The 72089-nt window shown below is 42.0% G+C and overlaps 1 long non-coding RNA gene across 3 annotated transcripts; it reads right to left on the bottom strand.

Annotated features, from left to right (window-relative positions):
* Positions 1-3915: 3915 nt before the first annotated feature.
* On the bottom strand, positions 3916-11619 carry LOC139838522 (uncharacterized). 3 transcript variants are annotated; one of them, XR_011755619.1, is made up of 7 exons: positions 11429-11619; positions 10954-11358; positions 10655-10878; positions 10042-10126; positions 6871-8706; positions 5483-5567; positions 3916-4146 (listed from the first exon to the last, which is right to left on the bottom strand). It is a non-coding gene; the product is annotated as an uncharacterized lncRNA (long non-coding RNA). The 3 variants fall into 3 exon arrangements; XR_011755620.1 differs by lacking the exon at positions 10954-11358 and having other exon boundaries at positions 11429-11618; XR_011755618.1 differs by lacking the exons at positions 10655-10878; positions 10954-11358 and having other exon boundaries at positions 11429-11618.
* Between the last annotated feature and the right edge of the window lie 60470 nt (positions 11620-72089).

Below are 72089 nucleotides of genomic sequence, written 5' to 3' on the forward strand. Positions count from 1 at the left end.
AATTGTAAAGTAGGAGGCTGTGATGATCTTATGTAACAGAGTCAATGTTGTAATTCTATAGACATGCCTTGGACCCGCAGATGTTTCTGTTGTACCACTCTGAGCGATATAATACTAGCGGAACTGTGTTTCATTGGTGTTATATCAGACTTGCATACTACACCATGCAGTGGTATGCCGGGCCACCACAGTTGGTATCTGATACGTCTCCAACGTATCTATAATTTCCGATGTTCCATGCTTGTTTTATGACAATACCAACATGTTTTGTTCACACTTTATATCATTTTCATGCATTTTCCGGAACTAACCTATTAACAAGATGCCACAGTGCCAGTTCCTGTTTTCTGCTGTTTTTGGTTCCAGAAAGGCTGTTCGGGCAATATTCTCGGAATTGGACGAAATCAACGCCAAACCTCCTATTTTTCCCGGAAGCATCCAGAACACCGAAGAAGAGTCGGAGAGGGGCCAGGGGGCCACCACACCACATGGCGGCGCGGGCCAGGCCTAGGCCGCGCCGGCCTAGGGTGTGGCGCCTCCAGGTGCCCCCCTGCGCCGCCTCTTCGCCTATAAAAGCCCTTTCGACCTAAAAACGCAGTACCAATTGACGAAACTCCAGAAAGACTCCAGGGGCGCCGCCACCATCGCGAAACTCCAATTCGGGGGACAGAACTCTCTGTTCCGGCACCCTGCCGGACGGGGAATTGCCCCCGGAGCCATCTCCACCGCCGTCTTCACCGCCATCTTCACCGCCATCGCTGCTTCCATGATGAGGAGGGAGTAATCCACCTCCGAGGCTGAGGGCTCCGCTGTAGCTATGTGGTTCATCTCTCTCCCATGTACCTCAATACAATAATCTCATGAGCTGCTTTACATGATTGAGATTCATATGAGTTTGTATCACAATTTATCTATGTGCTACTCTAGCAAAGTTATTAAAGTAGTTCTATTCCTCCTGCACGTGTGTAAAGGTGACAGTGTGTGCACCGTGTTAGTACTTGGTTTATGCTATGATCATGATCTCTTGTAGATTGCGAAGTTAACTATTGCTATGATAATATTGATGTGATCTATTCCTCCTACATATGCATGAAGGTGACAGTGTGCATGCTATGTTAGTACTTGGTTTAGTCTGTTGATCTATCTTACACTATAAGGTTACTTAAATATGAGCATTATTGTGGAGCTTGTTAACTCCGGCATTGAGGGTTCGTGTAATCCTACGCAATGTGTTCATCATCCAACAAAAGTGTAGAGTATGCATTTATCTATTCTGTTATGTGATCAATGTTGAGAGTGTCCACTAGTGAAAGTGTAATCCCTAGGCCTTGTTCCTAAATACTGCTGCGTTACTACTGCTTGTTTACTGTTTCACTGTGTTACTACTGCTGCAATACTACCACCATCAACTACACGCTAGCAAGCTATTTTCTGGCACCGTTGCTACTGCTCATACTTATTTATACCACCTGTATTTCACTATCTCTTCGCCGAACTAGTGCACCTATTTGGTGTGTTGGGGACACAAGAGACTTCTTGCTTTGTGGTTGCAGGGTTGCATGAGAGGGATATCTTTGACCTCTTCCTCCCTGAGTTCGATAAACCTTGGGTGATCCACTTAAGGGAAAACTTGCTGCTATTCTACAAACCTCTGCTCTTGGAGGCCCAACACTGTCTACAGGAAAAGGAGGGGGCGTAGACATCAAGCACTTTTCTGGCGCCGTTGCCGGGAGGAAAGGTAAAAGGTACTCACACTCCGGACCTCGGCTACCAAGCTATTTTCCGCCATTGTAAGTACTCGAAGCTATTTCCTTTAGATCCTGCAATTGCAACTTTTTGTTTCTTGTTTACACTAGTTAGGCATAATGGAAAACAACAACAAAATTGGTGAGCTTTTTAGTCTTTTTCCTGATTTAGAATTGTTTGATGCAAAAATTAAAAAACCTATGGAACCTTATTTGCATGCTAGTAGTGATGTTATTGGTATGAATGCAATTACTGCTAATGCTATGGAGAAGTCTAAGCTTGGGGAAGCTAGTTTTTGTGATCTTTTTAGCTTCCCATCTTTAGGGGAGAAAATTTATTCTGATAATGCTTTATCTCCCATATGCGATAACTCTAATGATGCTTCTGATATTTTAAATCCACCTGCTGAAAGTATTCAAAAGATAAAATACCTATGAAAATTATTGAACGTGTTATGGACAACCACTATAAAGGGGATGGAACTGTCCATCCTAGAGATCATTCTTGTTTTTGCACGAATTATGCGGGTTATTCAAGTGTGCAGGTATCTCTATGGATGAAGTGAAGAAGAAGCTATTCTCCGTTTCGCTGTCTGGTAAAGCGGCACATTGGTATAAATTGTTGGAGAATAGACATTCTCTTGGTTGGGAGGAAATTGCATCTCTCTTTTATTCTAAATTTTATCCTCCTCATGAAGTGCATATTGATAGGAATTATATTTATAACTTTTATCCTCGTGATGGAGAGAGTATTTCTCAAGCGTGGGGAGATTGAAGTCACTAATGCTCAAATGTCCCATTCATGAGCTCCCAGTAATGTTATTGTTAATAATTTTTATGCGAGGCTTTCGGGACAACACAAGGACTATACGGACGCGTGTTCGGAAGGATCTTTCACAAGCAAAGAGGTTGAAGCTAGGTGGGATCTTCTTGATCGGATTGAGGACAACACTGAAGGATGGGAGAACGACAAAGGTAAAGAGTCAGGTATAAATTATGATTATGAATGCATTGAAGCTTTTATGGATACCGATAAATTTCGAAATATGAGTGCTACTTATGGTCTTGACTCTCAAGTTGCTGCAAATCTTTATAAAGCCTTTGCTTCTCATTTTGAATTGCCTAAAAATAATTTTGATAAGTATCATGAACCTTTTAAAGAGGCTTGCATGAAGAATGAAATTGTTGTTAATTATTGCAATAAGCATGCTCAAACTCCTAAAAATGCTATTTCTTATAAGCATGTTAATTTTCGTGGAATGCATAGGCCTTGCGGAATTAATCAAGTCAAAGATGAATATTGCATCCATCATATTAATGAAAAAACTAGAAAGTGGTTTAGGGCTCTAGATGATCTTGGTAAAAAAGTTTGTGCCCTCTATCCTTTTATTTGTGAAGTTTGCCATGAAGTGGGTCATTTTAATTTTCAATGCTCCTCCAATGATAATTTGAACCCAATGAGTGCTGCAAATTTGTATTGTGATGATGAAATTACTCCTAATCAGCATGATGAACTTACTTTATTTTCGGGGTGTGAAGAACTGTCGAGAAAAATCTCTTTGTTACATATGAGTGATCTTGATATTGATGATGTCCTGCATGGGTGTTTTTCTTATTGCATTGATAATAGCCATACAAATACTTACATACAAAATATTTTAGAAGATGACACCTTGCCAAAATATGATAGGACCGCTGTGTGTTTTCAACTAATTAATGAAAAGGAGGGATCCTCCCAAGTTTCTTCTATTGTTTCTGAAAGTAAATCAGGTTATGCGGACGAGCCACCCTTCAAGCCTCTTCCTCCTAAAGAAGGGAACGAGGAGAAGGAAGAGAAGAAGAAGAAGAAGAAGGGAACGAAGAAGAAGAAGAAGAAGGAGAATAAAAAGAAAGAGGTAACGGCGTATCCCCGCGTGAATGAGATAACGCTAGGTAACCGTAAGTATGTTGCTCCTAATGATTATTGTGATAATGAATCTGAATACGATGATCTTCCTATGCCCTTTTGTGACGCCCCAGAACCGGTACCATGAGGATTCCAACGAATCCGCCGAAATCCGCACGATATCGATTTTAGGAGACGCACCACCAAGCGCCTCGTACACGCCGGAGCATGCACGCGATGCGGGTGGAATCAATCACGAGAGGTAACATTACAACAGGATTACAATAGAGCCCACAAGAAAACATATATATTACAACAACGACTCCATCGAGTCAAGATACAAATATACAATACAAAGATCCAAAATCATACAGAAGATCAAATACGTCCGAGTACGGACAAGATACAAATTGGACTAAGAGTCCTGAAGATAAACGATGGCGTCCATAACCCTGCCCAGGCCAAGCCGGAAGGGTAACCTTGCTAGCGTCGTCTTCATCGAACATATCTTCATACCTGCCCGGTTATATCCCGTAGAAGCAGCAATAAGTACGGTTCGTACTTAACAAGACTTCAAGACGTATAAGCATTCGTCAACCAGTCGTCCTTTGTACTTGAGGCACGCAGGGGACTTAGAGGACGCAAGAGGAACGTCATAGGCAATATGGTGGGGTTAAGCGGCAGCGCGCAAGCACTAAAAACCTATAGAGACACTCTACAACAGTCGTCTATCAGAGAAGGTGAGAGAGCGCATAAACTAACAGTTCTATACTCTGCAAACATAACACAGCCGATGCGTTCCCCCCCTCGCAAGGAGGTACTTACAAGGGCACTCACACGGTTGACAAGTTTTACCCAGGTTTTATTGAAGTTTTGCTAACTTACTACGCAAGTTATTATCAATGAACAACAGGTGTAAGTTGTCTATGGTCGAGTCATACAGCTCCAAGTCGTCCATAACCGCGGACGCGGCTTATCGATAAGATTTAACCCTGCAGGGGTGCCCAAATGTGCCCACACACACGATCAACCCACTTGCGACAGGTGGATTTCACGACTCGCACTCTCCTTCACGACAACAATGTCCAGGAAGCCACCTGACTAAGTTGAACCCGTATCGAAGTCCGGCCGAATCTCCGAAGCGGACCTAGCTATTGCGTGCACGGCTTCCGAGGGTCAAAACACACACAGGGGCGAATGACCCGCTTCAGCATGCGATAAACGCTCAGGCCGCAAACCTATACGTGCATACCAGAAACAAGGGATACAAGGCACCCAGGGGCTTCCCAAAGTAAATAAGTAACAGGCTGGCATGCACGCAAACAACAAATGGTAAAACAGTACGAAACTAGTTGTGGCCACTGGACAAAGTTGTAGATTCCGGCAGTGGTCGAGGGGAGACCCAGAAACATACCCACGTGTGGTTAGAGCGCTCAGTCTCGGAACAGATAACAAGAACTCGGGGTCCTAGGTTTCATGGAAACACAAGTGAGCCGTCATAAAACGAGCAACTGACCCACCGATGCCTCCGCGAACAACTATTAACAAGTAACCATGATTCCCTCAACAGATATAACCATGTAGCATGTGTCATGATTCCCAACAGATAACCGATAAGATAGCAGTAACGGTAACGAGATATAACAGCACTAGCATGCACTACGACTCGCAAGGCAGACTCGATAACCAAACAATAGCTGTAGGTGGTTGGTGGAGGCAATATAGGCTGCTTGAGGTAACAAGTGGAAGGGACACGTGACAAGAACGCAACTTAAAGCTAGCATAAGGAAGAAGGCAAAATAAAATAGGTGAGCGACTTCTGCAGGGGCAGAAGTATAGGGGAAATGCTTGCCTGTTAAAGCTTGCCGAGGGACATCCGGAGAACTTGTTGTATCTCACCACACCACTTCGTGATCCTATCCGGGAAGAAGCAAATGCTGGACAAACAACGTATGCAAGTTTTACTACTACGGATAAAGAAGATCCAGCATGATCAAGATGATATGCAATGACATGGCAATTATGATGCGATGCAACTTATCCATATTAATCGAAGTCGGAACCCCGGACAAACAAATTAGGTTAGAGTTGCATTTTCTACCGTCAAAGTTAAGTGTTCATTAGCATGGCAAAACATGGCAACGGTGCGCTACTTCAATATTAAACAGAGCGGGGAAATCCTAGTTGGACATCCGAAATACTCCGCATATATGTGAGGTGAATATGCATAACTATCATGTCTCGACATGATGCGGAATGCAAACAGATGAATGGATGACATATTCATATTCAGTGCATTTTTCTGATTAAAATTGATATATAACATGTTTGGTTTTCAGCTATAGAATAAAAGATATAAAATAACATGTTTTGCAGTTGAAAATAGAAGAAGCAGGCTAGATAGAAAGGAACTGGGAGGTGGTGCTTTGTCTCACGAAAAACTGAAGGGAAAAACAGAGTCATACCCTGGAAACAGCTAAGCATGCACACATGCAAATGGATGAATTGATGTCGTGTCTAGCTAGCTAAACAAGCAGGCTAGCAGGTGAATGGATGGATGTGCATACGGTGAAGCTAAGCAACCAGGCAGCTAGCTGAAAATTGGAGTCTGCACTTGTGGATGGATAAAAGCATGTACTGCCCAGAAGCAAAACAGTACTGGCCACGTATAGCAGCAGGGCACGAGCATCTACAGAATTACAGACATGTAAAACAACAGAGCTTGTATCCGAAACCAAAACGGAGAGCAAAACTCGGCTGATACCTTGTTGATATGTATACTGTGACGTGTAGAGCTGGATTAGTTAATCAAAGACATAGGAACGGGCAGGGACTATATGGTAGCTGTAGGGATCGATATTTGTCCTGCTGCACCGATCGGAATAGAGCATGCCACTACGCTGCTGATCTACTCATGTCGAACTAGATACAGCAACAGCCGCGACTTTGGCATGCCGGGACGATGGTCGTAATCGACGAAACTGAAGAGAAGAGACTGAATTGTCGAACTGAACCAAGCGGAAACAGAGACACGCGCGGCTGAGACAACCGACTACGACGACCACGAAACGGAGGCGCCATAGGTGTTCGGGGAGTTGCTGCAGTGTGTGCGCGGTGCAGGAGGGAGCACGGCGTGCTGGTGCAACCAACTAGGAACCAGAGCTCGACTGCGTGCGGAAAACGGTGAGGCTACATGTCTACAGCGACGGTGAAGAAAAAGTATCGTGGGACAGAGCTCACCATGGCGTCGACGGAGGCGCTAGCGTGGCGGAGGACGACCATGACGCCGGGAGACGAAGGAGGGCACGGGCGGATGAGGAGGAGCACGGTCTTGGACGGAGGCGATGGGCATGGTGGCGACCTCGGACAGAAGAGAAGCCGTCAGAAATTGGCGTCGCCGAACAGCGAGCAATCAGGACGGGGAAGAGGGGGAAAAGGGGCGCCGTCTCACCAGGAAACTGATGAACACCTCGGATGGGGCGGACGAGGTCGGAGGCGGCCGGAAACAGGGATTTCTTCGCCGTGGTCGGAGAGGAAACGACGAAGCTGGCGATGATATGGAGCACCCCGGCTCGATTTCTTGGCTTGAGGAGGACCGCGGCATCAAGGCGCAGCTATTGGTAGTCTCAGATCATCGGGGGATGGCCGGAGCTGGCGGATCGACGGCGAGGTCGAGGTTTCTGCGATGGCGCTCGATGTGGTTTCTCCTCTCTCGGGTTCGACTTGGGAGAGGGGAAAGAAGAGGGGAGCAGGTGGAGTGGTTGGCTCGGTAGTGGAGTATGACATCGAGGAGAAACACGCTCGTCTCATGCTCTGTATTCGCAAGAAGAGAATGAGAGAAAGATGAGGACGTGGGCTGCTTCCAGGGCTCAAAGCCAAGATTCAAAGAAATAGAGGATGGCACGGTAGGTGGAGATGGAACAGGAAAAAGGAAGAGAGATATATAGATAGAATAATAAAACGAGATAGGCAACGGAAGGATAAGTTACAAACATTTTCAAAACCATATATTTGTTTATTTATTTAAAACTTGTCCAAAATATTTCAAATATTTTTGTTTCAGGTTTTGTTAAAAAAGAATATATTAGAGTGAGGGTTACATATGGTTTATGAGAGGGAAAAAAATAATTAGGATTTATAAAATAGTTTATTTTGTCAAAAACATGGATATGATGCAAGTATGATGATATGATTATGCATAAAAGAAAAACAACAAACAAAACTAATAGGGGATATTTTCTGGGTCGCTACAATCGACACCACTAACAAGGAATCTCGCCCCGAGATTCCACGTCAACCTAAGGGGGAGTTGGTTAAACTATCGGATCTTCTGGCGACGTGTCGAACTCCTCGACACCACTAACAAGAAATCTTGTTCCGATGTTGATGATGCGCTTTCGTCGGAACCTCCAAAGATCGGACCTGATAGGTGAGGGGCAAAGATCGTCCATCCCACGTAGGAACCTGAGACTCAGAAACACTCGGATAAGGGAGAAGACTCAAAACTCGCATAGGTAAGAAGAGAAAGAATAGAGATAAGGAGAAAAATGCAGAGCTAATCAGAACTATCCAACGATTTTTAGAAAATAGTTTTGACGCTCTAAACTCAACGACCGTTGGCAAGGTTATCCTAAAGGCTGGACTAGTGGGGTATCGTCAACCTGATGCTCTGATACCAACTTGTGACGCCCCAGAACCGGTACCATGAGGATCCCAACGAATCCGCCGAAATCCGCACGATATCGATTTTAGGAGACGCACCACCAAGCGCCTCGTACACGCCGGAGCATGCACGCGATGCGGGTGGAATCAATCACGAGAGGTAACATTACAACAGGATTACAATAGAGCCCACAAGAAAACATATATATTACAACAACGACTCCATCGAGTCAAGATACAAATATACAATACAAAGATCCAAAATCATACAGAAGATCAAATACGTCCGAGTACGGACAAGATACAAATTGGACTAAGAGTCCTGAAGATAAACGATGGCGTCCATAACCCTGCCCAGGCCAAGCCGGAAGGGTAACCTTGCTAGCGTCGTCTTCATCGAACATATCTTCATACCTGCCCGGTTATATCCCGTAGAAGCAGCAATAAGTACGGTTCGTACTTAACAAGACTTCAAGACGTATAAGCATTCGTCAACCAGTCGTCCTTTGTACTTGAGGCACGCAGGGGACTTAGAGGACGCAAGAGGAACGTCATAGGCAATATGGTGGGGTTAAGCGGCAGCGCGCAAGCACTAAAAACCTATAGAGACACTCTACAACAGTCGTCTATCAGAGAAGGTGAGAGAGCGCATAAACTAACAGTTCTATACTCTGCAAACATAACACAGCCGATGCGTTCCCCCCTCGCAAGGAGGTACTTACAAGGGCACTCACACGGTTGACAAGTTTTACCCAGGTTTTATTGAAGTTTTGCTAACTTACTACGCAAGTTATTATCAATGAACAACAGGTGTAAGTTGTCTATGGTCGAGTCATACAGCTCCAAGTCGTCCATAACCGCGGACGCGGCTTATCGATAAGATTTAACCCTGCAGGGGTGCCCAAATGTGCCCACACACACGATCAACCCACTTGCGACAGGTGGATTTCACGACTCGCACTCTCCTTCACGACAACAATGTCCAGGAAGCCACCTGACTAAGTTGAACCCGTATCGAAGTCCGGCCGAATCTCCGAAGCGGACCTAGCTATTGCGTGCACGGCTTCCGAGGGTCAAAACACACACAGGGGCGAATGACCCGCTTCAGCATGCGATAAACGCTCAGGCCGCAAACCTATACGTGCATACCAGAAACAAGGGATACAAGGCACCCAGGGGCTTCCCAAAGTAAATAAGTAACAGGCTGGCATGCACGCAAACAACAAATGGTAAAACAGTACGAAACTAGTTGTGGCCACTGGACAAAGTTGTAGATTCCGGCAGTGGTCGAGGGGAGACCCAGAAACATACCCACGTGTGGTTAGAGCGCTCAGTCTCGGAACAGATAACAAGAACTCGGGGTCCTAGGTTTCATGGAAACACAAGTGAGCCGTCATAAAACGAGCAACTGACCCACCGATGCCTCCGCGAACAACTATTAACAAGTAACCATGATTCCCTCAACAGATATAACCATGTAGCATGTGTCATGATTCCCAACAGATAACCGATAAGATAGCAGTAACGGTAACGAGATATAACAGCACTAGCATGCACTACGACTCGCAAGGCAGACTCGATAACCAAACAATAGCTGTAGGTGGTTGGTGGAGGCAATATAGGCTGCTTGAGGTAACAAGTGGAAGGGACACGTGACAAGAACGCAACTTAAAGCTAGCATAAGGAAGAAGGCAAAATAAAATAGGTGAGCGACTTCTGCAGGGGCAGAAGTATAGGGGAAATGCTTGCCTGTTAAAGCTTGCCGAGGGACATCCGGAGAACTTGTTGTATCTCACCACACCACTTCGTGATCCTATCCGGGAAGAAGCAAATGCTGGACAAACAACGTATGCAAGTTTTACTACTACGGATAAAGAAGATCCAGCATGATCAAGATGATATGCAATGACATGGCAATTATGATGCGATGCAACTTATCCATATTAATCGAAGTCGGAACCCCGGACAAACAAATTAGGTTAGAGTTGCATTTTCTACCGTCAAAGTTAAGTGTTCATTAGCATGGCAAAACATGGCAACGGTGCGCTACTTCAATATTAAACAGAGCGGGGAAATCCTAGTTGGACATCCGAAATACTCCGCATATATGTGAGGTGAATATGCATAACTATCATGTCTCGACATGATGCGGAATGCAAACAGATGAATGGATGACATATTCATATTCAGTGCATTTTTCTGATTAAAATTGATATATAACATGTTTGGTTTTCAGCTATAGAATAAAAGATATAAAATAACATGTTTTGCAGTTGAAAATAGAAGAAGCAGGCTAGATAGAAAGGAACTGGGAGGTGGTGCTTTGTCTCACGAAAAACTGAAGGGAAAAACAGAGTCATACCCTGGAAACAGCTAAGCATGCACACATGCAGCTGGATGAATTGATGTCGTGTCTAGCTAGCTAAACAAGCAGGCTAGCAGGTGAATGGATGGATGTGCATACGGTGAAGCTAAGCAACCAGGCAGCTAGCTGAAAATTGGAGTCTGCACTTGTGGATGGATAAAAGCATGTACTGCCCAGAAGCAAAACAGCGCTGGCCACGTATAGCAGCAGGGCCTGAGCATCTACAGAATTACAGACATGTAAAACAACAGAGCTTGTATCTGAAACCAAAACGGAGAGCAAAACTCGGCTGATACCTTGTTGATATGTATACTGTGACGTGTAGAGCTGGATTAGTTAATAAAAGACATAGGAAAGGGAAGGGACTATATGGTAGCTGTAGGGATCGATATTTGTCCTGCTGCACCGATCGGAATAGAGCATGCCACTACGCTGCTGATCTACTCATGTAGAACTAGATACAGCAACAGCCGCGACTTTGGCATGCTGGGACGATGGTCGTAACTGACGAAACTGAAGAGAAGAGACTGAATTGTCGAACTGAACCAAGCGGAAACAGAGACACGCGCGGCTGAGACAACTGACTACGACGACCACGAAACGGAGGCGCCATAGGTGTTCAGGAGTTGCTGCAGGTGTGTGCGCGGTGCAGGAGGGAGCACGGCGTGCTGGTGCAACCAACTAGGAACCAGAGCTCGACTCTGTGCGGAAAACGGTGAGGCTACATGTCTACAGCGACGGTGAAGAAAAAGTATCAGGGACAGAGCTCACCATGGCGTCGACGGAGGCGCTAGCGTGGCGGAGGACGACCATGACGCCGGGAGACGAAGGAGGGCACGGGCGGATGAGGAGGAGCACGGTCTTGGACGGAGGCGATGGGCATGGTGGCGACCTCGGACAGAAGAGAAGCCGTCAGAAATTGGCGTCGCCGAACAGCGAGCAATCGGGACGGGGAAGAGGGGGAAAAGGGGCGCCTGTCTCACCAGGAAACCGATGAACACCTCGGATGGGGCGGACGAGGTCGGAGGCGGCCGGAAACAGGGATTTCTTCGCCGTGGTCGGAGAGGAAACGACGAAGCTGGCGATGATATGGAGCACCCCGGCTCGATTTCTTGGCTTGAGGAGGACCGCGGCATCAAGGCGCAGCTATTGGTAGTCTCAGATCATCGGGGGATGGCCGGAGCTGGCGGATCGACGGCGAGGTCGAGGTTTCTGCGATGGCGCTCGATGTGGTTTCTCCTCTCTCGGGTTCGACTTGGGAGAGGGGAAAGAAGAGGGGAGCAGGTGGAGTGGTTGGCTCGGTAGTGGAGTATGACATCGAGGAGAAACACGCTCGTCTCATGCTCTGTATTCGCAAGAAGAGAATGAGAGAAAGATGAGGACGTGGGCTGCTTCCAGGGCTCAAAGCCAAGATTCAAAGAAATAGAGGATGGCACGGTAGGTGGAGATGGAACAGGAAAAAGGAAGAGAGATATATAGATAGAATAATAAAACGAGATAGGCAACGGAAGGATAAGTTACAAACATTTTCAAAACCATATATTTGTTTATTTATTTAAAACTTGTCCAAAATATTTCAAATATTTTTGTTTCAGGTTTTGTTAAAAAAGAATATATTAGAGTGAGGGTTACATATGGTTTATGAGAGGGAAAAAAATAATTAGGATTTATAAAATAGTTTATTTTGTCAAAAACATGGATATGATGCAAGTATGATGATATGATTATGCATAAAAGAAAAACAACAAACAAAACTAATAGGGGATATTTTCTGGGTCGCTACACCTTTACATACATTAGCAATCATGATTTGAATGAACACACTACTTTTGATATTGCAAATCTCTGGGAAACTAATTCTGAAAATGATGATAATAATTGCCATAGTGTCAGTGCTATCCATGCTTCCTCCCATAATAATATAGAAAGCTGTAAGCTTGGGGAAGAGGTGTTTGAAAATCCTTTTGCTACTGATCATTATGTGTTTGATACATCTCCTTCTAATAACAATGATGGTATGGTTATAGATAAACCGACTGTGAAAGATAACTATTCTATTTCTTATGATGACACTGTGCCTCCGATCTTTGATGATTATTATAAAGAATGCTATGATATAGGTTATAATTATCCTTATGAAACTTGTCATAGTCATGATTGGATTACCAAAAACAATTCTTTTAATATGCAACTTGTTTACCATGTTCAAATTCTTGATAATAATCTTGCTCCAATTACTAATAATGAGAATAACTCTTCTTATGCCAAAATTAATGATACTTCTATGCATATGAACCATGATAAGAATGTTTTAAGTGATGGGTATATTGTGGATTTCATCAATGATGCTACTGAAAGTTATTATGAGAGAGGGAAATATGGTTATATGCATCTTAATAATATTAAGTTTCCCCTCTTTATGTTGAGAATCTTGAAGTTACTCGTGTTTTATCCTCTTATGCTTGTCACTTTGTTCTTCATGAATTCATTTGTGTACAAGATTCCTCTTCATAGGAAGCATGTTAGACTTAAATTTGTTTTGAATTTGCCTCTTGAAGCTCTCTTTTGCTTCAAATACTATTTCCCGCGAATGGATTATTAAAACTACTGAGCCCATCTTAATGGCTATAAAGAAAGAACTTCTTGGGAGATAACCCATGTGTTATTTTGCTACAGTACTTTGTTTTATATTTGTGTCTTGGAAGTTGTTTACTACTGTAGCAACCTCTCCTTATCTTAGTTTTGTGTTTTGTTGTGCCAAGTAAAGCCGTTGATAGAAAAGTAAGTACTAGATTTGGATTACTGCGCAGTTCCAGATTTCTTTGCTGTCACGAATCCTGGTCCACCTCCCTGTAGGTAGCTCAGAAAATTAAGCCAATTTACGTGCATGATCCTCAGATATGTACGCAACTTTCATTCAATTTGAGCATTTTCATTTGAGCAAGTCTGGTGCCATTTTAAAATTCGTCAATAGGAACTGTTCTGTTTTGACAGATTCTGCCTTTTATTTCGCATTGCCTCTTTTGCTATGTTGGATGAATTTCTTTGATCCACTAATGTCCTGTAGCATTATGCAATGTCCAGAAGTGTTAAGAATGATTGTGTCACCTCTGAATATGTTAATTTTTATTGTGCACTAACCCTCTAATGAGTTGTTTCGAGTTTGGTGTGGAGGAAGTTTTCAAGGGTCAAGAAAGGAGGATGATATACTATGATCAAGAAGAGTGAAAGCTCTAAGCTTGGGGATGCCCCGGTGGTTCATCCCTGCATATTTCAAGAAGACTCAAGCGTCTAAGCTTGGGGATGCCCAAGGCATCCCCTTCTTCATCGACAAATTATCAGGTTCCTTCTCTTGAAACTATATTTTTATTCGGTCACATCTTATGTGCTTTACTTGGAGCGTCTGTATGCTTTTGTTTTTGTTTGTGTTTGAATAAATGCTTGTGTGGGAGAGAGACACGCTCCGCTGGTTCGTATGAACACATGTGTTCTTAGCTCATAATATTCATGGCGAAGGTTGAAACTGCTTCGTTAAATTATTATATGGTTGGAATTGGAAAATGCTACATGTAGAAATTGGTGTGATGTCTTGAATAATGTGATACTTGGCAATTGTTGTGCTCTTGTTTAAGCTCTTGCATCATATACTTTGCACCTATTAGTGAAGAAATACATAGAGCTTGTTAAAATTTGGGTTTGCATGAGTGGTTTCTCTAGAGTCTAGATATTTTCTAGTAAGATGTTTGAACAACAAGGAAGACGATGTATAGTTTTATAATGCTTGTAATATGTCTTTTATGTGAGTTTTGCTGTACTAGTCCGTGCTTGTGTTTGCTTCAAACAACCTTGCTAGCCTAAACCTTGTATCGAGAGGGAATACTTCTCATGCATCCAAATCCTTGAGCCAAACAACACTATGCCATTTGTGTCCACCATACCTACCTACTACATGGTATTTTCCGCCATTCCAAAGTAAATTGCTTGAGTGCTACCTTTAAAAATTCCATCATTCACCTTTGCAATATATAGCTCATGGGACAAATAGCTTAAAAACTATTGTGGTATTGAATATGTAATTATGCAGTTTATCTCTTATTAAGTTGCTTGTTGTGCGATAACCATGTTCACTGGGGACGCCATCAACTATTCATTGTTGAATTTCATGTGAGTTGCTATGCATGTCCGTCTTGTCTGAAGTAAGAGAGATCTACCACCCTATGGTTAAGCATGCATATTGTTAGAGAAGAACATCGGGCCGCTAACTAAAGCCATGATCCATGGTGGAAGTTTCAGTTTTGGACATATATCCTCAATCTCATATGAGAAAATTATTAATTATTGTTACATGCTTATGCATAAAAGAGGAGTCCATTATCTGTTGTCTATGTTGTCCCGGTATGGATGTCTAAGTTGAGAATAATCAATAGCGAGAAATCCAATGCGAGCTTTCTCCTTAGACCTTTGTACAGGCGGCATAGAGGTACCCCTTTGTGACACTTGGTTAAAACATGTGCATTGTGATGATCCGGTAGTCCAAGCTAATTAGGACAAGGTGCGGGCACTATTAGTATACTATGCATGAGGCTTGCAACTTGTAAGATATAATTTACATGATACATATGCTTTATTACTACCGTTGACAAAATTGGTTCATGTTTTCAAAATAAAAGCTCTAGCACAAATATAGCAATCGATGCTTTCCTCTTTGAAGGACCATTCTTTTACTTTTATTGTTGAGTCAGTTCACCTATCTTTCTCCACCTCAAGAAGCAAACATTTGTGTGAACTGTGCATTGATTCTTATATACTTGCTTATTGCATTTGTTATATTGCTTTGCATTGACAACTATCCATGAGATATACATGTTACAAGTTGAAAGCAACCGCTGAAACTTAATCTTCCATTGTGTTGCTTCAATGTCTCTGCTATGAATTTATTGCTTTATGAGTAACTCTTATGCAAGACTTATTGATGCTTGTCTCGAAAGTACTATTCATGAAAAGTCTTTGCTATATGATTCACTTGTTTACTAAAAGCATTTACATTGTTTCGAATCGCTGCATTCATCTCATATGCTTTACAATGGTATGATTAAGATTATGTTGGTAGCATGTCACCTCAGAAATTATCTTTTATCGTTTACCTACTCGAGGACGAGTAGGAACTAAGCTTGGGGATGCTGATACGTCTCCAACGTATCTATAATTTCCGATGTTCCATGCTTGTTTTATGACAATACCAACATGTTTTGTTCACACTTTATATCATTTTCATGCATTTTCCGGAACTAACCTATTAACAAGATGCCACAGTGCCAGTTCCTGTTTTCTGCTGTTTTTGGTTCCAGAAAGGCTGTTCGGGCAATATTCTCGGAATTGGACGAAATCAACGCCAAACCTCCTATTTTTCCCGGAAGCATCCAGAACACCGAAGAAGAGTCGGAGAGGGGCCAGGGGGCCACCACACCACATGGCGGCGCGGGCCAGGCCTAGGCCGTGCCGGCCTAGGGTGTGGCGCCTCCAGGTGCCCCCCTGCGCCGCCTCTTCGCCTATAAAAGCCCTTTCGACCTAAAAACGCAGTACCAATTGACGAAACTCCAGAAAGACTCCAGGGGCGCCGCCACCATCGCGAAACTCCAATTCGGGGGACAGAACTCTCTGTTCCGGCACCCTGCCGGACGGGGAATTGCCCCCGGAGCCATCTCCACCGCCGTCTTCACCGCCATCTTCACCGCCATCGCTGCTTCCATGATGAGGAGGGAGTAATCCACCTCCGAGGCTGAGGGCTCCGCTGTAGCTATGTGGTTCATCTCTCTCCCATGTACCTCAATACAATAATCTCATGAGCTGCTTTACATGATTGAGATTCATATGAGTTTGTATCACAATTTATCTATGTGCTACTCTAGCAAAGTTATTAAAGTAGTTCTATTCCTCCTGCACGTGTGTAAAGGTGACAGTGTGTGCACCGTGTTAGTACTTGGTTTATGCTATGATCATGATCTCTTGTAGATTGCGAAGTTAACTATTGCTATGATAATATTGATGTGATCTATTCCTCCTACATATGCATGAAGGTGACAGTGTGCATGCTATGTTAGTACTTGGTTTAGTCTGTTGATCTATCTTACACTATAAGGTTACTTAAATATGAGCATTATTGTGGAGCTTGTTAACTCCGGCATTGAGGGTTCGTGTAATCCTACGCAATGTGTTCATCATCCAACAAAAGTGTAGAGTATGCATTTATCTATTCTGTTATGTGATCAATGTTGAGAGTGTCCACTAGTGAAAGTGTAATCCCTAGGCCTTGTTCCTAAATACTACTGCGTTACTACTGCTTGTTTACTGTTTCACTGTGTTACTACTGCTGCAATACTACCACCATCAACTACACGCCAGCAAGCTATTTTCTGGCACCGTTGCTACTGCTCATACTTATTTATACCACCTGTATTTCACTATCTCTTCGCCGAACTAGTGCACCTATTTGGTGTGTTGGGGACACAAGAGACTTCTTGCTTTGTGGTTGCAGGGTTGCATGAGAGGGATATCTTTGACCTCTTCCTCCCTGAGTTCGATAAACCTTGGGTGATCCACTTAAGGGAAAACTTGCTGCTGTTCTACAAACCTCTGCTCTTGGAGGCCCAACACTGTCTACAGGAAAAGGAGGGGGCGTAGACATCAGTATCAGAGCAAATGATTTGACCCTAGGATTAAAACCCTTTAAAGGAGACCTATAGGATGGGTAGTGTCTATAGGAAGTTGTCTTAGCTAAACCAAATAGTTCTGATGACTTGATATGGGTATTCACTTGAGAATAATCCTGACACACTTGAGTCAACATTTCTTACCTATCTTTACTAAGTAAAGTTAGCTAATCCCAAACATATAGTACCCCTAAAGTCTTAAAGCAATAGATGAGTAGATCACAGTTGGTATACAATACATGGTAGACCAAAGAGAGGATACAACCATAAGGAAGCTATCCTATTAGAAGATGTGTACCAACATATGTTATGGTTAAGTTAGAATTATCCAGACTTGTAATAGGAGTGATATCAAGTGATAAAGATAAGTATATTAGGAAGATAGCCTACTAGAAGGTGTATACCAAGACAAGTCATGGGTAAGTAAAACCTATCTAAACTTGTGAATCAGTTGATAGTAAGTGAAAAATATGAGTTATTTAAGGTAGTATAGACCATGATGAGTCAATCATGAGAAGTAAGGAAGAGAGATAGAAATAAAACATGTCTACTTCAATAGTAGAGATAGTAATCATATATGATTCACCTGAGAATCGTTATGTGATGGAATAGAACATCATAAACATTTAGGAGGAGAACAATAAGAAGCCAGATGTTAAACAATAGCGTAAGAATTGTGTTCCAAAAACATGAGAAGTGTGCCAAGCACATCATGACCATACGCTTATGGTAGAAACACTTGGAAGTATAGGAACTATATCCTAATAAATATGTATTCAGAGTAACCATATTAGATCTAGTGGTATCATACAAAATAGTCCTCAATAGCACTTATATATGGTATAATACTTTGTTAGTACTTCCAAACAAAATTAGGTCAACCACAACTATCCTAGACCACTTTGTTTCAAGTTTATCTCCTTGCAAATGTGCAATTAAGATAAATGTTGAGACAAATAGTAGAAATCCACTTATTCGTGCTAAGTATCACGATATAAACCTATCTTATGTGGTGTTATATACTACACATCAGAGCCTGGTGTTTAGAGATGTCTTACTCAACTAGGATATTCAGGCTTACGATGATGTGTATTATAAGCACAAAGCTGAATCTTCTTGGATTTTATTGGATTTTCATTGTTTGACTAGATCCATACATGAAGTTTGACTTTGATATGCAAATGCATGTTGCAATATCAAGTTCTTACTTGATGCTATAGCTCTAGAGGGTAATGGTATTCGTGTGAGGAAGTGACGAATTCTAAAGATTCTGAAGACAAGATGAAGGTTCATCCGAAGAAAGGAGTAAAGTTGTGGGAAGCAACCACAAAACTCTGAAGGAAGTATCAACCAAAACTCATGCTTGGCCTCAACAGAGGAGTACTTTAGTACGGAAGAAGCATGAAGGTGAGAAATATGATGATTATGGTGAAGCTCAAGCAGATCCATAGTTAATATAGAAGAGGGAATGCATGGGAAATCACTTTGGATACTATATTCATAGTGGTTTTCTTGCAAAATAAACCCTGAAGGAAGGAAGATGACAAATGAAACCAGAGAGGATATAAGAAGACCACAGTTGGTATCAGAAGACCACAGTTGTGGTATAGGATCAATACTGCGAGATGAAGTAGAAGATGTCTCGTCCAGTTGATAAGGACCTAAAATAGAATCCATTTTTTTTGATAACAAATAGCCACAATTGGTATCAAGTAGTCCGTAAATGGATTATCTGTACCAAGAAGTTGTGAACTAAATTTTGTTAACCAAATAACAATGACCTGTAATCAATTAGTCAAAGGATTCACGTTGGATGTCCACAATTGAGTGGATACACCACAAACATTCTTCGTGAGACTTTTAGAAAAGTATAAACCATAAGTTAGACCCAGACCAATATTCTAACCATAAGTCCAATGGTTGGAATAAAAGGAGTTGGAGACCATAAGAAAACTCTAAGGGGTAGAGTAAAGATTGAGTTGGATGTACAATAACTCAATATTTTGAGCAAGAGAGATGATGAAGGTCTGAACTGAGAGGAAGTTCTATCTTATTTTCATAAGATTGTTGGACATTACTTTCAGAAGGATGTCAGACCAGAAGCCGAGATTCATACCTCGAGGAAGTAAGAAGTGGACTATAACTTGAGCAAGTGAGTAATATTTACTCAGAAGTACGGAAGCTCAAGTAAGCCATGGATAATGAAGTTGGATAAAGGAAATACCGTAGGCCAATAAAGCTTTAAAAAGGCCAAAAAAAACCAAAGGAGATTGACTATACGAAAACTAAAGTCCATTTGAAAGATTCCTTTCATGGAATCTAAAAGAACCAAAAGAGTTATAGCTATCAACTATAATCCATGATTGGATAGACTAAATAAGTCTAACCCATTCTTAGTAAAATAAACCATCACAACCATTTCCATGGTAAGTACCATTACTATAGTTTTAGCCGGTAATGGGAAACAGAATCAACCTTATACAAGTCTTGTAGAACCAAGTGTTTGTATAAACCATTAGGAGTATGTTACCCAATTAGTCCTCAATTAAGACTGTCAGGACAAGAAGAAGTCCCAATCATTGAATCTTCAATGAGAAAGGAAACAAGATTATGATATTGAAAGAAATCCTGGAATTAAAGTAAGAAACCATGACTCAAAGACAGATACTAATGGATTCCAGGAAGAATCTGGACAAGGAATATATTCAATGATATCCAGTAAGATCACTACGGAGTTCGAGAAAAGTTTAAGTCTGCATAAGTCAGATCCACACTCCGGAAACGTGAGAGAGTTCAAACTTCGAGGACAAAGTTTAGTTTAAGGGGTAGAGACTGTAATATCCCAGGTATTGGGGTTACAAAAATAGAGGAAACAGACGTATGCATTGCATTCATGCATAGAAAATATGGGGAATTTTCGCGCTTTAAAGTAAAACAGTCACAGTAACTGAAGTTTCACTTGATCTTGGTGGAATTGAAGTAGCTCATCAAGTCAAGCGCTATAAACCTCAATGTGACTTTGCTAAAACCTTGTTTTGGGTAGAGATAATTTGATCTAAGGGGTTAAATCAAATGGAATTAAAATCAACACAAGAACTTATTAATCATGGATCAACTACTTGATCCTATTAAAGATCACAACATGATATTCCTTGCCATGACATATGAACATCCATTTAATTGGAAATCAAGTAACAATAATTGGAGAAACTAAGCTTCATTTATCTTTTCCATGTCTTAAACTAATCTATGATCCTACCACAAACCTCATGGTATTCATTCCACTTCAACATTGGAATTATAACAAGGAGATCCACTCAAGAAGTATATATTCTTCTACATTCCATATTATTATACATCAAATCTAGAGAGGTGAGATTTCTATATTATTTACCAGAGAAGAAATGACAAACTTTGGACTAAACCTTGGATATGCATCCATGTATTCAAATAACTATCTTTAAGAGAAGCCCTAAGATATTATTCAAGACATTCCCAAGAGAGAGGACCTAACTATGTTAAACATAGATATTGATGATCACATCAACTTCCATGGAGCCTAACCTTAGGTTAGTATTGAAGTCCTTTCCTCAAGAGAGAGACCATGCATACCAATTCCAGCCTTACTTAATAAGGAATCAAGGACAACCTTTGGACTAAAGTATTAGGAGGTAAACCATTTCCCTTGGAGTGGTGAGATAACCTAATATCACATGGAATAATATCTTATCCATGAATTGATAAAGTAAGGAAGAGATTAATTCAACCAAGATAGCCAAGTGGAGTTTTAGACTTGATACCTATTGAGATATTGTGAGTACACCATAAACCCTATAATAACTATTCCTATGAGAGAGAGCTCAAGCTTTGGTGCTACACTCAAGTTAGTTGAGCCAACACTTGATTGTGAGGGAGAGAACTATCCATATAACCAGATGATTATATCATCATTGTTTAAGTAGAACCCTAACAGAATATCTCAGGTATTTTCCTGGGATATAAATTTTTGAGACAACCATAGTAGTCCCATCCAAGAAAGTAAAATAGAAGAGTTATATCCTAGTTGATCAAGACAATGCTTGATCATGGAAGTGAGAACCCATTCCATGAGAGATACCTTAGGAAGCCAAACCCTTGATCATTATAGATTGAGTAATAATCATAAACCCTAAGAACTTGAGGTAGGGAGATTAAGAATAGGTTGATCATGATCATGCCATGATCATACTTTGGAGAAATAGAAGAATAAGCCATAAGTTAAATCCTAATTAATAGGATTAGTAGATGCTATTCACCACATGAAATCTTAGGGAGGTAACTAGTAAGCAACCATCTTGTCATGGTTAGGGGAGATTAAACCCTAGCCAATGCAATATGGTGTCATCCCATATCTACAACCTAGGATTATATCTCAAACCTAGTTGTGTATCACTTGGGTGATCACAACTAAAACCTAAGCCACAATTAAATTCCAAACCATGTGCCATTAGGTGAATATGATTATAACCCTAGAATTGCTCACTAGTTAAAGATTATGCTTAAATATGGAACTTAAGAATAACCTAGTGCTAAACCATATGATTAAACCCATGGTGGTGATCAACCACTTATCTTTATAACCAAGACCAAACCATGATGAGAGTAGTACCTACTCCATGTATTTTAAGGTGTTACTAAACTACAATATTAATACTAAACTTGGGAGGAGTTCAAGCAGAGTTCTAATTCATCAGCACATAGTTATGCACATAAAATGATAGTCAAGTGACAACATTCTCAATAGGAGGTCAGGCCCTTAGAGATATTTTAGCACATCAATTCATGCCATTAAGTCACTTTCTTATTAAAATCCATTAATAAGTATTACCTTGAGATTGTCTCTTGCAAAGTAATACCAACAAAACTCTATATATCACTAAGTAAGAAAACTATCATTTGGAAAACCATGTGAATAGTTTCAAAGATAATATCCAAATTCATGTCCATATGGATATTTAAATTCAAATTCCTATAATAATAATTAAACCAATGTTATAGTACCCATATTAATTCTAAATACACCACTAAAGTGTTTGGAGAATCTATAGCTAATCCTTGTTTAATTGAAATGAACAATACCTGCAAAATAGAAAAGCATTCAAAAATTAAATTAAAAACAGAATTCAAAAATAGAAAATAAGGAAGAAAAAGAAAACAGAAAAAAAGGAGAGGGAGCTTACCAGACCACAGCAGCCCAGAAACTGGCCCCGCAGCAGCCCACCATCACTAGCCGTGGTCCAGCCCAAACCGCAGCCCAACCCATCGTACCTCTTCGCATCGTCAAAACGCACGGGAGGAGTCATCCCCTTCCTTCGTTCACTGCAAGCAGCTCGGTGGCAGCCTCCCAGTCATCGGCCGCGCCAAGATACTCGTCGCCGCTCTCTGGCGTCTATAAAGCTCAACGCGCCACCGCCGGATGAACCCTAACCCTAAATTCCCCATTTTCTTCTTCTTCTCTGCAAATGCAACGAAACCCTAGCTCGCAGTAGCCTCCTTGCCCCGGTGATTCCGACGACTCCGAGCTCCGCCGAGACGCCCACGAGCTTCGCCTCACCTTCAGCAACCTCCTAGCCAACGTGCAGTTACTAGGGAGCCCGGATTTCTTCCAATCACGTCACCGTTCCGTCGCCGGTCAATGAAGCTCGCCGTTGATTTGGAGCACCACAAGCCTCGCCGTCAAGCTCTACAGACTCCTGGTGAGCTCCTCGATCTTCCAGTGTGCTCGCCTTGCTCGATTAGGCATCGTAGCGCCATCGCCGCATGCACCTATTTCCGCTGCCGCGGTACCTCGTCACCGGCCAAGCTCCAGTGGCCATAAAGTGGCGGCGAGACCACCACTAGGTTCCCCTCACTGTTCCGCTTCGAACTGAAGCACTCGCCCATCCGCGGAAGCCCTCTATCGTCGGCGTCGTTCTGGATTGGCCGCCGGCCATGAACTCCTAGGCCACAACCTCGATTTTGACTCGGTCAACCCACGTGGCTGCTGGCGTGGCCACTGGTCCCACTTGTCTGCGTCTATAACTAGGTTCAATCCGGGTACGTTTAGCATTTCTGTTGTTTTATTTCAAAATTCAATAATACCTGCAACTTCAAATAATTGTAGAAAATTCATAAAAGCTCAGAAAAATACAAATGAGATATCAAAATTCTTATGAAAGAAAAATCCATCCAATAAAAATATAAAATGAAATTTATATTTTTAATAAAAATTCAATTATTTAATACTTGTTATTTAAGCCTTATTTATTAATTCTAAATTCAATTAAAATTCAATAATTAGGAAAACTTTCCAAATTAAATAAAAACCAGTAAATAAATAAAGAAAACATTAAAGCTAATTTTCTTTATTTGTTAATTTGACAAATCCTTATTAGAAGGATTTAACCCTAATTAATAATTACCTTAATTATTAATTCCTTAAAAATAATAAAATGAAGAGTCTAATGTTATTTTTGGTTCAAAGCAATTAATAACTTCAACTTTATTAATGAAGTTATTAACTCAAGAACTATAGGGTAATTAGTAAACCCTAGTTCCATAAGAAAGAAAACTAGAACCTCATCATTTCATGTGAAACCCAAAACCCTAATTCAATTAGGAACCCTAGCCCAATAGTTCATATGAACCATAACTTGCTTCTAAACCTAAAACCTAGGTTAGAACATGTGATCATGATACTTTGATTTCATTTATAGCTCCATAGTAGCAACTAAATACTTGTCTTGACCACATAAAATGTAGAAGACCTATCACTAATATATGGGTATCCCATGTGTTCATCTTATCACACCTAGATGATCAAATAGGAACACCTAAGTCTAAACCTTAGTTCCTATCATCAAAATGATCAACCGTACTCATACCTATATGGCATCACACCATTGTGATGAACCCTAATAGCAACTACATCTACTAATTTGTATTACATACCCATGTTCCACTAAACATTACTAGTGCTAGATACTTATGAACCATCATACCTAGGAGCCAACTATTCTTTACTTAGTGGATCCAATAGCAAACCCTAGACCACCTCAACCTTATTGTAATACTTCTTCTTACTTAAGAATTATGTTCTTCAAAAGTTATTCTTTTGAAGAAAGCAAAGAATAGTCATCAACCCTGCCTTATAGGACATATAAACCCTAGCTAGCTAGTACAACAAGGTATACCAACCTTGATAGCACCCATATGCAATTAAATGCTTAAGATGTGTTCCACTAAAACCATATAATCTCTAGATACTGATGAATCCAACTTTGTTGGGATCCATCTACTACTTACTCCAGAAACCAATTAGAACCATAATAAACCATAGAACTCCACAACCCTAATTATCATACTTGTTCTTTATTAAAGAACATGTTCTTCAAAAGTTATTCTTTTGAAGTATATGATAACTAATCATTAACCATGCCATATAGTGCTAAAACCAACCACTATTCATTACATGTTAGGATTATACCAAATGTTATTGTTGTGTGCTATTAGTGTTATTATTATGATATATATTACAACACCTGTTTATGATACCAAGCAACCAATTCTTAATAAGAACCTTGTTTGTGAATCACTCTAAAAAGTGCAACACACCCTGAACCAATCATTACAACTCACTGATCCTAAATCACGGGGTTAGGTCACGCTTAGAACGATTGCATCTCATACTTATGCATTATTGCATCCTTGCCAATCTTTTAAACATCGTACCTACCGGACGATGATGCTATTTCAGAATTTGGAGTTATTACGTACCAAAGACCATGCCTGCATAATCTTGCAGTCAAGAAAGGCAAGTTCATCACTTGCTCATATCATTTGAGTATTTTTACCAAATTACTTGCAACGTACTATGTTTATCACTATTGCAGAAAAAGCAAAACCACTATTTTCATAACTATGAATATGACTAAGTGGTGGGCAATGGAACCATGGATTGTGTTGATATGGTGGAGGTTCCATTGCAAGGGTTTATATCCATCTAGGATTAAACAACAAATGTCGTCCAGTGATTCTTGTGCCATAATACCCGTGTTAACCATAAGATCTGGAGTGGGACGGAATAGTCAATTGTATTTCCACCTCTTGTACATCAACGAACGCGCTTTACCGTACACACTTGTATTCCAAGGGGGCAAGCGGTGGGCTGGGGAAGCCTTAAGTCCCCACGGTAGAGACCGTAGACACTTGTCGCCCGAGGAGCAAGCGGTGGGCTGGGGAAGCCTAAAGTCCCCACGGTTATTGCGGTCTATGATGGGTTGCATCTCCCGGCGAAGGAGTTCATGGTAGAGACCTGAACTGTTGTCGTGGTCGGGGGCCATCCTTAATTGGTATAAGAGCACCAGCGAGGACCCAGGGTCGGAGTTTGCATCAAAGGATGGGTGTATGAGGTGGCGGAGGAATATGATTGGCTATGACCTTATACCGGGCCTCACACCAAAGGAAGTGTGGACGAGCACGCGGCTCGGTTGGCACCAAGGTTAAGATCTCTTATGGGTAAAGCAACACACCTCTGCAGAGTGTAATGAATCGTGACCTGTCACTCCCTGTTCCGGGTTCGGAACTGCGAACGCTGCCGGAAAGGAGCTCCATGAGGTTCTAGTAAACCGGTGAAGGCTGACGGACATAGTTCTTCTGAATAAAAGCAACCTTTTGAAGAAATGGTTATGAAAACCTGCATTGGTATTAGACTTTCTGGTCTAATGCTGTAGCTAGTGCATTAAACACCTCTTTCCTATAATGAACTTGTTGAGTACGCTCGTACTCATCCCACTCCTAAATCCCCTGCTTAGATATGGAAGCACGATGGAGGATCTACAGTGCAACTCAAAGACCGAGGAGTCAACAACTACTTCAAGGGACAGGAACCTGTCAGAAGAGTCAAACACCACATCCAACAAGTATAAAACTTAGCTTAGCAATAGAAAGGAACTAATTTCCTAAACCTAGCTCCTATTTAGCTAGAATCTATTCATAGCCTCTATAGCTAGTTAAATACTCTACAAATAGAGTTCGAGATAAGACTAGACTACGAATCGTTCTTCTGGAGTTTATTTGCAGTTTTACCTCAATTGTAAAGTAGGAGGCTTTGATGATCTTATGTAACAGAGTCAATGTTGTAATTCTATAGACATGCCTTGGACCCGCATATGTTTCTGTTGTACCACTCTGAGCGATATAATACTAGCGGAACTGTGTTTCATTGGTGTTATATCAGACTTGCATACTACATCTTGCAGTGGTATGCTGGGTCACCACAGCAAGCAACATCACAACACACACAGCTGAGTCACAAGCCAAGCCAGGCTTGTGGGTCACAGCCAGAGAAGAAACACCAGTGGTATAAGTAGGGTAGAAACCCTAGAAACAATGCACAGTCGACCAGATAACCATTTCATCCAGCAACCAGCCAGGAGCAGCAAGAGTTCATCCTGTTCTTGCTCAACAACAATACAACCAACCATATAAACCATTTATCCATCCAGAAATCCACTCAACCAAAACCAGTAGAAAGATGGGAACCTAACTAAGATCATCAGGAGCTAGAAGGTGAAGGAAAGTAACAAATCATCAAGCAACTTCTCAACAGCAGTCAAGCTTAACTATCTAGGAGCTGGAACAAGTTATACCAAGTTCCTGGAGAGGATCCAGTGGATCCAATCCATCATTTATGCATGACACATGTCATGGTTTGAGTAGATGCTCAAGGGTGATCATCACTTGGTATTGACCAAGGATCACTTGCCGTAAAAGGGAGCCATTAGAACCCAAACCATCCAGACACTTTCCTTGTGCAAATACACAAGTATACATGCACAGATAGCACAAGTAGAAGATTTAAAGGTTATAGATGATGGGATTCGTAGCATAGAAAACAAAATTTCCTACCGCGAGAACGCAATCCAAGCCAAGATGCAATCTTGAAGATGGTAGCAACGAGGGGATGAACGAGACTAACCCTTGAAGAGTTCCAAAGCCTACGAGAGGAGGCTCTCGTTGTTGTAGAAGATGATCACTTGCCGCTTTCAAAAGCGCGTAGAAGATCTTGACGGTGCCACAATCGGGCAGCACCTCTGTACTCGGTCACACGTTCGGTGTTGATGAAGACGACGTCCTTCTCCCCGTTCCAGCGGGCAGCAGAAGTAGTAGATCCTCCTCGGAATCCCGACAACAAGACGGCGTGGTGGCGGTGGTGGTGGAGAACTTCGGCAGGGCTTCGCCTATGCGCTGCGGGAGTATTATGTGGAGGAGGAGAGGCTAGGGTTTGGGGAGAGGGGGTGGCTAGGGCCCCGGCCATGGGCAGCCCTAGGTGGTGCGGCCAAGAGTGGCTGCCCCTCCCTATCCTCCTCATTATATAGGTGGAAATCACCAAGAGTTGTAGTCCAAGTCTTCGAATAAGACCCCAACAACAAAACCTCCCATAGGTGGGAAACCTACTCAAGGGGGGAGTCCTACCCAAGGTGGGACTCCCACCTTTCCCTTAGGTGGGGTGGCCGGCCACCTATGGTGGAGTCCACCTGGGACTCCACCCCCTTAGGGTTGGCCGGCCAAGCTTGGTGGAGTCCCTCCTGGACTCCGCCTTCCATAGTGATTTCTTCCGGACTTTTCTAGAACCTTCTAGAACCTGCCATAAATGCACCGGATCATTTCCAAACTTGGAATATGACTTCCTACATATGAATCTTATTCTCCGGACCATTCCGGACCTCCTCGTGATGTCCTGGATCCCATCTGAGACTCCGAACAAAACTTCGAACTCCATTCCATATACCATATCTACTTGAACGACATCAAACCTTAAGTGTGTCACCCTACGGTTCGCGAACTATGCAGACATGGTTGAGACCTCTCTCCGACCAATAACCAATAGCGGGATTTGGAGATCCATAATGGCTCCAACATATTCAACGATGACTTTAGTGATCGACTGAACCATTTACATACGATACCGATTCTCTTTGTCACACGATATTTTACTTGTTCGAGGTTTGATCATCGGTATCTCTATACCTTGTTCAACCTCGTCTCCTGACAAGTACTCTTTACTCGTACCGTGGTATGTGGTCTCTTATGAACCATTCATATGCTTGCAAGCTAATTAGACGACATTACACCGAGAGGGCCCAGAGTATATCTATCCGTCATCGGGATGGACAAATCCCACTGTTGATCCATATGCCTCAACTCATACTTTCCGGATACTTAATCCCACCTTTATAACCACCCATTTACGCAGTGGCGTTTGATGTAATCAAAGTACCTTTCCGGTATAAGTGATTTACATGATCTCATGGTCGAAAGGACTAGGTAACTATGTATCGAAAGCTTATAGGAAATAACTTAATGACGTGATCTTATGCTATGCTTAATTGGGTGTGTCCATTATATCATTCACATAATGACATAACCTTGTTATTAATAACATCCATTGTTCATGATCATGAAACTATGATCATCTATTAATCAACAAGCTAGTTGTACAAGAGGCTTACTAGGGACTCCTTGTTGTTCACATAACACACATGTATCAATGTTTCGGTTAATACAATTATAGCATGGTATGTAAACATTATCATAAACACAAAGATATATTATAATAACCATTTTATTATTGCCTCTTGGGCATATCTCCAACAGTCTCCCACTTGCACTAGAGTCAATAATCTAGTTTACATATGTAAAGATATAACACCTTGGCCTTCCGGTGCTTTATCATGTTTTGCTCACGGGAGAAGTTTTAGTCAATGGATCTGACATGCTCAGAAAACGTATGTATTTTGCAATTCATTTGCGTCTCAACGCATCACTGATTTTCCAAATGAGTCGGCATTATTCTTATATGTTCAGTCCTCTGGTGGAACCTTAATTCCGCGGTCTGAAATATGTCACTAATATTGTCATACACAATATAGCTTCAAAGTTCTGACACTATCGGAACTACACCAAGTTCTCAAAAAACTCTTCGACTTAAACATCCTCAGTCATTGTCAAAACAATGACATACTATGCCTTCGTTTGCAGAATCCATCACAATATTTAGAACTCTTCTAAATCTAGTATTGTGCTACCTTTTAAATAACACTTAGCCTAATTGAGATTTGAATTTCATTTTTATATGTGACCAAACAAATATCGGTGCAACACCTTACAGCGATTTGTTTGTCATTACCCCATATAAAACTATATATGTATCCTTGGTTCTTCTAAAGCACATAGGGAAATTCTTACTGTTTGTCCAATGATCATCACATGAATCATTCTGGTATATGCTCTTAACCTTTTAGAGAATAGGACATCTGATTTTTGTACATATTATTTGTGATCTAAAATCACTCATGTGTTTTTACTCATCAAGTGTCAATTACACTCAAGTCTTGTTAAACCTTCGCATGAAAAGAACATCTTCTTAATATTTCTATATTGAACTACTTCAATATCCATTCTATGTATTTTGACTTAAACTTATTATGTGTTTCAATCTATCTTCATAGATCTTGACACTAAATTTGTTTGAGTCCATATCCTTTCATTGAAATTAATTCTCAATGAAACCTTTTTAATCAAGTATATAATTACATCATTTATAACCAACTATATGTCATCTACACAAAGTATTATAAATATGTCTCAGCGCTCCCACTTAATTTCTTGCAAATGCAAGCCTCTTCATCATCTCTGATGAAATCAAAAACTCTTTGACTGTTTCATCCGGTGAAGATTCCAACTCCACGATACTCACTTCATCCAATTGAAGTTCGTATACCTATCTAGTATTCCACGAACTAGCAAAACTCTTGGTTGTATCTTGTATACACCTTTACTACACACTTCTGTTAAGTAATGTATTTTGCCATCCTACTAGCATATCTCATAAAAGAAATATGCAGCGATTACTAGAATAATCCACATAGACTATAAGCATTGTTATGGAAGATCTAATCTTATCGTAGTCAACTCTTTGAACTTTGTCGTAAACAACTTTTCGACAAGTCAAGCTTCTTTAAAGATATTCCATCCAAGTCCATCAATTTTATAGATCCATTTACTTTCAAAACGTATTCATCTATCATGGATTTCATGGCGTATAGCCATTTTTAACGGAGTCAGGGCCCATCATAACTTCTTTGTTTGTAGTTGGTTTATTATTGTTCAAAATCAATCCTTTGTTCACAAATCATTTTTTTGATCACAAAGTAAACCATACCTACAAGGTTCAATATGTACTTCGATCTCCATGGCTAAAACACTTTGTAGTCATGGGAGCCATGATCGTAGTGGCCGCTTCCGGAACCAATTTCCGATGCTGCGCTACTCTGATCATTATGCTCAGGTTCATAAACCTTATCAAGTTCTATTGTACTCCCACTCAAATACTTCGCTAGAAAACAATTTCTTGGAAATAAGCAAAAAAACACTTTTGTCTTTTACTTCATAGTGAAAGAATTCCCTATCAATTCTTTGGGATAACCAACAAAGACAATCATCCGATTTTGGTTGTAAAATCTTAGACCAAAATTTTAAAGAAAGGACTATTAGGGTTTATACCCATGCCATAACTTGTATGGTGTCATTTCAACGGATCATGATGATGCTCTATTTAGTGTAAAATCGGTAATCTCTAAAGCATAATCCACAAAAATATAATGGCATTAATATTTTATCTCATCATTGACCCAACAAGGTTTGGATACATCTCTCGGATACTTCATTATCATTATGATACTCCAAGAAATGTGAGTTGTAGAACAATTTCATAACTCTCTTAGATGTTCGCTAAAACTAGTAATTCAAATATTTCCACTATGATCCAATCATAGATATTTGACTTTTCTATTACGATGATTTCCACTTCATGCTGAAATTTATTTGAATCCATTCAAATGTTTCAAACTTCTTCCTTATCGAATATATCCACATATATATACTCAATTCATTGTTTGAAGTTTTCATGAAGTAGAAGAATCTCCCGCACACAACTATGCCCAGTGAACCATATACATCATCATGTATGTTTCCACTAAGTTAGTTGCCCGTTCAAATCTTGGCCTATGAACGGTACTTCAGTCATTCTTTATAGAAGAGATTTGCAAGCGCCAAATGATTCAAAAATCAAATGACTCCAATAATCCATTTGCATGGAATTTCTTCATGCGTTCCTTTCCAACATGACCTAAATGGCGGTTCCACAAATAAGTGGAATTCAAATCATTTGCCTTATGGCATTTTAGCGTCAGTATTATGTGTGTGTGTTTCACCATTAAAATTTATAATAACTTATCCATCGTACATGGAGTAATGTCATAATTTGAACAACTCATTGTTTTCATTTGACCAGAGCAAAATAACAATTATTAAGTTCTTTATTATAAATTCTAAGGGCTAGATAGAATGCCAACGATGAACATAATAACACTTTATTTTTGTTCCAGACGTGCATTCCTATCATATTCCTTGTCAGTCACTTAGGCCATTGTATTCTTGTATTGCGTTGTTTTGTATGACACTTCATACCAACCAATATGGTACAAATACCCAAGAATTTCATTGTGTGACCAAACGAGGAATACGTCCATAACATGTATATCATTTATATACACCTGAGCTAGACTTTCTAGTCTTTTTCTTTCTTTCTGCCAAAATATCTTTTGTAGTTTCTCTTTTAGCTTTCCTCATTCTCAGAAAACACTTCATCTTCAATAACTTCTAGTTTTGTTGGTCAAATACCAATAACCTTGAGGTTCTTACTTTGAAGTTTGATCATCATATGACAAGTGTTTCAGATTTCACTATTAGTAACTTTGTAATATGATGAATAATTTCACTCATAATTTTATCCATCATTTCATGATGACTTTCCAAGACCATGTCTGTACATGCTAGGCTCGTAATGTTTAACCTTAGTATTTGCATGTGCAAATCTGGCTTGCACCCATTGTATGCACACGTAGAATCTATACCTCAGTATTCGAAACGACGAGTCTTAGTAACGGTGCATACTAAGGACGATCACTTCATGGATATGCGAATATCGTTAGTGCCCCAATAGTTGGAGGATTGGGACGCCTTGCGTCTTCAACCTTCATACATTCCCATAAAATTTATGAGTTTATGTAGTCTCAGCAAATTATATTCTATCATCTTGCAATAAGGTCTTAGATATCACATATATCTCATACCTTGATTATTTCTGAAAACTAAATTTTCAGCTCCTTACTTTTCAAACAGATTTGAACTTCAAGTTTCACGGAGACAAGATAACTTTAGGTACTAATTGAAACAATAGTTCTTTGAATCAACAATGTGAGGTTTACTAAAAGTTTGCAATAGGACTTAATCATTTCTTGATTCTTTAACAATACGGTACCAGTCCGTAAAGTTTCTTGTCAGATTTTAACAGTATTTCTATCTCAATTACAAGACTAGCGCATGGTAGAATACGGATGCCAATACTACAAAATTAATTCAAAATACTACTCAGACTATGTTTATGATAATTAGTTCATGTTTTAATCTAATTACTAATGAATTCTCACTTAATACAACATCCCTCATTGTTGTTAAGTGGTACATGATCCACATCCACTACATCAAAAACCGATCATCACGTGAGATGATGTAGTTTCAATGGTGAACATCAACATGTTGATCATATCATCCATATGACTCGTGTTCAACCTTTCGGTTTCGGTTGTCCCGAGGCCATGTCTGTACATGCTAGGCTCGTCAAGCAAACCCAAGTATTCCGCGTGTGCAACATGGCTTACACCCGTTGTATGTAATCATTGAGTCTTTCACATCCGATCATCACGAGATGCTTTGAAACGAGGAACTATATCAACGGTGCATACGAGGGGAGAACACTTTATTATCTTGATATTAATGTGAGGGATCATCTTATAATGCTACCGTCGCGTTCTAAGCAAATTAAGATGCATAAAGGATTAACATCACATGCAATTCATATGTGATATGATATGGCCCTTTAGTCTTTGCGCCTTCGATCTTCATCTCCAAAGCACGGACATGATCTCCATCATCAACGGGCATGATCTCCATCATCATCGGCGTAGCGTCAAGGTCCATGGCGCCGTCTTCATCATTGTTCACCTCATGTAGCAACTATTACAACTACTTTGAAATACTATTCAACATGAAATTTAAAGACAACCATAAGGCTCCTGCCGGTTGCCACAATACAATAATGATCATCTCATACATATTCATCATCACATCATGGCCATATCACATCACCAAACCCTGCAAAAACAAGTTAGATGTCTCTAATTTGGTTTGCATATTTTACGTGGTTTAGGGTTTTCGAGTAAGATCCAATCTACCTATGAACATGAACCACAACGGTGATACTAGTGTTGTCAATAGAAAGAGTAAATTGAATCTTCACTATGGTGGGAGAGACAGACACCCGCAAAGCCACTTATGCAATACAAGTTGCATGTCGAACGTGGAGCAAGTCTCATGAACGCGGTCATGTAAAGTTAGCCCGAGCCGCTTCATCCCACCATGCCACAAAGATGCAAAGTACTCGAACTAAATACAACAAAGCATCAACGCCCACAAAACAATTGTGTTCTACTCGTGCAACCAATCTATGCATAGACACAACTCTGATACCACTGATGGGATTCGTAGCATAGAAAAAAAAATTCCTACCGCGAGAACGCAATCCAAGCCAAGATGCAATCTAGAAGATGGTAGCATCGAGGGGATGAACGAGACTAACCCTTGAAGAGTTCCAAAGCCTACGAGAGGAGGCTCTCGTTGTTGCAGAAGATGATCACTTTCCACTTTCAAAAGCGCGTAGAAGATCTTGACGGTGCCACAATCGGGCAGCACCTCCGTACTCGGTCACACGTTCGGTGTTGATGAAGACGACGTCCTTCTCCCCGTTCCAGTGGGCAGCGGAAGTAGTAGATCCTCCTCGGAATCCCGACAGCATGACGGCGTGGTGGCGGTGGTGGTGGAGAACTTCGGCAGGGCTTCGCCTATGCGCTGCGGGAGTATTATGTGGAGGAGGAGAGGCTAGGGTTTGGGGAGAGGGGGTGGCTAGGGCGCCGGCCATGGGCAGCCCTAGGTGGTGCGGCCAAGAGTGGCTGCCCCCTCCCTCTCCTCCTCATTATATAGGTGGAAATCTCCAAGAGTTGTAGTCCAAGTCTTCGAATAAGACCCCAACAACAAAACCTCCCATAGGTGGGAAACCTACTCAAGGGGGGAGTCCTACCCAAGGTGGGACTCCCACCTTTCCCTTAGGTGGGGTGGCCGGCCACCTATGGTGGAGTCCACCTGGGACTCCACCCCCTTAGGGTTGGCCGGCCAAGCTTGGTGGAGTCCCTCCGGGACTCCGCCTTCCATAGTGATTTCTTCCGGACTTTTCTAGAACCTTCTAGAACCTGCCATAAATGCACCGGATCATTTCCAAACTTGGAATATGACTTCCTATATATGAATCTTATTCTCCGGACCATTCCGGACCTCCTCGTGATGTCCTGGATCCCATCCAAGACTCCGAACAAAACTTCGAACTCCATTCAATATACCATATCTACTTGAACGACATCAAACCTTAAGTGTGTCACCCTACGGTTCGCGAACTAGGCAGACATGGTTGAGACCTCTCTCCGACCAATAACTAATAGCGGGATCTGGAGATCCATAATGGCTCCCACATATTCAACGATGACTTTAGTGATCGACTGAACCATTTACATACGATACCGATTCCCTTTGTCACACAATATTTTACTTGTCCGAGGTTTGATCATCGGTATCTCTATACCTTGTTCAACCTCGTCTCCTGACAAGTACTCTTTAATCGTACCGTGGTATGTGGTCTCTTATGAACCATTCATATGCTTGCAAGCTAATTAGACGACATTCCACCGAGAGGGCCCAGAGTATATCTATCCGTCATCGGGATGGACAAATCCCACTGTTGATCCATATGCCTCAACTCATACTTTCTGGATACTTAATCCCACCTTTATAACCACCCATTTACGCAGTGGCGTTTGATGTAATCAAAGTACCTTTCCGGTATAAGTGATTTACATGATCTCATGGTCGAAAGGACTAGGTAACTATGTATCGAAAGCTTATAGCAAATAACTTAATGACGTGATCTTATGCTACGCTTAATTGGGTGTGTCCATTATATCATTCACATAATGACATAACCTTGTTATTAATAACATCCATTGTTCATGATCATGAAACTATGATCATCTATTAATCAACAAGCTAGTTGTACAAGAGGCTTACTAGGGACTCCTTGTTGTTCACATAACACACATGTATCAATGTTTCGGTTAATACAATTATAGCATGGTATGTAAACATTATCATAAACACAAAGATATATTATAATAACCATTTTATTATTGCCTCTTGGGCATATCTCCAACAATAGAAGCTACCAAGAACTTGTAGGACAACGTTGCATAGAAAACAAAAATTTTCCTACCGCGAACACGCAATCCAAGCCAAGATGCAATCTAGAAGACGGTAGCAACGAGGGGGTATCGAGTCTCACCCTTGAAGAGATTCCAAAGCCTACAAGATGAGGCTCTTGTTGCTGCGGTAGACGATCACTTGCCGCTTGCAAAAGCGCGTAGAAGATCTTGATCACGATCGGTTCCGGCGCCACGAACGGGCAGCACCTCCGTACTCGGTCACACGTTCGGTTGTTGATGAAGACGACGTCCACCTCCCCGTTCCAGCGGGCAGCGGAAGTAGTAGCTCCTCTTGAATCCGACAGCACGACGGCGTGGTGTCGGTGGCGGTGAAGAAGTCCGGCGGAGCTTCGCTAAGCTACGCGGGCAATATGGAGGAGAGGGGGGCGGCTAGGGTTTGGGAGGGGTGGCCGGCCACTCTATGGGGGGCGGCCAGCTTGTGGTCTTGGGGGTGGCCGGCCCCCTCCCTTGGCCCCTCATTATATAGGTGGATCCCAAGTGTTGGTGTTCAAGTCTTCGAATAAGACCCGAAACCAAAACCTTCCATAAGAGGGGGAAACCTAGCCCAACTAGGACTCCCACCCAAAGGTGGGATTTCCACCTCCCATGTGGGGGGTGGCCGGCCCCCTATGGTGGAGTCCACTTGGGACTCCACCCCATCTAGGGCTGGCCGGCCATGGAGGTGGAGTCCCATGTGGACTCCACCTTCCTTGGTGGTTTCTTCCGGACTTTTCTAGAACAATCTAGAACCTTCCATAGAACCTTCCGCGACATTTTATTTCACATAAAATGACATCCTATATATGAATCTTATTCTCCGGACCATTCCGGAACTCCTCGTGATGTCCGGGATCTCATCCGGGACTCCGAACAAATATTCGAACTCCATTCCATATTCAAGTACTACCATTTCAACATCCAACTTTAAGTGTGTCACCCTACGGTTCGTGAACTATGCGGACATGGTTGAGTACTCACTCCGACCAATAACCAATAGCGGGATCTGGAGATCCATAATGGCTCCCACATATTCAACGATGACTTTAGTGATCGAATGAACCATTCACATATATTACCAATTCCCTTTGTCTCGCGATATTTTACTTGTCCGAGGTTTGATCTTCGGTATCACTCTATACCTTGTTCAACCTCGTCTCCTGACAAGTACTCTTTACTCGTACCGTGGTATGTGGTCTCTTATGAACTCATTCATATGCTTGCAAGACATTAGACGACATTCCACCGAGAGGGCCCAGAGTATATCTATCCGTCATCGGGATGGACAAATCCCACTGTTGATCCATATGCCTCAACTCATACTTTCCGGATACTTAATCCCACCTTTATAGCCACCCATTTACGCAGTGGTGTTTGGTGTAATCAAAGTACCTTTCCGGTATAAGTGATTTACATGATCTCATGGTCATAAGGACTAGGTAACTATGTATCGAAAGCTTATAGCAAATAACTTAATGACGAGATCTTATGCATGCTACGCTTAATTGGGTGTGTCCATTACATCATTCATATAATGATATAACCTTGTTATTAATAACATCCAATGTTCATGATTATGAAACTAATCATCCATTAATCAACAAGCTAGTTTAAGAGGCATACTAGGGACTTCTTGTTTGTCTACATATCACACATGTACTAATGTTTCGGTTAATACAATTCTAGCATGATATATAAACATTTATCATAAACATAAAGATATAAATAATAACCACTTTATTATTGCCTCTAGGGCATATCTCCTTCAGTCTCCCACTTGCACTAGAGTCAATAATCTAGTTTACATTTGTAAAGATATAACACCTTGGCCTTCCGGTGCTTTATCATGTTTTGCTCACGGGAGAGGTTTTAGTCAACGGATCTGACACGTTCAGAAACGTATGTATTTTGTAATTCATTTGCGTCTCAACGCATCACTCATTTCCAAATGAGTCGGCATTAAATATGTTTGGTCTTCTGGTGGAACCTTAATTCCGCGGTCTGAAATATGTCACTAATATTGTCACACACAATATAGCTTCAAAGTTCTGACACTATCGGAACTACACCAAGTTCTCAAAGAACTTCTTGACTTAACATCCTTTGTCATTGTCAAAACAATGACATACTCTGCCTTCTTTTGTAGAATCCGTCACAATATTTAGAACTCTTCTAAATCTAGCATAGACAACTTCTAGCTCATTGTGCTACCTTTTAAACAACACTTAGTCTAATTTGAGATTTGAAATTTTATTTTCATATGTGACAAAATTAGTATCGGTGCAACACCTTACAGCGATTTTTTTTGTCATTTCTCCATATAAAACTATATATATATACTTGGTTCTTCTTAAGTACTCAAGAATATTCTTACTGTTTTTTAGTGATCATCACATGAATCATGCTCATAACACTCTTAGAGCATAGGATATCTGATTGTGTACATATTATTCGTGATCTATAATCACTCATGTGTTTTTACTCATTGAGTGTCAGATACACTCAAGTCTTGTTAAAACTTCACATGACAAGAACATCTTCTTAATATTTCTATATTGAACTATTTCAATATCCATTCTATGTACTTTGACTTAAACTTATTTTGTGTTTCAATCTATCTTCATAGATCTTGACACTAAATTTGTTTCAGTCCATATCTTTTCATTGAAGTTAATTTCTCAATGAAACCTTTTTAATCAAGTATATAATTACATTATTTATAACCAAGTATATGTCACCTACATAAAGTATTATAAATATGTCTTAGCGCTCCCACTTAATTTCTTGCAAATGCAAGCCTCTTCATCGTCTCTGATGAAATCAAAAACTCTTTGACTATTTCATCTGGTGAAGATTCAAACTCCGCGATACTCACTTCATCAAATTGAAGTTTGTATACCTATCTAATATTCCACGGACCAGCAAAACTCTTGGTTGTATCTTGTATACACCTTTAATACATACTTCTGATAAGTAATGTATTTTGCCATCCTACTAGAATAATCCATATAGACTATAAGCATTTCTACGGAAGATCTAATCTTATCGTAGTCAACTCTTTGAACTTTGTCGTAAACAATTTTTCGACAAGTCGAGCTTCTTCAAGGATATTTCATCCAAGTCTATAGATCCATTTACTTTCAAAAAGTATTCATCTATTATGGATTTCATGGCGCATGGCCATTTTAACGGAGTCAGGGCCCATCATAACTTCTTTGTTTGTAGTTGGTTTATGATTGTTCAAAATCAATCCTTTGTCCACAAATCATTTATTTGATCACAAAGTAAACCATACCTACAAGGTTCAATATGTACTTCGATCTCCATGGTTAAAACACTTTGTAGTCATGGGAGCCATAATCGTTGTGGCCGCTTCCGAAACCAATTCCGATGCTGCGCTACTCTGATCATTATGCTCAGGTTCATAAACCTTATCAAATTATATTGTCCTCCCACTCAAATACTTCACTAGAAACAATTTTTCGGAAATAAGAAACATTGACAAACACTTTTGTCTTTGTCTCGTGGGAAGAATTCCCAATTAAATCTCTGGGATAACCAACAAAGACATTCATCCGATTTTGGTTGTATACTCTTAGACCAAAATTTAAAGAAAGGACTATTAGGGTTTATACCCATGCCATAACTCGTATGGTGTCATTTCAACGGATCATGATGATGCTCTATTCAGTGTAAAAGCGGTAGTCACTAAAGCATAATCCACACAAAAATATAATGGCGTCATAATATTTTATCTCATCATTAATCCAACAAGATTTGGATACATCTCTCGGATACTATATCATCATTATGATACTTCAAGAAATGTGAGTTGTAGAACAATTTCATGACTCTCTTTGATGTTCGCTAAAACTCGTAATTCAAATATTTCCACCATGATCCAATCATAGATATTTGACTTTTCTATTACGATGATTTCCACTTCATGCTGAAATTTATTTGAATCCATTCAAATGTTTCAAACTTCTTCCTTATTGAATATATCCACATATATACTCAATTCATTGTTGAAAGTTTTCATGAAGTAGAAGAATCTCCCGCACACAACTATGCCCAGTGAACCGCATACATCATCATGTATTTTTCCACTAAGTTAGTTGCCCGTTCAACTTTTGGCCTATGAACGGTATTTTAATCATTCTCTTCAGAAAAGATTTGCAAGCGCCAAATGATTCAAAAATCAAATGACTCCAAAAATCCATTTGCATGGAGTTCCTTTATGCGTTCCTTTCTAACATGACCTAAATGGCGGTTCCACAAATAAGTGGAATTCAAATCATTTGCCTTATGGCATTTTAGCGTCAGTTTTATGTATGTGTGTTTCACCATTAAGATTTATAATAACTTATCCATCGTACATGGAGTAATGTCATAATTTGAACAACTTATTGTTTTCATTTGACCAGAGCAAAATAACAATTATTAAGTTCTTTATTATAAATTCTAAGGGCTAGATAGAATGCCAACGACGAACACAATAACACTTTATTTTGTTCCAGACGTGCATTCCTATCATATTCCTTGTCAGTCACTCAGGCCATTGTATTCTTGTATTGCGTTGTTTTGTATGACACTTCATACCAACCAATATGGTACTAATACCCAAGAATTTCATAGTGTGACCTAACTAGGAATACAACCATAACATGTATATCATTTATATACACCTGAGCTAGACTTTCTAGTCTTTTCTTTCTTTCCGCCAAAATATCTTTTGCAGTTTCTCTTTTAGCTTTCCTCATTATTCAGAAAAACACTTCAACATCAATAACTTCTAGGTTTGTTGGTCTAATACCAATAACCTTGAAGTACTTATTTTGAAGTTGATCATCATATGACAAGTGTTCTAGATTTCACTATTAGTAACTTTTTAATACGATGAACAATTTCACTCATAATTTTATCCATCAATTCATGACAACTTTCGAGACCATGTCTACGTACATGCTAGGCTCATAAAGTTTAACCTTAGTATTCGCATGTGCAAATCTGGCTTGCACCCGTTGTATGCACACGTAGAATCTATCACACCCGATCATCACGTGATGCTTCGATACGACGAGTCTTAGCAACGGTGCATACTAAGGATGATAACTTCATGGATATGCGAATATCGTTAGTGCCCCAATAGTTGGAGGATTGTGACGCCTGGCGTCTTCAACCTTCATACATTCCCATAAAACTTATGAGTTTATGTAGTCTCACCAAATTATATTCTATCATCTTGCAATAAGGTCTTAGATATCACATATATCTCATACCTTGATTATTTCTGAAAACTAAATTTTCAGCTCCTTACTTTTCAAACAAATTTGAACTTCAAGTTTGACGGAGACAAGATAACTTTAGGTACTAATTGAAACCATAGCTCTTTGAATCAACAATGTGAGGTTTACTAAAAGTTTGCAATAGGACTTAATCAATTCTTGATTCTTTAACAATACGGTACCAATCCGTAAAGTTTCTTGTCAGATTTTAACAGTATTTCTATCTCAATAACAAGACTAGCGCATGGTAGAAAACGGATGCCAATACTACAAAGTTAATTCAAAATACTACTCAGACTATGTTTATGATAACTAGTTCATGTTTTAATCTAATTACTAATGAACTCCCACTTAATACAACATCCCTCATAGTTGTTAAGTGGTACACGATCCAAATCCACTACACCAAAACCGATCATCACGTGAGATGATGTAGCTTCAATGGTGAACATCAACATGTTGATCATATCATCCATATGACTCGTGTTCAACCTTTCGGTTTCCGTTGTCCCGAGGCCATGTCTGTACATGCTAGGCTCGTCAAGCAAACCCAAGTATTCCGCCCGTGCAACATGGCTTACACCCGTTGTTTGTGAACGTTGAGTCTATCACATCCGATCATCACGAGATGCTTCGAAACGACGAACTGTTGCAACGGTGCATACGAGGGGAGAACACTTTATTATCTTGATATTAATGTGAGGGATCATCTTATAATGCTACCGTCGCGTTTTAAGCAAAATAAGATGCATAAAGGATTAACATCACATGCAATTCATATGTGATATGATATGGCCCTTTTGTCTTTGCGCTTTCGATCTTCATCTCCAAAGCACGGACATGATCTCCATCATCAACGGGCATGATCTCCATCATCGTCGGCGTAGCGTCAAGATTCATGGCGCCGTCTTCATGGTTGTTCACCTCATGTAGCAACTATTACAACTACTTTGAAATACTACTCAACATGAAAATTAAAGACAACCATAAGGCTCCTGCCGGTTGCCACAATACAATAATGATCATCTCATACATATTCATCATCATATCATGGCCATATCACATCACCAAACCCTGCAAAAACAAGTTAGACGTCTCTAATTTGGTTTGCATATTTTACGTGGTTTAGGGTTTTCGAGTAAGATCTAATCTACCTACGAACATGAACCACAACGGTGATACTAGTGTTGTCAATAGAAGAGTAAGTTGAATCTTCACTATAGTAGGAGAGACAGTCATCCGCAAAGCCTCTTATGCAATACAAGTTGCATGTCGAACGAGGAACAAGTCTCATGAACGCGGTCATGTAAAGTTAGTCCGGGCCACTTCATCCCACTATGCCACAAAGATGCAAAGTACTCAAACTAAAGATAACAAGAGCATCAACGCCCACAAAACCATTGTGTTCTACTCGTGCAACCATCTATGCATAGACACGGCTCTAATACCACTGTAGGACAACGTTGCATAGAAAACAAAAAATTTCCTACCGCGAACACGCAATCCAAGCCAAGATGCAATCTAGAAGACGGTAGCAACGAGGGGGTATCGAGTCTCACCCTTGAAGAGATTCCAAAGCCTACAAGATGAGGCTCTTGTTGCTGCGGTAGACGATCACTTGCCGCTTGCAAAAGCGCGTAGAAGATCTTGATCACGATCGGTTCCGGCGCCACGAACGGGCAGCACCTCCGTACTCGGTCACACGTTCGGTTGTTGATGAAGACGACGTCCACCTCCCCGTTCCAGCGGGCAGCGGAAGTAGTAGCTCCTCTTGAATCCGACAGCACGACGGCGTGGTGTCGGTGGCGGTGAAGAAGTCCGGCGGAGCTTCGCTAAGCTACGCGGGCAATATGGAGGAGAGGGGGGCGGCTAGGGTTTGGGAGGGGTGGCCGGCCACTCTATGGGGGGCGGCCAGCTTGTGGTCTTGGGGGTGGCCGGCCCCCTCCCTTGGCCCCTCATTATATAGGTGGATCCCAAGTGTTGGTGTTCAAGTCTTCGAATAAGACCCGAAACCAAAACCTTCCATAAGAGGGGGAAACCTAGCCCAACTAGGACTCCCACCCAAAGGTGGGATTTCCACCTCCCATGTGGGGGTGGTCGGCCCCTATGGTGGAGTCCACTTGGGACTCCACCCCATCTAGGGCTGGCCGGCCATGGAGGTGGAGTCCCATGTGGACTCCACCTTCCTTGGTGGTTTCTTCCGGACTTTTCTAGAACCTTCTAGAACCTTCCATAGAACCTTCCGCGACATTTTATTTCACATAAAATGACATCCTATATATGAATCTTATTCTCCGGACCATTCCGGAACTCCTCGTGATGTCTGGGATCTCATCCGGGACTCCGAACAAATATTCGAACTCCATTCCATATTCAAGTACTACCATTTCAACATCCAACTTTAAGTGTGTCACCCTACGGTTCGTGAACTATGCGGACATGGTTGAGTACTCACTCCGACCAATAACCAATAGCAGGATCTGGAGATCCATAATGGCTCCCACATATTCAACGATGACTTTAGTGATCGAATGAACCATTCACATATATTACCAATTCCCTTTGTCTCGCGATATTTTACTTGTCCGAGGTTTGATCTTCGGTATCACTCTATACCTTGTTCAACCTCGTCTCCTGACAAGTACTCTTTACTCGTACCGTGGTATGTGGTCTCTTATGAACTCATTCATATGCTTGCAAGACATTAGACGACATTCCACCGAGAGGGCCCAGAGTATATCTATCCGTCATCGGGATGGACAAATCCCACTGTTGATCCATATGCCTCAACTCATACTTTCCGGATACTTAATCCCACCTTTATAGCCACCCATTTACGCAGTGGTGTTTGGTGTAATCAAAGTACCTTTCCGGTATAAGTGATTTGCATGATCTCATGGTCATAAGGACTAGGTAACTATGTATCGAAAGCTTATAGCAAATAACTTAATGACGAGATCTTATGCTACGCTTAATTGGGTGTGTCCATTACATCATTCATATAATGATATAACCTTGTTATTAATAACATCCAATGTTCATGATTATGAAACTAATCATCCATTAATCAACAAGCTAGTTTAAGAGGCATACTAGGGACTTCTTGTTTGTCTACATATCACACATGTACTAATGTTTCGGTTAATACAATTCTAGCATGATATATAAACATTTATCATAAACATAAAGATATAAATAATAACCACTTTATTATTGCCTCTAGGGCATATCTCCTTCAGAACTACCTAGTGAGATCCTAGCCATTAAACCATCAGCTAAACCCAAGATTTCTTCACAGGCAAGCATAATGGTATTCATAGCATGTATGATTTTCTATTATGCAAGCAGAGATGAGTAGACAACAAGATCTAGCCAATTGTGTGAGCAACCAGGCAGTAGCAGTGCTACTGAGGTCACAACTGTTAGATGTATATATATGTATATTGCAGTTTCCCCATATGTTAGGGGGCTTTCTGCATATGTGCACTTGTACATGTACTATATATTGTGGCCTTTGCCCCTGGTAATACAACAAGCATATTACCTTAACATGGTATCAGAGCAAAAATTGATCCCCTAGTTCTCGACCGACGTTGCATGTTCATCTTTGTCCGTCGCCCGTCCGTCCGCGGCCGATCTCCTCGTCTCGGCCGATCTCCTCCGGCCCGGCCGATCTCGTCCCTGCAGATCTTCTCCGGCTCTGGCTCTCCGTCCCGCTCGCGCCAGGCCTCTCCCTCCCCACCGCGCCGCCACGCCCGCTGCTTTGCTCGACTCGCGCCAGGGCCAGGGCTCCTCGCGCCCGACGCGTGCGCTCAGCTCCCGACGCGTCCCCTTCTCCTGCTCTCCGTCCGCCCCTGATCCCTGCCCCCTGCTGAGATTGCTGAGATCCCTGGCTGCTGGCCGGTCCCTGATCCCTGCCCCCTGCTGAGATCGATCTCCGATCGGCCCCCGCTCCATGCTGCTTCCTGCTGAGATCGATTTCCTTGCTCTGCAGTTGACTTTCTTCTAAAAAAAACTGTCGTCGGCTGTTGTTACCCGATGTCTTCTTCCGCTGATCCCGCCTTCTCTTTAGGCCTCCCTTCGGTACTTGGTATTTGTCCGCGGCCTCCGTGTATGACGGCTAGCCATTCTTCGTCGCCGTTTGCGGCCTCTTCACGCGGCTCTACTCGCGCTTCACCGACTCCGTCTACGTCGGCTCGCCGCTCTCTACCGACTTTCGCGGCCTCTTTCCGTGGCTCTGCCCGCGCTTCACCGATTTTGTCTCCCTCGGCCTGCCGCTCTACATCGACTTTTGCGGCCTCTTCATGCGGCTCTGCCCGCGCTTTGCCGACTTCGTCTACGTCGGCCCGCCGCTCTACAACGATTTTCGCGGCCTCTTCATGTGGTTATGACTGCGCTTTGCCGACTCTGTCTTCATCGGCGTGTTGCTCTCCGTCGCCCCCTTTGGTGGCCTCTGTGCGTGTGGTTGATAGCTCCTCGTCGGCACCTGATTGTCCGTCGACCTCTCTAGTCGCGCCCCTCTCTGCGCATGAGATATTTCAGCTTCACTGCCTACTTGATATTCCAGTTTACGTCAGCAGCCTCGCAGTCCAAGTCTCCGCCCTCGTCCTCATTGCACCTACTGTGGTAAGGTTGGCCACACTTCCTCCACCTGCTGGACGCGGGATCCCAGTTTACGTCAGCAGTTCCAGGATCGTCAGCGGGCTGGCTCTTCAGGATCGTCTGCAGTTGCACTCTCTGATCAGGACATTCTCAGGGGTCTTCGTGGTCTGCTCGCTACTACAGACTCTTCCTCGCCGGGCGCTGCTGGTTCTGTGTCTGGCTCTTCTGGCACTGCGTGACCACCACTTTCTACACAGTCAGGTACGTCCCCGTGGTATCTGGATTCTGGAGCTTCCTTTCATATGACCTCTGAGTCTTCTATTCTGTCCGCTCTTCGGTCTCGTATTTCTCCTGTTCGTGTTGTCACGGCTGATGGTACCTCTATTCCTGTTTCTAGTAGAGGCACCCTTTCTACTCCCTCTTTCTCTGTCTCTGATGTTTCTCATGTTCCTCGCCTTCAGATGAACCTTTTCTCTGCTAGCCAGCTCACCGATTCTGGGTGTCGCGTCATTCTTGACGCTGAGTCTTGTGCGGTTTAGGATCGTCGCACACAGGCCCTGGTTGGAGCTGGCCCTCGTAGCAGTACGTCTTCGGGGCTTTGGGAGTTAGACTGGCTTCGTGTTCCTTCCGCTGCCACTCCATCTACTAGTTCTCCTCCGGCTGTTGCCTCTGTCACCGGCTCTTTTCAGCAGTGGCATCATCGTCTTGGTCACCTTTGTGACTCTCGCCTGTCGTCTTTGGTTCATCGTGGCCTTCTGGGGTCTGTCTCTGGAGATGGGTCGTTACACTGTCAGGGTTGTAGGTTAGGCAAACAGATTCAGCTTCCCTATCCTACTAGTGTGTCTGTCTCTCAGCGACCGTTCGATTTAGTCCATTCAGATGTTTGGGGTCCGGCTCCCTTCGCTTCGAAAGGGGGCCATCGATACTATATCTTATTCATTGATGATTTTTCACGGTACACCTGGGTGTTTTTCATGCGCTCTCGCAGTGAGGTGCTCTCTATTTATCAGCGTTTTGCGGCCATGGTCCGCACTCAATATTCCTCACCCATTCGCGTGTTCCGTGCTGATTCTGCTGGTGAGTATATCTCCCAGCACCTTCATGGTGTCCTTGCTGAGGAGGGCACCCTCGCTCAGTTTTCTTGTCCCGGCGCGCATGCTCAGTCTGTTGAGTGTGTTTTTCTCGGATACAGTGATGAGCATAAGGGCTATCGCTGTTGGGATCCCGTTGGTCGTCGGATGCGCATCTCTCGTGACGTCACGTTTGATCAGACGCGTCCCTTCTATCCTCGCCCCACTTCGGGTACTTACCCGGTGGATGATATCTCTTTTCTTCTTTTCCGGATGCACCCCCTGCTGTTCCTCCTCCCCTCCCTCCCACTTCTGATGCGCCCCCTTCGGTGCCATCCTCTCCTCCGTCTAGTCCACCTAGTACTCCTCGTTCTCCGGCTTCGGATCCTTCTGATGATGTCCCTTCTTCCTCTTCATCTGATGAGTTGTCCTCCGCTGATGACCTTCCCCCTTCACGGCCTGTCCATCAGCGTCGTGCTCCAGCTCGTTACTCTCCTAGTCAGTATGGTCTCTCTGTCGTTTCCGAGCTGACTTCTTATCGGGATGCCGAGCGTCATCCTGAATGGCAGCTTGCCATGGCTGAGGAGATCGCTGCGCTTGAGCGCACTGGCACTTGGGATCTTGTTTCTCCCCCTTCTGGTGTTCGTCCTATCACGTGTAAGTGGGTCTATAAAATTAAGACTCGCTTTGATGGATCTCTTGAGCGCTATAAAGCGCGTCTTGTGGCTCGTGGCTTTCAGCAGGAGCACGGCCGTGACTATGATGAGACTTTTGCCCCTGTGGCTCATATGACTACTGTGCGTACCCTTCTTGTTGTTGCTTCTGTTAGCCGCTGGTCTGTCTCCCAGCTTGATGTTCAGAATGCTTTTCTTAATGGCGAGTTGAGTGAGGAGGTTTACATGCAGCCTCCTCCTGGGTATTCTGTTCCCGATGGGATGGTTTGTCGTCTTCGACGTTCTCTCTATGGTCTCAAACAGGCCCCTCGTGCCTGGTTTGAGCGCTTCGCCTCTATGGTGACTGCTGCTGGTTTCTCTCCTAGTCTTCATGATCCAGCAATTTTCGTTCACACTTCTCCTCGTGGACGTACTCTTCTTCTTCTTTATGTTGATGATATGATCATTACTGGTGATGATCCTGAGTATATTGCCTTCGTCAAGGCTCATCTTCGTGATCAGTTTCTTATGACTGATCTTGGTCCTCTTCGCTATTTTCTTGGCATTGAGGTTTCCTCCACTTCTGATGGCTTTTCTATCTCTCAGGAAAAGTACATTCAGGATCTTCTTGCTCGTGTTGCTCTTGGGGATGAGCGCACAGTCGATACTCCTATGGAGCTTAATGTTAAGCTTCGTCCTACTGATGGTGATCCTCTTCCTGATCCCACACGTTATCGCCATCTTGTTGGGAGTCTTATTTATCTTGCTGTCACTCGTCCTGATATTTCTTATCATGTTCATATTCTGAGTCAGTTTGTCTCAGCTCCTACCACTGTTCACTATAGTCATCTCCTCCGTGTTCTACGTTACCTTCGTGGCACGATCACTCGTTGCCTTTTCTTTCCCCGTTCCAGCTCTCTCCAGCTCCAGTGCTATTCGGATGCTACGTGGGCGAGTGATCCTACGGATCGTCGTTCACTTTCTGCTTACTGTGTGTTTCTTGGTGGTTCGCTTGTTGCTTGGAAGACGAAGAAACAGGTCGCAGTTTCCCGTTCGAGTGTTGAGGCTGAGTTGCGGGCTATGGCTTTGTTGATTGCTGAGGTGACTTGGTTACGGTGGTTGCTTGCAGATTTTGGGGTCTCTGTTACGACACCCACTCCACTTTGTCCGACAAAGACAGGTGCTATCAGTATTGCACGTGATCCGGTCAAGCATGAGCTGACCAAGCATATTGGTGTTGATGCTTTTTACACACGTGCTCAGGTGCAGGATGAGGTTGTTGCGGTTCATTATGTGCCTTCAGATTTGCAGTTGGCGGATTTCTTTACGAAGGCACAGACTCGAGCGCAGCATGATTTCTTACTCTCCAAACTCAGTGTTGTGGATCCACCATGAGTTTGAGGGGGGGTGTTAGATGTATATATATGTATATTGTAGTTTCCCCATATGTTAGGGGGCTTTCTGCATATGTGCACTTGTATATGTACTATATATTGTGGCCTTTGGCCCCCTGGTAATACAACAAGCATATTACCTTAACAACAACAAATACAAATCCATCCAATTGAACCAAAACAATAAGTCATCACTATCCAGTAATGGATTCAGACTTGTATTATTTCCAAATTGTTCATGGAAATATCTAATCATGCATAGCTAGCCAATTAATCAACACTGCATAAGCAGTTCATCAATATCCATCCAGACATGAATACATAATAAATCCTTGCATGAATCATACAATAGCATCACTGTGAGGCAACAACAGCATGCACCATTGCATCCTAGCCACTGGATCAAGTCCAGTGAGCTATGAACAGCAGCAGCACACACACAGAGACATAAGAATGCATGAGTGCTAGCAACAACTAGCAATTCATCCATTTAGCAAAAGGAAGTAACCAGTAATGAGCCACTAGCATATAATTGATCTAATAGATCAAATAGATCAAGCACAAGGCATAGTAGAGCATCACATACAAGCAGTGATCCAGGATTGGATCAACTGAAGCCTACACAGGGCATAGGTGAGCATCAATGACACCACAAGTGCCAGTAAAGCTAACCTAGGCCAACAATTAATTCAATGAGCATATGAATCAACCAGTAGGCATATGAACAAGTCCAATAGGCATATACACAAGGACCAAGAACCATTTGCACAACACATAGACATGAACAAATAGATTAAGCACAACACAGTGAGCCAGTAAGCATAGAAATTGCATCAACATGCTTAGGAGTAGGGCATAGCATGCACATCAACATAGCAAGAACAGTAGCATAGCATGAACAGCAAGAACAACAACATAGGCAGTAGCATAGCAAGCATGGTAGCAAGTCAAGCACACCAGCAGCATATGTTAGGTGCAGTAGGCACAGATCGAGCAGAAGAAGAAAGAGAAGAAGAGGTAGCCAAAGGAGAAGGGGGTTACCTGGTGAGGAACGGGCGGCAGTAATGGCGGCACGGTGGCACAAGCCAGCCACAGCGGCGCCAAACCGCGGCCAGGCCCGTGCCAGGCCACACAAATCACCAGGGAAGACGACAAGCACCCAGGAGTGGAGAGGAAGAGCAGATCGACGGAGATCGCCACGGATCCGTCGGCGACTGCGGGCGTCACGCACGCGCACGCACGCACGGTTGATACGCGTACAGCACGCCTCCGTTGGGAACCCCAAGAGGAAGATGTGATGCGTACAGCGGCAAGTTTTCCCTCAGTATGAAACCAAGGTTTATCGAACCAGTAGGAGCCAAGAAGCACGTTGAAGGTTGATGGCGGCGAGATGTAGTGCGGCGCAACACCAGGGATTCCGGCGCCAACGTGGAACCTGCACAACACAAACCAAGTACTTTGCCCCAACGAAACAGCGAGGTTGTCAATCTCACCGGCTTGCTGTAACAAAGGATTAGATGTATAGTGTGGATGATGATTGTTTGCAGAAAACAGTAGAACAATATTGCAGTAGATTGTATTTCAGTAAAGAGAATTGGACCGGGGTCCACAGTTCACTAGAGGTGTCTCTCCCATAAGATAAACAGCATGTTGGGTGAACAAATTACAGTTGGGCAATTGACAAATAAAGAGGGCATGACCATGCACATACATATTATGATGAGTATTGTGAGATTTAATTGGGCATTACGACAAAGTACATAGACCGCTATCTAGCATGCATCTATGCCTAAAAAGTCCACCTTCAGGTTATCATCCGAACCCCCTCCAGTATTAAGTTGCTAACAACAGAAAATTGCATTAAGTATTGCGCGTAATGTAATCAGTAACTACATCCTCGAACATAGCACCAATGTTTTATCCCTAGTGGCAACAAAGACATCCATAATCTTAGAGATTTCTCACACTTCCTGCATTCACGGAGACATGAACCCACTATCGAGCATAAATACTCCCTCTTGGAGTTACAAGCATCTACTTGGCCAGCATCTACCAAGAACGGAGAGCATGCAAGATCATAAACAACACATAGATATAAATTGATAATCAACATAACATGGTATTCTCTATTCATCGGATCCCAACAAACACAACATATAGAATTACAGATAGATGATCTTGATCATGTTCGGCAGCTCACAAGACCCGACAATTAAGCACAATGGGGAGAAGACAACCATCTAGCTACTGCTATGGACCCATAGTCCAGGGGTAGACTACTCACACATCACTCCGGAGGCGATCATGGCGGCGTAGAGTCCTCCGGAGATGATTCCCTCTCCGGCAGGGTGCCGGAGGCGATCTCCCGAATCCCGAGATGGGATTGGCGGCGGCGGCGTCTCGGAAGGTTTTCCGTATCGTGGCTCTGCATCGGGGGTTTCGCGACGAAGGCTATTTGTAGGCGGAAGGGCAGGTCAGGGGGCCACACGAGGGGCCCACACTACAGGTCGGCGCGGCCAAGGCTTGGGCCGCGCCGCCCTAGGGTGTGGCCACCTCGTGGCCCCACTTCGTCTCCTCTTCGGTCTTCTGGAAGCTTCGTGGCAAAATAGGACCCTGGGCGTTGATTTCGTCCAATTCCGAGAATATTTCCTTACTAGGATTTCTGAAACCAAAAACAGCAGAAAACAGCAACTGGCACTTCGGCATCTTGTTAATAGGTTAGTTCCAGAAAATGCACAAATATGACATAAAGTGTGCACAAAACATGTAGATAACATCGATAATGTGGCATGGAACATAAGAAATTATCGATACGTCGGAGACGTATCAGCATCCCCAAGCTTAGTTCCTGCTCGTCCCGAGCAGGTAAACGATAAACAAAGATAATTTCTGGAGTGACATGCCATCATAATCTTGATCATACTATTTGTAAGCATATGTAGTGAATGCAGCGATCAAAACAATGTATATGACATGAGTAAACAACTGAATCATATAGCAAAGACTTTTCATGAATTGTACTTCAAGACAAGCATCAATAAGTCTTGCGTAAGAGTTAACTCATAAAGCAATAATTCATAGTAGAGGTATTGAAGCAACACAAAGGAAGATGAAGTTTCAGCGGTTGCTTTCAACTTGTAACATGTATATCTTATGGATATTGTCAACATAGAGTAATATAACAAGTGCAATATGCAAGTATGTAGGAATCAATGCACAGTTCACACAAGTGTTTGCTTCTTGAGATGGAGAGAAATAGGTGAACTGACTCAACAATAAAAGTAAAAGAAAGGTCCTTCAAAGAGGAAAGCATCGATTGCTATATTTGTGCTAGAGCTTTGATTTTGAAAACATATAGAGAGCAATAAAAGTAAAATTTTGAGAGGTGTTTGTTGTTGTCAACGAATGGTAGTGGGCACTCTAACCCCCTTGCCAGACAAACCTTCAAAGAGCGGCTCCCATTTTATTTTATTTTTGTGTGGCACTCCTTCCAACCTTTCTTTCACAAACCATGGCTAACCGAATCCTTCGGGTGCCTGCCAACAATCTCATACCATGAAGGAGTGCCTTTTTATTTTTAGTTTTATTATGATGACACTCCTCCCCACCTTTGCTTTCTCAAGCCATGGCTAACCGAATCCTTCGGGTGCCGTCCAACAATCACATACCATGGAGGAGTGTCTATTTTTATTAATTAATTTGGGACTGGGAATCCCATTGCCAGCTCTTTTTGCAAAATTATTGGATAAGCGGATAAAGCCACTAGTCCATTGGTGAAAGTTGCCCAACAAGATTGAAAGATAAACACCACATACTTCCTCATGAGCTATAAAACATTGACACAAATCAGAGGTGATAAATTTTGAATTGTTTAAAGGTAGCACTCAAGCAATATACTTTGGAATGGCGGAGAAATACCATGTAGTAGGTAGGTATGGTGGACACAAATGGCATAGTGGTTGGCTCGAGTATTTGGATGCATGAGAAGTATTCCCTCTCGATACAAGGTTTAGGCTAGCAAGGCTATTTGAAACAAACACAAGGATGGTGCAGCAAAACTCACATAAAAGACATATTGAAAACATTATAAGACTCTACACCGTCTTCCTTGTTGTTCAAACTCAATACTAGAAATTATCTAGACCTTAGAGAGACCAAATATGCAAACCAAATTTTAGCATGCTCTATGTATTTCTTCATTAATGGGTGCAAAGTATATGATGCAAGAGCTTAAACATGAGCACAACAATTGCCAAGTATCACATTATCCAAGACATTTTAGCAATTACTACATGTATCATTTTCCAATTCCAACCATATAACAATTTAACGAAGAAGAAACTTCGCCATGAATACTATGAGTAAAGCCTAAGGACATACTTGTCCATATGATACAGCGGAGCGTGTCTCTCTCCCACAAAGTGAATGCTAGGATCCATTTTATTCAAACAAAACAAAAACAAAAATAAACCGACGCTCCAAGCAAAGCACATAAGCTGTGATGGAATAAAAAAATAGTTTCAGGGGAGGAACCTGATAATGTTGTCGATGAAGAAGGGGATGCTTTGGGCATCCCCAAGCTTAGACGCTTGAGTCTTCTTGATATATGCAGGGGTGAACCACCGGGGCATCCCCAAGCTTAGAGCTTTCACTCTCCTTGATCATGTTGTATCATCTCCCTCTCTTGATCCTTGAAAACTTCCTCCACACCAAACTTAGAACAACTCATCAGAGGGTTAGTGCACAATCAAAATATACATGTTCAGAGGTGACATAATCATTCTTAACACTTCTGGACATTGCACAAATCTACTGAAAGTCAATGGAATCGAAATATCCATCGAACATAACAAAACTGGCAATGCGAAATAAAAGGCAGAATCTGTCAAAACAGAACAGTTCGTATTGACGAATTTTATTGAGGCACCAGACTTGCTCAAATGAAAATGCTCAAATTGAATGAAAGATGCGTACATATCTGAGGATCACTCACGTAAATTGGCATAATTTTCTGAGTTACCTACAGAGAATTTTGCCCAGATTTGTGACAGCAAAGAAATCTGTTTCTGCGCAGTAATCCAAATCTAGTATGAACTTTACTATCAACGACTTTACTTGGCACAACAAAACACTAAACTAAGATAAGGAGAGGTTGCTACAGTAGTAAACAACTTCCAAGACACAAAATAAAAACAAAGTACTGTAGTAAAAATATGGGTTGTCTCCCATAAGCGCTTTTCTTTAACGCCTTTCAGCTAGGCGCAGAAAGTGTGTATCAAGTATTATCAAGAGACGAAGTGTCAACATCATAATTTGTTCTAATAATAGAATCAAAAGGTAACTTCATTCTCTTTCTAGGGAAGTGTTCCATACCTTTCTTGAGAGGAAATTGATATTTAATATTACCTTCCTTCATATCAATGATAGCACCAACAGTTCGAAGAAAAGGTCTTCCCAGTATGATGGGACAAGATGCATTGCATTCAATATCCAAGACAACAAAATCAACGGGGACAAGGTTATTGTTAACGGTAATGCGAACATTATCAACTTTCCCCAAAGGTTTCTTAGTAGAATGATCAGCAAGATTAACATCCAAATAACAATTTTTCAGCGGTGGCAAGTCAAACATATTATAAATTTTCTTAGGCATAACGGAAATACTTGCACCAAGATCACATAAAGCATTAAAAACAAAATCTTTAACCTTCATCTTAATGATGGGCTCCCAACCATCCTCCAGCTTTCTAGGAATAGAGGCTTCGCGCTCTAGTTTCTCTTCTCTTGCTTTTATGAGAGCATTTGTAATATGTTTCGTGAAAGCCAAATTTATAGCACTAGCATTAGGACTTTTAGCAAGTTTTTGCAAGAACTTTATAACTTCAGAGATGTGGCAATCATCAAAATTCAAACCATTATAATCTAAAGCAATGGGATCATCATCCCCAATGTTGGAAAAAATTTCAGCAGTTTTATCACAGCAAATAGCTTTTAGCAGTTTCAGGCAGTTTTTCGCGCTTTGCATTAGAAGTGGAAACATTGCTAACACCAATTCTTTTATTATTATTAGTAGGAGGTGCAGCAACATGTGTAGTATTAGCATTACTAGTGGTGGTAATAGTCCAAACTTTAGCTATATTATCTTCTTTTTCATTTTCTTCTCTTTCCCACCTAGCACGCAATTCGGCCATCAATCTTATATTCTCATTAATTCTAACTTGGATGGCATTTGCTGTAGTAGTAATTTTGTTATCTATATCCTCAGGTTTAGCAGCCATTTTATTAATTAAAGAAGATTGTGACGCAGACATGTATGAGATTCGGTTTTCAGCATTAGCAAGTTTAGTTTGCAACCCAGAGATCTCCATATTCAAATATTCAAGTTGATTTCCTATATTCTTCAACAAGGTAGATTGCTCATTCATAGTTTTAGTAAACAATTTATTTTGCTCATATTGTGATTGCATAAAGTTCTTGGTGGATCTTTCAATTTCTAACATCTTTTCCTCATTAGGTGAAGCGTATCTACCATAAGAGTTACCATTAGCAGGATATGGCCCAGAATTGTTATAATTGTTATTTTTAATGAAATTCACATCAACATATTCTTTTTGAGCACCCAATGACGCTAACTGAACATTATTAGGATCAACACTAGGCCTACCATTCACAAGCATAGACATAATAGCATCAATCTTATCACTCAAGGAGGAGGTTTCCTCGACATAATTTACCTTCTTACCTTGTGGAGCTCTTTCCGTGTGCCATTCAGAGTAATTGATCATCATGTTATCAAGAAGCTTTGTTGCTTCACCAAGAGTGATGGACATAAAGGTACCTCCAGCAGCTGAATCCAATAGGTTCCGCGAAGAAAAATTCAGTCCTGCATAAAAGGTTTGGATGATCATCCAAGTAGTCAGTCCATGGGTTGGGCAATTTTTAACCAAAGATTTCATTCTTTCCCATGCTTGTGCAACATGTTCAGTATCCAATTGTTTAAAATTCATTATGCTACTCCTCAAAGATATAATTTTAGCAGGGGGATAATATCTACCAATAAAAGCATCCTTGCATTTAGTCCATGAATCAATACTATTCTTAGGCAGAGATAGCAACCAATCTTTAGCTCTTCCTCTTAATGAGAAAGGAAACAATTTTTATTTTATAATGTCACCATCTACATCTTTATATTTTTGCATTTCACAAAGTTCAACAAAATTATTGAGATGGGCAGCAGCATCATCAGAACTAACACCAGAAAATTGCTCCCGCATAACAAGATTCAGTAAAGCAGGTTTAATTTCAAAGAATTCTGCTGTAGTAGCAGGTGGAGCAATAGGTGTGCATAAGAAATCATTATTATTTGTGGTTGTGAAGTCACACAACTTAGTATTTTCAGGAGTACCCATTTTAGCAACAGTAAATAAAGCAAACTAGATAAAGTAAATGCAAGTAACTAATTTTTTGTGTTTTTGATATAGCAAACAAGATAGCAAATAAAGTAAAACTAGCAACTAATTTTTTTTTTGTATTTTGATTTAGTGCAGCAAACAAAGTAGTAAATAAAACTAAGCAAGACAAAAACAAAGTAAAAGAGATTGCGATGTGGAGACTCCCCTTGCAGCGTGTCTTGATCTCCCGAACTGAGCGCCGAGAAAAAGAGCTTGATACGCGTACAAAGACGCGTCCGTTGGGAACCCCAAGAGGAAGGTGTGATGCGTACAGCGGCAAGTTTTCCCTCAGTATGAAACCAAGGTTTATCGAACCAGTAGGAGCCAAGAAGCACGTTGAAGGTTGATGGCGGCGAGATGTAGTGCGGCGCAACACCAGGGATTCCGGCGCCAACGTGGAACCTGCACAACACAAACCAAGTACTTTGCCCCAACGAAACAGCGAGGTTGTCAATCTCACCGGCTTGCTGTAACAAAGGATTAGATGTATAGTGTGGATGATGATTGTTTGCAGAAAACAGTAGAACAATATTGCAGTAGATTGTATTTCAGTAAAGAGAATTGGACCGGGGTCCACAGTTCACTAGAGGTGTCTCTCCCATAAGATAAACAGCATGTTGGGTGAACAAATTACAGTTGGGCAATTGACAAATAAAGAGGGCATGACCATGCACATACATATTATGATGAGTATTGTGAGATTTAATTGGGCATTACGACAAAGTACATAGACCGCTATCCAGCATGCATCTATGCCTAAAAAGTCCACCTTCAGGTTATCATCCGAACCCCTTCCAGTATTAAGTTGCTAACAACAGACAATTGCATTAAGTATTGCGCGTAATGTAATCAGTAACTACATCCTCGAACATAGCACCAATGTTTTATCCCTGGTGGCAACAACACATCCATAATCTTAGAGATTTCTGTCACTTCCCCAGATTCACGGAGACATGAACCCACTATCGAGCATAAATACTCCCTCTTGGAGTTACAAGCATCTACTTGGCCAGAGCATCTACTAGTAACGGAGAGCATGCAAGATCATAAACAACACATAGATATAAATTGATAATCAACATAACATGGTATTCTCTATTCATCGGATCCCAACAAACACAACATATAGAATTACAGATAGATGATCTTGATCATGTTCGGCAGCTCACAAGACCCGACAATTAAGCACAATGGGGAGAATACAACCATCTAGCTAATGCTATGGACCCATAGTCCAGGGGTAGACTACTCACACATCACTCCGGAGGCGACCATGGTGGCGTAGAGTCCTCCGGGAGATGATTCCCCTCTCCGGCAGGGTGCCGGAGGCGATCTCCTGAATCCCCCGAGATGGGATTGGCGGCGGCGTTGTCTCTGTAAGGTTTTCCATATCGTGGCTCTCGGTACTGGGGGTTTCGCGACGAAGGCTATTTGTAGGCGGAAGGGCAGGTCAAGGGGCGTCACGAGGGGCCCAGATGACAGGGCCGCGCGGCCAAGACCTGGGGCGCCGCCGCCTCGTAGTCTGGCCACCTCGTGGCCCCACTTCGTCTCCTCTTCGGTCTTCTGGAAGCTTCGTGGCAAAATAGGACCCTGGGCGTTGATTTCGTCCAATTCCGAGAATATTTCCTTACTAGGATTTCTGAAACCAAAAACAGCAGAAAATAGCAACTGGCACTTCGACATCTTGTTAATAGGTTAGTTCCAGAAAATGCACAAATATGACATAAAGTGTGCACAAAACATGTAGATAACATCAATAATGTGGCATGGAACATAAGAAATTATCGATACGTCAGAGACGTATCAACGGTCGAGGACGAAATCGATGAAACTACGCGTACGAGAAGATACGCCGTCATGTGCTGCGTCGTTCGAGCACCACGGCGTGCCTTGGTTCGGCCGGAGCTGGCTGGAGCACGGCGGCGACCATGGCAGCGACACGGTCGCCACGCGAATCGCCTCGGGCGATTAGGGTTTCGCGAGTGAGAGACGAGCGAATGATAGTGAGGTGGGCCGACCTAGTTTGGTTCCACCGAACCGTTTTGGACAGACTCGGTGGGCTGTCCAAATGGCCACGTTGGTGGGCCGGCCCAATTGGGCCAGGGGTATTTTTGTCTTTAAATTTTTGTAAATAACTTGTGAATTCTACCAAATAAAAATAAATGGGAAATACCTCTTAAAATTCAAGAAAAATCAGTATAATGAATAAGAAATTATTCTTAAGAAGAATAAAATAAGAAATGAATTTACAAACATAAATTCAAATTTTGGAATTTTAGAATTTAATTTAATCTTGGAATTTTAAATTTGCAATTTTCCTTGGAGTTAAAATATCAAGGAAAATTCCAAATGAATTCAAATATTTGTTTACCAAATATTTTCAAAAGGAATTCTATTATTCCAAGTCATTTTTTTTAAGAAATATATTTTCCAAGTGGAAAATATTCTATTTCTTTATTTCCTCTAATAAAAGGAAAACTCTATTATTTGAAATTCTTTATTTGAAATAAATATTTTCCAAAAGGAAAATTCTATTACTCTTAAATTCTTTTCTTTAGAAAAGAAAACAATATCAAGGACTTAATAGTAATTATAAATTACTGCCAAAGGCACAAATACTTAACTCAACCCTAAATCTTAATAATCATGTCGGGGTAAGGGATTCAACATGAAATAATGCACCCATGCATGCATTATTTGGATTTTATAACATTGTCTTACCGGACAATGATGCTTCTTTACAGAACCCGAGGTCCAGGTTCCATCCAATCCATCGAACTGCACTATCTCGCAGTCACCAGGCAAGTTCACCCTTGCTCATGTCAATTTGATTATTTTATATCAATTTACCCGCAAAAGTACTATACTTATCATTCCACCATTGAAAAGCAAATGTTATTTTTCCAATTATGAATATGACTATGTGGTGGGCAATGGAACCATGGTATGTGTTGATATGGTGGAGGTTCCATTGCAAGGGTTCTATTAATCTTGGACTAATTGATGGGATTCGTAGCATAGAAAACAAAAAAATTCCTACCGCGAGAACGCAATCCAAGCCAAGATGCAATCTAGAAGACGGTAGCAACGAGGGATGAACGAGACTAACCCTTGAAGATTTCCAAAGCCTACGAGATTAGATCTCGTTGTTGCAGAAGATGATCACTTGTCGCTTTCAAAAGTGCGTAGAAGATCTTGACAGTGCCACAATCGGGCAGCACCTCCGTACTCGGCCACACGTTCGGTGTTGATGAAGACGATGTCCTTCTCCCCGTTCCAGCGGGCAGCAGAAGTAGTAGATCCTCCTTGGAATCCCGGCAGCACGATGGCGTGGTGGCGGTGTCGATGGAGATCTCCGATGGAGCTTCGCTAAGCGTATGCGGGAGAGGTGGTGGAGGAGGGGCGGCTAGGGTTTGGGAGAGGGGGGCGCCGGCCACTATGGGGTGCGGCCAACTAGGGCTTAGTGTGGCCAGCCCCCTCCCCTTGCTCCTCATTATATAGGTGGAACCCCCAAGAGTTGGTCTACAAGTCTTCGAATAAGACCCCAACCCAAAACCTTCCATGTGTAGGGAAACCTACCCAAGGTGGGATTCCCACTCAAGGTGGGATTCCCACCTTTCCTTGGAGGGGGTGGCCGGCCACCTTGGTGGAGTCCACCTGGGACTCCACCCCCTTAGGGTTGCCAGCCATGCTAGGTGGAGTCCCTCCGGGACTCCGCCTTCCATAGTGATTTCTTCCAGACTTTTCTAGAACCTTCTAGAACCTTCCATAAATGCACCGGATCATTTTCAAACTTATAAAATGACTTCCTATATATGAATCTTATTCTCCGGACCATTCCGGAACTCCTCGTGATGTCCCGGATCCCATCCGAGACTCCGAACAAAACTTCGAACTCCATTCCATATTCCATATCTACTTAAACGACATCAAACCTTAAGTGTGTCACCCTACGGTTCGCGAACTATGTGGACATGGTTGATATCTCTCTCCGTCCAATAACCAATAGCGGGATCTGGAGATCCATAATGGCTCCCACATATTCAACGATGACTTAGTGATCGAATGAACCATTCACATACGATTACCGATTCCCTTTGTCACACGATATTTTACTTGTCCGAGGTTTGATCATCGGTATCTCTATACCTTGTTCAACCTCGTCTCCTAACAAGTACTCTTTACTCGTACCGTGGAATGTGGTCTCTTATGAACTATTCATATGCTTGCAAGCTAATTAGACGCCATTCCACCGAGAGGGCCCAGAGTATATCTATCCGTCATCGGGATGGACAAATCCCACTGTTGATCCATATGCCTCAACTCATACTTTCCGGATACTTAATCCCACCTTTATAACCACCCATTTACGCAGTGGCGTTTGATGTAATCAAAGTACCTTTCCGATATAAGTGATTTACATGATCTCATGGTCGAAAGGACTAGGTAACTATGTATCGAAAGCTTATAGCAAATGAACTTAATGACGTGATCTAATACTACGCTTAATTGGGTGTGTCCATTACATCATTCTCACAATGATATAACCTTGTTATTAATAACATCCAATGTTCATGATCACGAAAGTATGATCATCTATTAATCAACAAGCTAGTTATATAAGAGGCTTACTAGGGACTCTCCTTGTTGTTTACATAACACACATGTATCAATGTTTCGTTTAATACAATTATAGCATGGTATATAAACATTTATCATAAACACAAAGATATATAATAACCACTTTATTATTGCCTCTTGGGCATATCTCCAACAGTCTCCCACTTGCACTAGAGTTAATAATCTAGATTACACTGTAAGGTACCTAACACCCATGGCTTTCTGGTGTTGGTCATGCTTTGCCCTAAGGAGAGCTTTAGTCAACGGATCTGCTACATTCAGATCAATGTGTACTTTACAAATCTTTACTTCTCCTCGATGTACTCGCAAATCGAATGAAAACGCATCTTGATATGCTTCAGCTTCTTGTGTGACCTTGGTTCTTGCGCATTGGCGATGGCACCCATGTTGTCACAATATATGACTAGTGGGTCCAATGCACTAGGAACCACACCAAGCTCTACAATGAACCTCTTCATCCATACCGCTTTCGATGAAGCCTCTGAAGCCGTGATGTACTCCGATTCTATTGAAGACTTCGCCACCGTGCACTTCTTCGAGCTACACCAGCCATCGCAAAGACCATTCAATATAAACACGTACCTGCATCGAGACTTAGAGTCATCAGGATCAGTGTTCCAACTTGCATCGGTGTAACTGGTTACAGCGAGCTCTTGGTCACCTCCATAACAAAGAAACATATCCTTAGTCCTTTTCAAGTACTTCAGGATATTCTTGACCGCTGTCCAGTGTTCCATTCCTGGATCACTTTGATATCTGCTAGTCAAACTAACTGCATGTGCAATATCTGGTCTAGTACATAGCATGGCATACATGATAGAGCCTACTGCCGAGGCATAGGGGATCTGATTCATCCTCTCTCTTTCTTGTGCCGTAGCCGGACCTTGAGTCTTACTCAAGACCTTTCCTGGCAACATCGGTAAGAATCCTTTCTTACTTTCATCCATTCTAAACTTCTTTAGAATCTTGTCCAGGTATGTACTCTGTGAGAGCGCTAACAAGCGTCTTGATCTATCTCTATAAATCTTGATGCCCAATATGTATGCTGCTTCACCAAGGTCCTTCATTGAAAACCATTTATTCAAATAACCTTTTACACTGCTTAATAGTTCTATATCATTCCCAATTAATAATATGTCATCTACATATAATACCAGGAATGCTACAGAGCTCCCACTCACTTTCTTGTAAATACAGGCCTCTCCATGGCACTGTATAAACCCGAAGTCTTTGATCACCTTATCAAAACGTCGGTTCCAACTTCTGGATACTTGCTTCAGTCCATAAATTGAACGCTAAAGTTTGCACACCTTGTCAGAATTTTTAGGATCGACAAAACCTTTGGGTTGTACCATATACAACTCTTCTTTAATGTCTCCATTAAGGAACGCCATTTTGACATCCATCTGCCAAATCTCATAATCGAAAAATGCAGCTATTGCTAACAAAATCCTCACAGATTTTAGCTTCGCTACAGGTGAGAAAGTCTCATCGTAGTCAACACCTTCAATTTGTCGGAAACCCTTTGCGACAAGTCGAGCTTTATAGACAGTAATATTACCATCAGCATCTGTTTTTCTTTTGAAGATCCATTTATTCTCGACAGCCATGCGGCTATCAGGTAAGTCTACCAAAGTCCACACTTTGTTATCATACATGGATCCCATTTTGGATTTCATGGCTTCTTGCCATTTGTTGGAATCTGGGCTCATCATCGCTTCTTCATACGTCGCAGGGTCTTCATCATTGTTGTCCACAGTCATGACATTTAGACAAGGATCATACCAATCAGGAGTGGCACGTTCCCTTGTCGATCTGCGAGGTTCAGTAGCTATCTCGTTCGAAGTTTTATGATCATTATCATTAGCTTCCTCTGTTACCGGTGCAGGCGGCACATGAACATCTTCCGGTACTGCGCTACTCTGATCAATGAGAGAAGATTCAGTACTCTCGTCGAGTTCTACTTTTCTTCCAGTCACTTCTTTAGTGAGAAATTCTTTCTCAAGAAAGGTTCCGTTCTTAGCAACAAAGATTTTGCCTTCGGATCTGTGATAGAAAGTATACCCTATAGTTTCCTTAGGGTATCCTATGAAAACGCATTTCTCCGCTTTGGGTTCTAGCTTGTCCGGTTGTAACTTTTTTACATAGGCTTCGCAACCCCAAACTTTAAGGAACGACAGCTTAGGTTTCTTATTAAACCATAATTCATACTGTGTCGTTTCAACGGATTTAGATGGTGCCCTATTTAAAGTGAATGCAGCTGTCTCTAATGCATAACTCCAAAATGATAACGGCAAATCAGTAAGAGACATCATAGAACGAACCATATCTAAGAGAGTTCGATTACGACGTTCGGACACACCATTTCGTTGTGGTGTTCCCGGCGGTGTCAATTGTGAAAGTATTCTGCATTTCTTTAAATGCATGCTAAACTCATAACTCGGATATTCGCCTCCGCGATCAGATCGTAGAAATTTAATCTTCTTGTTACGCTGATTTTCTACTTCACTTTGGAATTCCTTAAACTTCTCGAAAGTTTCGGATTTATGTTTCATGAAATACCCATATCTACTCAGATCATCTGTGAAGGTTAGAACATAACGATAACCACCGCGCGATGCTACACTCATTGGTCCGCACACATCGGTATGTATGATTTCCAATAAGTCTGTAGCTCGCTCCATAATACCAGAGAATGGAGTCTTAGTCATTTTTCCCATTAGACATGCTTCGCATCTATCAAGTGACTCAAAGTCAAGTGATTCAAGTAATCCATTGGAATGGAGTTTCTTCATGCGTTTCACTCCAATATGACCAAGACGACAGTGCCACATATAAGTAGAATTATCATTCAATTTAATTCGCTTAGCATCAATGTTATGAACATGTGTATCACTACTATCGAGATTTAATAGAAATAAACCATTCTTCTCAGGTGCGTGACCATAAAAGATATTATTCATAAAAATAGAACAACCATTATTCTCAGACTTGAATGAATAACCGTCTTGCATTAAACAAGATCCAGATATAATGTTCATGCTCAACGCAGGCACAAAATAACAATTATTGAGGTTTAAAACTAATCCCGAAGGTAGATGTAGAGGGAGCGTGCCGACAGCGACCACATCGACCTTGGATCCATATCCAACTCGCATCGTCACTTCATCCCTCAATAGTCTTCGTTTATTCCGTAGGTCCTGTTTCGAGTTACAAATATGAGCAACCGAACCAGTATCAAATACCCAGGTACTAGTACGAGAACCAGTAAGATAAACATCTATAACATGTATATCAAATATACCTTTCTTCTTCTTGACAAGGCCGCTCTTCAGATCAGCCAAATACTTGGAGCAATTACGCTTCCAGTGTCCCTTCTCCTTGCAGTAATAGCACTCAGCATCAGGCTTACGGCCAGTCTTAGGTTTCACAGGAGGCGCGACAGCTTTCTTGCCGCCCTTCTTGAATTTTCCTTTAGACTTGCCCTGTTTCTTGAAACTGGTGGTCTTGTTGACCATCAACACTTGGTGCTCTTTCTTTATCTCAATCTCAGCAGATTTCAGCATGGCGAAGAGTTCAGGTAACTCTTTGTTCATGTTCTTCATATTGTAGTTCATCACAAAGTTCTTGTAACTAGGTGGCAGTGATTGAAGGACACGATTAATCCCCATTCTGTTAGGAATCACTATTCCCGAGTCACTGAGTTTCTTCGCATGCCCGGTCATGGCGAGCATGTGCTCACTAACGGAGCTGCCTTCTTCCATCATGCAACTGAAGAAGTGTTTTGATGCTTCATAGCATTCCACGGCCGCATGAGTTTCAAAGATAGCTTTCAGCTCATTGACCAACTCATGAGGATCGTGGTGCTCAAAACGTTTTTGAAGATCGGCTTCCAGACTGCATAGGATGGCACATTGAACTTGAGAGTACCAAGTTTTCCGAGTCTCGTAAACATTCTTTACTTCATCGGTTTCAGTTTCTGCAGGAGGGTCACCTAGCGGTGCATCAAGCACATATTGCAGGTTTCCACCAGCGAGGAAAATCGACGGAACCAGTCGGTGAAGTTGCTACCATTGCTCTTAAGCTTTTCTTTCTCTAGGAACTGATTAAAATTGATTGATGGGGACGCCATGATCTACAACATATATTTGCAATAGTTTAGACTAAGTTTATGACAAATTGAGTTCAAATTTTAATTCGACAAAATTAAAAATCTAGGTGAACTCCCACTCAAAACAATATCCCTCGGATTGTCTTAGTGATCACACGAACCAAATCCACTACACCAAGCCCGATCATCACGAGACAAGATGTAACTTCAATGGCGAACACTCAAAGTATTCATCATATCAATCATATGATTCATGCTCTACCTTTCGGTATCCCGTGTTCCGAGACCATGTCTGTACATGCTAGTCTCGTCAAGGCAACCTTAGTATCCGCATGTGCAAATCTGTCTTGCACCCGTTGTATGCACATGTTGAATCTATCACGCCCGATCATCACGAGATGCTTCAAAACAACAAGTCTTGGCAACGGTGCTACTAAGGATGAACACTTTATTATCTTGATATTTTAGTGAGAGGGATCATCTTATAATGCTACCGTCGCGATCTAAGCAAAATAAGATGCATAAAAGGATGAACATCACATGCAATTCATATGTGATATGATATGGCCCCTTTGTCTTTGCGCCTTTGATCTTCATCTCCAAAGCACGGACATGATCTCCATCATCAACGGGCATGATCTCCATCATTGTCGGCATAGCGCCAAGGTCAATGGCACCGTCTTCATGATTGTTCTCCCATGTAGCAACTATTACAACTTCTTTGAAATACTACTCAACATGAAATTTAAAGACAACCATAAGGCTCCTGCCGGTTGCCACAATACAATAATGATCATCTCATACATATTCATCATCACATTATGGCCATATCACATCACCAAACCCTACAAAAACAAGTTAGATGTCTCTAATTTGGTTTGCATATTTTACGTGGTTTAGGGTTTTCGAGTAAGATCCAATCTACCTACGAACATGAACCACAACGGTGATACTAGGGTTGTCAATATATAGAAGAGTAAATTGAATCTTCACTATAGTAGGAGAGACATACACCCGCAAAGCCACTTATGCAATACAAGTTGCATGTCGAGCGTGGAGCAAATCTCATGAACGCGGTCATGTAAAGTTAGCCCGAGCCGCTTCATCCCACTATGCCACAAAGATGCAAAGTACTCAAACTAAACACAACAAAGCATCAACGCCCACAAAACAATTGTGTTCTACTCGTGCAACCAATCTATGCATAGACCTGGCTCTGATACCACTAATGGGATTCGTAGCATAGAAAACAAAAAATTTCCTACCGCGAGAACGCAATCCAAGCCAAGATGCAATCTAGAAGACGGTAGCAACGAGGGGATGAAGGAGACTAACCCTTGAAGATTTCCAAAGCCTACGAGATTAGATCTCGTTGTTGCAGAAGATGATCACTTGCCGCTTTCAAAAGCGCGTAGAAGATCTTGACAGTGCCACCATCGGGCAGCACCTCCGTACTCGGTCACACGTTCGGTGTTGATGAAGACGACGTCCTTCTCCCCGTTCCAGCGGGCAGCGGAAGTAGTAGATCCTCCTTGGAATCTCGGCAGCACGACGGTGTGGTGGCGATGTCGATGGTGATCTCCGGCGGAGCTTCGCTAAGCGTATGCGGGAGGGGTGGTGGAGGAGGGGCGGCTAGGGTTTGGGAGAGGGGGGCGCCGACCACTATGGGGTGCGGCCAACTAGGGCTTAGTGTGGCCGGCACCCTCCCCTCTCTCCTCATTATATAGGTGGAACCCCCAAGAGTTGGTCTACAAGTCTTCGAATAAGACCCCAACACAAAACCTTCCATGTGTAGGGAAACCTACCCAAGAAGGGATTCCCACCTTTCCTTGGAGGGGGGGTGGCCGGCCACCTTGGTGGAGTCCACCTGGGACTCCACCCCCTTAGGGTTGGCCGGCCATGCTAGGTGGAGTCCCTCCGGGACTCCGCCTTCCATAGTGATTTCTTCCAGACTTTTCTAGAACCTTCTAGAACCTTACATAAATGCACCAGATCATTTTCAAACTTATAAAATGACTTCCTATATATGAATCTTATTCTCCGGACCATTCCGGAACTCCTCGTGATGTCCTGGATCCCATCCGAGACTCTGAACAAAACTTCGAACTCCATTCCATATTCCATATCTACTTAAACGACATCAAACCTTAAGTGTGTCACCCTACGGTTCGCGAACTATGTGGACATGGTTGAGATCTCTCTCCGTCCAATAACCAATAGCGGGAAATGGAGATCCATAATGGCTCCCACATATTCAACGATGACTTAGTGATCAAATGAACCATTCACATACGATTACCGATTCCCTTTGTCACACGATATTTTACTTGTCCGAGGTTTGATCATCGGTATCTCTATACCTTGTTCAACCTCATCTCCTGACAAGTACTCTTTACTCGTACCGTGGTATGTGGTCTCTTATGAACTATTCATATGCTTGCAAGCTAATTAGACGACATTCCACCGAGAGGGCCCAGTGTATATCTATCCGTCATCGGGATGGACAAATCCCACTGTTGATCCATATGCCTCAACTCATACTTTCCGGATACTTAATCCCACCTTTATAACCACCCATTTACGCAGTGGCATTTGATGTAATCAAAGTACCTTTCTGATATAAGTGATTTACATGATCTCATGGTCGAAAGGACTAGGTAACTATGTATCGAAAGCTTATAGCAAATGAACTTAATGACGTGATATAATGCTATGCTTAATTGGGTGTGTCCATTACATCATTCTCACAATGATATAACCTTGTTATTAATAATATCCAATGTTCATAATCACGAAACTATGATCATCTATTAATCAACAAGCTAGTTATATAAGAGGCTTACCAGGGACTCTCCTTGTTGTTTACATAACACACATGTATCAATGTTTCGGTTAATACAATTATAGCATGGTATATAAACATTTATCATAAACACAAAGATATATAATAACCACTTTATTATTGCCTCTTGGGCATATCTCCAACACTTATCACCAATGCCGTCTAGTGATTTTAGCGCCGTACAATTCGAGTTAACCATGAGATCTATAATGGCTCTGGGGAAGCCAGCTGTATCTTTTTCCTCTTGCATATCAACGAACTTGATAGGGCCTGGCTGGGTGTTGGAGATAACATTGCAGTAGGTTGGGAAATCCTTTAAAATCTCCATCCATGTGGGTGAGAGGCTCTACCGTCTATGAGGGATTATCCGTAGTACACCGGGGGTAAAGCCGTATGATCGGAAGATGTCTACCGGGTGTGTACGGATGGACAAAAGGGTGGGTATGCAGGGTCGCAGAGAAGGCAGTGATTGGCTTGGATCTTACACCTGGCCCCACACCAAGGAAGTGTGGACGAGAAACGCGTCTCGGTAAGGTATCAAGGATAAGTTCTCTTATGGAATAAGTAACGCACCTCTGCAGAGTGTATCAAATTGTGGCTGTCACTCCCTGTTCCGGGAAGGGAACTACGAACACGGCAGGAAAGGAACTCCGTGAAGTTCTATTCAACCTGTGAAGACTGATACGCGTACAGCACGCGTCCGTTGGGAACCCCAAGAGGAAGGTGTGATGCGTACAGCGGCAAGTTTTCCCTCAGTAAGAAACCAAGGTTTATCGAACCAGTAGGAGCCAAGAAGCACGTTGAAGGTTGATGGCGGCGGAGTGTAGTGCGGCGCAACACCAGGGATTTCGGCGCCAACGTGGAACCCGCACAACACAACCAAATTACTTTGCCCCAACGTGACAGTGAGGTTGTCAATCTCACCGGCTTGCTGTAACAAAGGATTAGATGTATAGTGTGGATGATGATTGTTTGCAGAAAACAGTAGAACAAGTATTGCAGTAGATTGTATTCGATTAAAAGAATGGACCGGGGTCCACAGTTCACTAGTGGTGTCTCTCCCATAAGATAATTAGCATGTTGGGTGAACAAATTACAGTTGGGAAATTGACAAATAAAGAGGGCATGACCATGCACATACATGATATGATGAGTATTGTGAGATTTAATTGGGCATTACGACAAAGTACATAGACCGCTATCCAGCATGCATCTATGCCTAAAAAGTCCACCTTCAGGTTATCACCCGAACCCCTTCCAGTATTAAGTTGCAAACAACAGACAATTGCATTAAGTATGGTGCGTAATGTAATCAACAACTACATCCTTAGACATAGCATCGATGTTTTATCCCTAGTGGCAACAGCACATCCACAACCTTAGAACTTTACATCCTTGTCCCAGATTTAATGGAGGCATGAACCCACTATCGAGCATAAATACTCCCTCTTGGAGTTACAAGCAAAAACTTGGCCAGAGCCTCTACTAGTAACGGAGAGCATGCAAGATCATAAACAACACATAGATAATAGATTGATAATCAACATAGCATAGTATTCTCTATTCATCGGATCCCAACAAACACAACATATAGCATTACAGATAGATGATCTTGATCATGTTAGGCAGCTCACAAGGTCCAACAATTAAGCACAATTAGGAGAAGACGACCATCTAGCTACTGCTATGGACCCATAGTCCAGGGGTGAACTACTCACTCATCACTCCGGAGGCGACCATGGCGGTGAAGAGTCCTCCGGGAGATGATTCCCCTCTCCGGCAGGGTGCCGGAGGCGATCTCCTGAATCCCCCGAGATGGGATTGGCGGCGGCGGCGTCTCTGGAAGGTTTTCCGTATCGTGGCTCTCGGTACTGGGGGTTTCGCGACGAAGGCTTTAAGTAGGCGGAAGGGCAGGTCAAGAGGCGTCACGGGGGCCCCACACAACAGGGCCGCGCGGGCCCCTGTAGGCCGCGCCTCCCTACTATGGCGGCGCCCCGTGGCCCCACTTCGTCTCCTCTTCGGACTTCTGGAAGCTTCGTGGAAAAATAGGCCCCTGGGCGTTGATTTCGTCCAATTTCGAGAATATTTCCTTACTAGGATTTCTGAAACCAAAAACAGCAGAAACAAAGAATCGGCTCTTCGGCATCTCGTTAATAGGTTAGTGCCGGAAAATGCATAAATATGACATAAAGTATGCATAAAACATGTAGGTGTCATCAATAAAGTGGTATGGAACATAAGAAATTATCGATACGTTGGAGACGTATCAGCATTCCCAAGCTTAGTTCCTGCTCGTCCCGAGTAGGTAAACGATAACAAAGATAATTTCTGGAGTGACATGCCATCATAATCTTGATCATACTATTGTAAGCACATGTAATGAATGCAGCGATCAAAGCAATGTAAATGACATGAGTAAACAAATGAATCATATAGCAAAGACTTTTCATGAATAGTACTTTCAAGACAAGCATCAATAAGTCTTGCATAAGAGTTAACTCATAAAGCAATAATTCAAAGTAAAGGCATTGAAGCAACACAAAGGAAGATTAAGTTTCAGCGGTTGCTTTCAACTTGTAACATGTATATCTCATGGATATTGTCAACATAAAGTAATATAACAAGTGCAATATGCAAGTATGTAGGAATCAATGCACAGTTCACACAAGTGTTTGCTTCTTGAGATAGAGAGAAATAGGTGAACTGACTCAACATAAAAGTAAAAGAAAGGCCCTTCGCAGAGGGAAGCATTGATTGCTATATTTGTGCTAGAGCTTTGATTTTGAAAACATAAAGAGAGTATAAAAGTAAAGTTTTGAGAGGTGTTTGTTGTTGTCAACGAATGGTAGTGGGCACTCTAACCCCCTTGCCAGACAAACCTTCAAAGAGCAGCTCCCATTTTATTTTTTTATTTTTGGGTGGCACTCCTTCCAACCTTGCTTTCACAAACCATGGCTAACCGAATCCTCGGGTGCCTGCCAACAATCTCATACCATGAAGGAGTGCCTTTTTATTTTAGTTTTATTTAGATGACACTCCTCCCCACCTTTGCTTTCTCAAGCCATGGCTAACCGAATCCTCGGGTGCCGTCCAACAATCACATACCATAGAGGAGTGTCTATTTTTGTAACATTATGAAGGTTAATTAATTTGGGACTGGGAATCCCATTGCCAGCTCTTTTTGCAAAATTATTGGATAAGCGGATGAAGCCACTAGTCCATTGGTGAAAGTTGCCCAACAAGATTGAAAGATAAACACCACATACTTCCTCATGAGCTATAAAACATTGACACAAATCAGAGGTGATAAATTTTGAATTGTTTAAAGGTAGAACTCAAGCAATTTACTTTGGAATGGCGGAGAAATACCATGTAGTAGGTAGGTATGGTGGACACAAATGGCATAGTGTTTGGCTCAAGGATTTTGGATGCATGAGAAGTATTCCCTCTCGATACAAGGTTTAGGCTAGCAAGGTTATTTGAAACAAACACAAGTATGAAGCGGTACAGCAAAACTCACATAACAGACATATTGTAAACATTATAAGACTCTATACCATCTTCCTTGTTGTTCAAACCCTTACTAGAAATTATCTAGACCTTAGAGAGACCAATTATGCAAACCAAATTTTAGCAAGCTCTATGTATTTGTATTTCTTCATTAATAGGTGCAAAGTACATGATGCAAGAGCTTAAACATGAGCACAACAATTGCCAAGTATCAAATTATTCAAGACATTCTACCAATTACTACATGTAGCATTTCCCGTTTCCAACCATATAACAATTTAACGAAGAAGTTCAACCTTCGCCATGAATATTATGAGTAAAGCCTAAGGACATATTTGTCCATATGCAACAGCGGAGCGTGTCTCTCTCCCACACAATGAATGCTAGGATCCATTTTATTCAAACAAAACAAAAACAAAAACAAACCGACGCTCCAAGCAAAGTACATAAGATGTGATGGAATAAAAATATAGTTTCACTAGAGGAACCTGATAATGTTGTCGATGAAGAAGGGGATGCCTTGGGAATCCCCAAGCTTAGACGCTTGAGTCTTCTTGAAATATGCAGGGGTGAACCACCGGGGCATCCCCAAGCTTAGAGCTTTCACTCTCCTTGATCATATTGTATCATCTCCCTCTCTTGATCCTTGAAAACTTC

The sequence above is a fragment of the Lolium perenne genome, chromosome 3, assembly GCF_019359855.2.
Source record: "Lolium perenne isolate Kyuss_39 chromosome 3, Kyuss_2.0, whole genome shotgun sequence".
NCBI classification, from domain to species: Eukaryota; Viridiplantae; Streptophyta; class Magnoliopsida; order Poales; family Poaceae; genus Lolium; species Lolium perenne.